Source organism: Polypterus senegalus, chromosome 4 (assembly GCF_016835505.1).
Source record: "Polypterus senegalus isolate Bchr_013 chromosome 4, ASM1683550v1, whole genome shotgun sequence".
In the NCBI taxonomy this organism is placed as follows: Eukaryota; Metazoa; Chordata; class Cladistia; order Polypteriformes; family Polypteridae; genus Polypterus; species Polypterus senegalus.
In genome coordinates, this window is record NC_053157.1 from 115,789,570 (window position 1) to 115,861,658 (window position 72,089).

General features: G+C 37.1%; 1 protein-coding gene across 4 annotated transcripts; it reads left to right on the forward strand.

Moving 5' to 3' along the window:
- Nucleotides 1-14,663: 14,663 nt before the first annotated feature.
- pdgfra (platelet-derived growth factor receptor, alpha polypeptide) lies at nucleotides 14,664-55,666 on the forward strand. Of its 4 annotated transcripts, none has more exons than XM_039751205.1 (29): nucleotides 14,664-14,951; nucleotides 18,415-18,499; nucleotides 20,172-20,450; nucleotides 22,046-22,312; nucleotides 23,434-23,564; nucleotides 24,009-24,174; nucleotides 24,284-24,473; nucleotides 27,857-27,972; nucleotides 29,183-29,479; nucleotides 29,803-30,072; nucleotides 30,169-30,299; nucleotides 32,513-32,681; nucleotides 32,978-33,167; nucleotides 35,972-36,087; nucleotides 36,180-36,306; nucleotides 37,118-37,314; nucleotides 37,807-37,901; nucleotides 38,065-38,197; nucleotides 38,735-38,839; nucleotides 43,155-43,265; nucleotides 43,621-43,774; nucleotides 44,063-44,229; nucleotides 44,552-44,667; nucleotides 47,535-47,657; nucleotides 48,431-48,542; nucleotides 49,729-49,828; nucleotides 49,984-50,089; nucleotides 51,395-51,630; nucleotides 53,553-55,666. In XM_039751205.1, exons 2-29 carry the CDS (start codon nucleotides 18,439-18,441, stop codon nucleotides 53,698-53,700), a joined length of 4,413 nt encoding a protein of 1,470 aa, XP_039607139.1. In that variant the 5' UTR covers nucleotides 14,664-14,951; nucleotides 18,415-18,438; the 3' UTR covers nucleotides 53,701-55,666. The 4 variants fall into 4 exon arrangements, with proteins under 4 accessions (XP_039607139.1, XP_039607140.1, XP_039607143.1 ...); XM_039751206.1 differs by lacking the exon at nucleotides 14,664-14,951 and adding an exon at nucleotides 15,092-15,806; XM_039751209.1 differs by lacking the exon at nucleotides 14,664-14,951 and adding an exon at nucleotides 16,743-17,309.
- The last annotated feature ends 16,423 nt before the right edge of the window (nucleotides 55,667-72,089 follow it).

The following is a 72,089-nucleotide window of genomic DNA, read 5'->3' on the forward strand; positions in this document are numbered from 1 at the left end:
ATTTTATAGTAGCAGGCAGACCTTTCTACAGCTTCAGGGCCTTGTTATCGAAATCCTCAAACTCCCACTGTTATTTTATTAATCCTTGCACTCATAAGCAGGCTGGCATCTTGAGATCTTAATGTGCACTCTGGTTTGTGTGTAATGATAAGTTCAAATAAGTAAGCAGGGCCTTGGCCATTTAAGGCTTTATATGTTAAAAGGAGGATTAGGATTAGGAATACATTTACAGTAGACTTTACCTAAATGCCATACCAAACAAGCTGATGTTTAATATTAATACATACTGAGATTTTGAGAATTATTTTTAACATAGCACATTAGGACACTCTAAATGACATGCCTTGATCAGTAAATAAAATAAAGTAAAGCACAATGAATTTTGATAAAAAATTTTGTTTTCATCTTTTACATTCAGTACTCAATAATCCTAAAATATGCTCTGGCACATTAAACTGAAATAAACAAGTTCTGAAAATGGAGGAATGGCTGTATTTTTAACTTCTCCATATTTTGCATATAGAGAAACTGTTATTGTCATGAGAAAAAAAAATGTCTTTTTAACAGAAAAAAATCTATTTATTACCCTAGAAGATGCTTTAAGAATTTTTGGGAAAATGTGAGTTTTAGATTGTGGGTCAATTATAACTACTTAGCTTTGGCATTTTAAAGTTGAACATTAAAAAAAACAGAAACAACAACAACCAACCCACTACTTAGAGGTTCACAAAATGTTGCATGAGCATTTTGTATTTTGAAAGACAGAGTTTGAGAATATTAAGTTCAATTCAAAGTTCACATTTTTCCTTTTTACTTTCTCGTAAGTAAGGGGAAAGTATTGTAATTGTCCAAAGATTCTATTTCCATCTCAACATTTTAGATATCCCGTAGTCTGAAAATGCCATTTTGGAATTATGTCTGTGTGTGTGTGTGTGTGTGTGTGTGTGTAAACACGATAACCTGAGAACGCTTTCATTTAGGTCAACCAAATTTTGCATCTAAGTATTAGGTACAAAACATAGAAGTTGTACTTTACCTTTTATTCATGCAGCTGCAAAGTCTGATTTATTCAACTTTACTTTTAGAATAATTGTTCAATATATTATTAATTTGATTTGATTGGTTGTTGATGGTTCTTTAATGTACATAATATAAAAATATAATCATTGTCTTATGGTTTACTCCCCAAATATCCATCCACATATCTGAGTATACGAGAAAGTCTAGGAGAGACTCCTGATTTTTAAATGTAAAAATTTCATGTGTAGTTGTCACAATAGTTACAAAGAAACATTGATTTTACTTTGTGCCCTTATTGAATTACAAGGATGTGTGCTTGTGTGTAGGAGGTGCTTCATCTTTTTTGGTTTCTCTATTTTGAGTTTTGAACTTAGCACCATCAGTTTATCAGTCCCCTTACTAGTGCCAAGACCATCCCTGCTGCATGACAGAAGGGGCAGGTTTCCACTCTTTCTCCTCTAATTTTTAATATTTTAACTGAAATATACCACAAGTAAAGCAGTTAATGCACATTTTAAGTAGTTACCCACAGGAGATGATTAAATAATTGACTAATCAAATTTAAGTGTAAATATTTCACGTTAGTTGCATAAAAACATCCATTTTCCAACCCACTGAATCCAAACACAGGGGTCTGCTAAAGCCAATCCCAGGGCTCGAACCAATTCTGGGCAGGGTGCCAGCCCACCGCAGGACACACACAAGCACACACTAGGGCCAATTTAGAATCACCAATCCACCTAACCTGCATGTCTTTGGACTGTGGGAGGAAACCCACGCAGACACGGGGAGAATATGCAAACTCCATGCAGGGAGGACCCGGGAAGCGAACCCGGGACTTCTAACTGCAAGGCAGCAGCACCACTGTGCCACCGCATAAAAACATGGATTTTTAAAATAGATTTGTTTTAAAAGTGACTAAAATGTAGAAAAACCATCTTGGTGGTATTACATCTCGCATAAATTTAGTTAATTCATTCTGTCCTCACACTGTAAGTATGGGAAAAGTCTTGAGGTCATTATAACATTTTTGTCACTACTCTTTAACACAGATGATTAAAAAAATCCTATCCATTTATACTATCAGACTGAAAATTATCATAAAATAATGAATGTATTCCCTGTCAAAAATCTGAAAAATTCTTCTTTCACTGTTTTCTTCAGGTTGTCATCTGTCTTGAATCGATAACCACCCAGATGTTTTTTCAGAGGTCCAAAAAGGTGGAAATCACATGCCACCAAATCTGGTAAATAAGGAGGATGTGGCAATACCTCAAGCTTAATTTTCTCCAAATGATGTTGGTGTTCTTAGCACTGTGTGGGTGGGCATTGTATTGCAGCAAAAGGACTTCTTGAGACAGTAGTCCACACGGCTTGGATCCAATAGCAGGCTTCACATTGGTCTCCAGCAAGTCACAATACCTTGCACTAGTGACTGTAGTACCCCTTCAACAATAACTTGGGTGCACGAGTGGTTGCATGGACAAGACAAAACCATTTATTTTGCTGGAATCCAGGCACTTCCAACCAGGTGGTGCAAGTGCATTGAGAAGGATAGATATTACATTGAGGAATGATATTATCAGTTTTGCTAAGGTTTGCCTCATTTTCTGATAAATTCCCTTTTCTATACTGTATATATAGTCATGGATACACTTCTCTGGATCACCTAATCAGCTCAGACCATGTATGAGATTCCACTTCAGCATGAAAGGGGGCACTGTAACTAACAGTCTTGTATCTTCTCTCTGCAACTCAAAAAGGATGCCTCATGAGGGTAACAGAACCTCGCCCCTTTCAGTGCAGGAGATCTTTCCCCTTTTGGTCTAAACCATACAAAGGCAGTTGTTCCTGGCAGGAGGCATCTTAGTCTTGACTTGAGCCTACTACAAGATGATATTCCACTGACAGATCCTTAGCATGGAAGCATCTGAGACTAATGTTCTTTTGTTTGCTTTCTCCTCTATGCTTGTGCAATCAAATTCCTGTTTATTTTAGGGTACATTTTTAGTTGCTTCATTATTAAACAGTATAGCCAGGTTGGCAACTCAAGTTTTCTTTGGACTTTGTCTGTCACTCATACAACAATACCACCCAGGGTGCAATCCATCTCTTTCCATCTGCAAATGCCATCAAGACCCACTCCTTCCGGGAACCAGTTTTAAAATATCAACTGACACCAGAAGGAGGCAACTCAGCATGACTGAGATGGATGACTCAGAAGCACTCCATTTATTTTTTTGTTTAGCACCCTTGCATGCTGCTTATTTTCCATTTTTTTTCACTCCCTTATGCATTAAACAGAGGCTAGCTGGTTCCCCAATATTTTCTATAGCTTCCCGAGTTCTCTTTTGCTCACTGTCTATATACAGTATGTATACAGTACATTTTAAGAAGACACAACCATTAAGAAGAATCTGGATTAGTTATTGGGACAGCTTAACTATTAGGTGCACAAATGGGCTTGATGGACTGAATGGTCCCCTCTGCTTTGTCAAATATCTTTTATGTTGTTATGTTCTTATGTACAGGGTCATGGAGAACTTGAACTTAGCCCTACTGTAATAGACACGCATGTGTCAACTGTAGAGGGGATTCTAGTCCATGATAGAGCATATATTTACACTTGCGCTGTACAGTCACCAACCAACCTTACAGCATGGACTGTAATGATGCCAGACTTATACAAAGCAAAGAAAAACAACAACATGATAATGCATTACAATTTTATCATTGAGATAAAGGCCAAAATGCAGCAAGAATGAGAACAGAATAATCAATTTTTATTAAAATCAGATAGAAAAATGATCCCACATCCTTGCTAACAGACAAAATAAGATGATTTAAGGAAATGGCCACATAGCAATATCACCACAGTGGAAAAGTGAGTTTTCTTCACCCAGTTAAAATATGGATTTATAGTTTGTGAAGACAGAGGTACAGCCCTCCCAAACAAATAACTCCCCGTGGGTCATCTTCCATTTGTTGAAAGATGTATAAATGCCTAAGTACTCTCGCAATGCTGGACACCCATAGGAATGAAAAACAAATAAAGAGATCTCCTTAATATCTTTTGGGCCTAGAAAACAATAAAATAAAAAAAAAAATCAAATGCAGATATTTTCTTTTTTCCTCCTGTTTCTCAGAATTTTCTATTTAATACTTTCCACCCCATAGTCTCACCAATGTCTCCTTTTGAGTTTCAGCAGAAATCTCAGCAAAGTCACACAATGTGCCTACATTTTCCATGAAGTCACTTAACTTTTTTAATTTTTTTTTTACTTTCAAAGTATTTGCATTATATGCTCAGTAGTAGGTCATATTCATTCTGGAAGAAAAGGCAAACAGTGTGGCATAGTGGTTAAGATTTTAGACTTAGTTTAATACTGAGTTTGTGGATTGAAATCCCACTGCTGACACAACTGCGTGATTTTTAGCAAGTCACTTCATCTGCCTGTACTCCAATTGAAAAAACTGATCAAAATGTTGTAAGACACCTTGGATAAAAGCATCAGTCCAATAAAATATATGAAGTCTTGTAAAAGAATAAAACAAGGCTAAATATATGCCATGCTTTTCAAAACATATTCTTGTGTCTCCTTTATGTCTAAAGCTGTTTCTCCTAAGAATTTCTAGGAAAATCATCTGTGACAAAGTTGATTCTTAAAAAAACATTAATGAGAATCTCTGTGAAGTCTCATGAGCCATCAAACATCAGTCCTTTTATGGGCAGGGTAGGTACAATGTGCAGCCATATTGCTGTGATGTTGTAAAAGGTAAAGCCATTTCTTAATTTTGATTTTCATTACACTTGTCTGTATAATGTACCTGTAAGCACATGGGCTTTTAAAATCAAACAGATTCATCTGGTTGAGTGCATGTGTATGTGTGAGACTCCATACATTAACACGCCCTGGTGCAAGGTTTGTCTCGATGTGCATCAGATTGCTGTGATTCTCTCTGGTGTTTCAGTCTGACAAAATAAAGCAATACTTATTTAAACATTATGTACATTGTGGGCCTTGCAGCCACGTGTTGCCTAAACTGAAGCAACAACATATCCACTTTAGAAGTGTACATCTTTCTCATGAGAAAGAAGCATTTTTTTTGCTGTAATTCTATTATATATGGCATTTTTCTCACAAAAATAATTAGAATTTAAAATGTAACTAGCATTTGCTCCTATGGTTTCACTCTTTTTTCCATTATTTTTCAATGTATTAATAATTGGAAAGCCAAGGCTTTAAAGTTGGGAGGGGTATAATGTATATATCATATTTTCTCAATAATAATCTAGTGTACCATACCTGCTGCTCTTCCATAGCTTTGGCTTTTTATGTTGTTTTCATGATGGCTGCTACATTTGAAAGGTCAGTTATACAGAAAGAGCATGCAAACACCACACAATGCACGAATCTTACACTGAACTGTGGCGATGAATGACAGCAGGCCTGACCACTGTGTGGCCAACTGTTTGCTGGACAGCACCAGGCTTGATTTGTACTGTAGCAGAACACTACACTTTCTTTAAACAGACATCATACCCAAGCCACTTATTGTCTGGAAAGGGTTCTCCACTGTTGGTTTCTTTTCTGTAAAGCAAACAGAAGATACATCTGGCTTCTTTGGGGGCTTTTTCATATTTAGCTAGGGAGAGCAGATCTCCTCAGTTTCAGTGGTGAATGATGATCTAAAGTTGCTATGCAGCCACTTTCTGATTAGGATCAGGTCTTGTGCTCAAAACATTTGTGATACAAGATCTACTTTTTTCTTCAATTTATAGTGACAGCTTTTAACAGAGCATATAGTACAGGACTTTTATAATTCATTGCTGGCTTGCATTGCGTAGTCTTGATTAGGAAAAGCTCACACTGGAACTATGAAGATGCATCATTAAAAAAAAATGGCAGCACTCATTTTCCTACTAAGAATAAAGTGGACAGGCTGACATTCCATTCACAGCTACAGTAGTTCTCGCTTTAAAACCTGGGATAAGTTAAAGCTTTAGTTTACACAAAGTAAAACAAATCAGAATATTCAGTTTAGTGTACAATAAAGTATAAGAAGAGAAATTGATCAACTATTGGTTTATGTTTTTTCTTCTTTAAACAATCTTCTTTCAGATTCATTATCATTAAGAAACTATTTATTACATATTGTCCATACAGTTTTAAATCGGTACTGGCACTGTGCCGTCCTTGTGATTTTATTTAAATCAGTTTTTATCACCTTTCATTATCCATCCAGCCATTATCCAACCTGCTATATCCTAACACAGGGTCATGGGGATCTGCTGGAGCCAATCCCAGCCAACACAGGGCGCAAAGAAGGAAACAAACCCCAGGGAGGGCACCAGCCCACCATAGAACACACACACACACACACACCAAGCACACACTAGGGACAATTTAGAATTGCCAATGCACCTAACCTGCATGTCTTTGAACTGTGGAAGGAAACCGGAGTACCCGGAGGAAACCCACGCAGACACGGGGAGAACATGCAAACTCCACACATGGAGGACCCGGGAAGCAAACCCTCTCCTAACTGCAAGGCAGCAGTGCTACCACTGCACCAGCATGCCACCCACCTTTCATTATGGATATCAAAAAGTTGTTTCCAAATACCATGCTTTCTTCCATATTTAAAACTTGTAGTCGCAAGTGCAACAGCTTGCTCTGAATTGTTTTACATCTTTCTTGATTGCAGCTATATAGCATATAAAAAAAAAACATGGGTAGAAATTATTAAGAAAATTGTTGTTTAATTATTTAATCTATATAAAGCAACATTGGTGATTTCTGAATTTTTAAAAATGCTGTACACCTTGATGATGCCAAATATTTTAGCATCTCTGTGAGTTTTTCACTTATTATGGCACATTTTGTTGCAATAATCATGAACAAAGTGACAGTCATTATAGAAATAATTTAAAAAAATTAATCAAGGATGTTTTGCAGATGAAAAACAAATGTGTACTTTCATAACAATGGAATTATTAAAGCTATTAAAGCACAATGGGAGCTGGGGCCTATCTTGGCAGCTTAAGGGGCACGACAAGGCCAATTTGGACATATGAAAGGACAACCAGACTGTCCAAGGAGATCCACACAGCCATAAGGAGAAATGCCAACCAAACATAGACAGTGACTGGACAAAAGTGTCATACTCTGATTCAATGTGACAGCAATACTATCTACTACACCACTGTGCTGCTATATACTAATAAAGCTTAACTTTAAATACATTTTTGTCCATATCAGGACTTCAGACAAAATAAAGAAAATGATTGTGCTGACTTATGTCTGCAAACAGAGAGAGTTCTTATCATAAGAAGAAAAGAGCCACCTAAAGGGAAAAGTGAGTAGAAGATAAATATTAATTTTCATATCTACCCACCAACCCATCTATGCATCGCTCCACTTTCCACAAAACGCATACTCAAACAAAGAATCTTTGGGTTTTTCATTATATGCAGCATATAATTATATTAATTTCATTAACAAATAACTTTAAATGGTTTCAACATATTAGATAGATAGATAGATAGATAGATAGATAGATAGATAGATAGATAGATAGATTCTGTAAATGAGATTTCCTCTCCTACCCCAAAGTAATGCATGATACGTTTCTAACTCTAAAATGGCCCAGCGTGAGAATTTGCCCAGTGATGAACAGATGGTCAGTCTTAACTGTTTTTCTCCTTGATGCAAAAATGCTAATTTTTGTCATTTTGTGTGCAGGGCTAATTATTGTTAAATAACCCCTCCCTTCACAAAAGAGATCATCTACATAACCTGGGTCATACAATGAACAATTAGCAGGACTAAGAAGACACTAACCATGATAAAGGTAAAGCCTTATTTGATGCCTTCTGATGCCTTATACGGTGAAATTTCTAGAATACATTTTATTAAAAAGAAAGAAAGAAAGAAGGAAAAAGAAAGAAAGAAAAAGAAAGGCTGACTATCAACACAGTAAATATTATGTCATGTCTTCATAAAGGAATCGTTTTAATTATGAGAGCTTTATAAAAAGACTTATTTTAAAAAATTACGTGTGGTCACAGTTCTCAAAAACAAATAAATCACTACATTTGGCTACTGACCCTGTTACTATGCGCATGGATTCTGCATATTACTCCCTGTACCCGCGTGGTATATTTTAACCACTCTTCTCCCGAGTTTAAAATGGCTGCATGCTACGATAATTGCTTACATCTGGGTTCCATTCCACTCCGCCCCTAAACAATAATATTCTTGTGGGTCTTTATCGGACACCCCGGTTTCCTTCCATATCCAACCGTGTTTCAGGAAAAGGTTACATGCATTTCTATAAGATCTAGTAATTATGAATCTTATGTAATTTAACTAAAGGTTGGGATATTAAAAATACCCCTCTAACATCGCCACACAATTCTCACCTCGATATATGTGGTATTGGCTTAACTCATCCCTGATGCGTAGGCACGCATGGCTTTTAGGTGATCTAGTGCGCCCTCTCGAGGAAGTAACGTTCAACATTTATAGATCTATTCTTAGCACGCCATTTACCTAAGAGACAGTTTTCTTTTTTCTTTTTCTCCAGTAAACTCAGATTTAGTTATCATATATTACATCAGACGTAAAGAATTTCACTAAAACTGAACAAGAATATACATTTGATACGTTGGGTCTGCAGTGGAACTTTCCAATTAACACATCTAAGAAGTTGTTTTATTCATGAAGCCTTTGTTTTTTGAGTGGTGTGTAGTCATGGCAGAGGTGACAAGTACCTTCAGAAACGCGCCAGACATTTTATCGGGGTTTCCTTGATTTTTCAAAAGTACTTGAGCCCAGTTAATCCTATCAAGCTACAAATGACTTTTGCTGGAACGATTTGTGAACAAATGTGCCGATTTTAAGCTTCTGATTAATCAATCAATTCTACTTTGCAAAACTAAACGTTAAACATCACAAACATAGAAACATGCATGACATTCATACATAAAGTCAGTGCCAAAGTTTGTGTTAAAAATACATGCATTAATGTAGAATGTATAGGGAATACAATAGTTCAAGTATCATTGGCTTGAAATACATAAATAATATAATCATCATTGTTGTTGTTATTAGACAATCCCGCAGCTGCTACATACACATTACTTTCACTAAGTAATGAAGGTATGCTCTCAGTAATGCCACTAAAATGTTTCAAATGACGATATAGGATGTTTGCTTTGCGATAAGACACTAACCATTTTAGCACCGCTTCTGGACTTCATTTTTGGCATTACGTAAGGTCGAGATCCCATAGCATCTTGCGGATCCGTAAATCGCACTGCTTGCATAAGTCCTGTATTAAGCGTTTCTGTCTACAAGTCGTTCACTTTGAAATCAGATTTCGTTTTTAGTGCTTATTTTCTTGTATCTGTTTTTTTTTTCCCGAAAAATCCGATTCTAAAATGATTTTATGATATGATTGAAAGAGCAAGCCAATCTTATCCAATATATTTTACGTTTGTGAATTCTTAGATTTATAGATTAATTGGACCTTATCGAGTGCCTTTCAGTATTAGAAAGTAATAACTGTCAGATGTACGAATAATAATAATAATAATAATAATAATAATAATAATAATAATAATAATCTTGAAATGGTTGTTATTTTGCTCCCTACGAATTTTAAAATGATTATTGTTTATTTTGTATAACATTTGCGAACACTAAGAAGCGTAATTGATTAAATATTGCGTTAATGTTTGGTTAACTTTGAAAGCTTTGTAGTGTTCTTTATAAATAAATAAAGAAAATGCTCATTTGACAAAGGCCCCTGGTTACACTCCACCCTTATACGGTCATAAAGCACTCTCTTTTCTTCAGAAGAAATTAACAGTACAATGCAATAGAAAGAAAAAAAAAAAAAAACCTCGTTAACAGACTATACAGCCCCCACAGGATGACAAGTAGAGCGGGTTGATTATTCCTTGTAGGACCCCAGCTTCCTTTATTGTTTTGCGCATTGATACGCATTCACGTTGTTAAAATGTAACTTGTATTACAAGACCAGGAAATGGAATGAGCGTTTCAAACTTTAGAATCATTAATCCCATTATCCGGTATATTCGTTTTACAATAAACCCAAATGTATTATCTCAATGCCCCGACTAATAACGGAATTTAACTTTTTTTTATTTTACAGAATTTATAAAATGTACTTTTGCACACTACCTATAACATTCACCTATAGGTTTGCATTTAAAAAAGGCCAACTTTAGACTTCTTACACCATTAAGCAATTATGATTTGATTCGATACTATGAGAGAGTCTGACACCCAAAGGGGGCGGGGGGCGTGTGTGTATGGCGGTGTATCATAGACGGGTACTTACTGGATATCACAACATCAGACATCTCTTCCTAAAGAATTGCTCCTAGAAAGAAAGAAAGAAAGAAAGAAAGAAAGAAAGAAAGAAAGAAAAAGAACTGCAGCTGCTTCTGAAACTTTTCAGTGCTCGGACTAAGAGTGCCGACAGTAGCCCAGTTCAATAGTTTGATTGCAGAGCATTCGTCTACGTGCCCGCGAGCCTGCTGTGAACAGTCACGTGTCAATGCTAATTCTTTCTCATAATATAATTATCAGTTTAATAACCGTTTTACGATGGAGACCCGTACCATGAATTTATGCCGTTTGGAAAGTATGGTATTTGCTTCCTAATATTAACTTTTTAATTACGTTTTTATTATTATTTTGTTTATAATTCTCAAATGAAGGCAATTATAAACTTTTGCCAATTCCAATATTTATTAATTGTACATTACACAATCACAACTTTGTTGAAGAGGTTATATTTAATTTGCCTACAATATGCATAGACTTCGTAAGCGTAAAATTAATAAAACATGCGTATTTGCGTAATTATTTAACTAAAAAGGTATCGAAATTAACTAAATAACTGGGATTTTATTTAGCTTTTTGCACATTTTTTATGCTCTTTCACTCGACTTTTGACTCTCTGACTTACTACATTGTCAAGTTCATATTACCTTGTCTTAGTAATGTACACGATTGTCGGTTATCAAAATCAGCAGATTAAAGAAAGCAATAACAACATGAAAGTCACATTTTTGTTCACCACTCTGAAAGGTCTGTGCAACAAACGCACTTATGTACACTAACGAAGCGGGAGTATCTTTTGGATCCACAAATCCATTTTCGGCATTTGCAGTGTCATGGGCAGCTGGGGCTCATCCGGCCACCTTGGACTCAAGGCAGGGAACATTACTGCATAGAATGCCACTCGTCACACTCACTTATTAGGAGAGAAAATTGAAGTGTTAGGAGAAAATCCACACTGGAAGAACATAAGAAATAGAAAAGAATTGAGCAGTATAATTACGGTGTCATGAGAACTACACAGCAGAACCGTCAACAGTCAACTGGCACAATTTTTGTCATCATTCCTTTTTCTGCAATGACTAACCCATGAACACAGTTGTGGATATCATCATCACTATTAGTTGTAGCAGTGTCCATTCACTTTCTAAGCCTACTCAGTTAACTTCTTCAGAAGTGCACGCAAGGAGAACGTGGACATTTCACAGTCGGTATGGTGTGCGGCAGCACTCACCACTGCCTCATTTTTTTTTACCCATTTTCAGAGTCCGCTTAATTCATTGGATATTCCACCAGCCAGTCCAAGCTGCATGCTGCCAAACGGGGGAAAAAAAACACAGGTTAAATACCAGCCAGGATCAGCTGCTTTCTCAAAATTTACAGAGATACTCATTAAAGTAACCTTCACGTTTTTGTCATGTAAATAAGAAATATGTAGAAAAAAACACAGGCAAAGATGAGAATGGTGTAAACATGACACTGAGACACACTCAAAATAACGAGTCTTTAGTGCCACTATGGTTCTGTGTCGTGTGGCTTCCTCTTAGCTCCATTGCTTGACCAAGCACCATTTAATTCTGGAAAGGGTTCTTTGCATGTGACTTCGGTTCTTTGCGGTTTGAAAAGTTGCCTAATATTTAGGAGATATATATGGGGGCTGCAGTATACTAACAGGTTAAGAAAACCTGGACTTAGCCAGTATTACTGGACGTATGACCGTCTGTCCATGGTTATTTACTTTATGGAGTCTGTTACATCTATAAATGAATAAAGTTTTTTTGTGAAACCTTCATGTGAATTGATCTCAATATAGCATCGCTGTGAAGATTCACCATGGCACTTTTATTATAAAAAAGGCACCTTTATAAAAAATGGCAGGGATTTGAACAACAACAAAGTCTTCTTCTTCTTCTTCCTCCTTACAGTTGAATTTCATTATTTTTCAGACGACAGCAGTCTTAGTTGATATCATTTCTTAACAGTTAACAGGCATACCCAACACATCTTCTTTACAGAGTTCATATCGCATACTCTTAAAAATGAAGGTGCCAAAGTAGTTCTTCAGGGCCCTGCCAATGGGAACACTTTTTGGTTTCCCAAAGAACCATCCACATGAAGGTTTCGGAAAGAACCTTTATTTATTTGGATCTATCAATAAACATGAATAGACAAGAATAGATTTTTGAAATAGCAATTGGTTTATAATTTTAAAGGGCTACGGCTATAATAACGCAGGTTGAATTTCTTGATCCGTTAATATACATAAAATAATTCTGCTTTGCTCACAATAAGAATCTTTTCAAAACGAAGTGAAATGGTTCTTTGTTAAGCAATGTTTCTAGAAGGAATCACACCATCGCAATGAAGTGCTGTTTCTGAGCTATTGTTTTCAGAAGCATGCATTGAAAACCAGAACAGGGTTCAAAACAAGAAAGGTATGATGGCTTATAGCTTCAGTGTTCATATCTTCGGTGTTACAGAAGAAATTGGTAACATGGATTTCTTTCTTTCTTTCTTTCTTTCTTTCTTACACACATATTTAGGCCTACATATTTTGATATAAATGTAACGAAAATTAAAAATAAATGTGAATTTCATTAGTTTTCAATCGTGTGGATTGTATCAATAAATTTAACAAAGTGCTGCCACCCATGCTTATGAAATCTCTCTCTTTTAAATTTATTGTTCATAAAATGTCAGTTTAGAGAAACTTTTGCCAATAGGTAATGGGATACGTCTATGCACATGGCTTAAACGAAACGAAAGAAGAGAAATGGATGCCAGCAACCCCGCATCCTGTTCGCACGCAGAACAAGGGGCTGTTCACATTGCCAATGATTTCCTGCAGGAACATGTGGAAGTAATACTGGTGCTGAACAGTCAGAAAAGCTGGAGATGCATTAATGTGTTTGGAAGGCCGCGAGCTACGGTGTAAGCTGAAGACCCCGTGGGTTCAGCTGGGGGCCTCCGACGAGGGCAAAAGTACTCCAATTCATTTCAGACCTTTGCCATTAACATGAACGGGCTAATTGCTACAACCCCCACCCATCCCTTCTTTATCTTCTATTTTCTTTTAACCCTCGAGTTTGTTTGTCATTAGTGAGAAAAACTGGCAAACGCCACTCAAGAGGTGTAAATAATCCTATGCAGATATAAAATAAACGTACTCCTCAAGTAAACTAGATTTACATACATACAAATTAACTGCTTATTGACATGTTTAGCGAGGTACCTCTAATTGAGATCACGTAGACGACTGGCGAACACAGAAGACGGCACACTTTTTGTGATGTTGGAGCGCCCTCTTCCAGGCAATTGGTGAATTGATGTGCAAAAATGAAGACTACACATCTGCAAAAGGCATTTAATGTTCCCTAGGCGCAGCATGACAGAAGGGACTTCAATTTAAATGAACCACTTAAAAATACAATTGAATGCTTCAGTAAAACTCATAGCTACAATGTAAATATTTCGAAACTAAAGCCAACCACACGAATGCAAAACATCGAAAAGGCGTTCTGACTTTATAACATAATAATACCGTGGCAAAAGCGTACGGAAAAAGCTGCAAAGCAGAACTCTTTAGAATGCAAAGAAATCGAGCGAAAGGCGACGAGCAATTAAAACCTACACGAAGAAATGCATAAATGACACAAGTCATTGACGCTGATGCATGTGAAATGAAATTACAATCGTTTTAAAATCGAACGGTATAACATAACCCAGCAAGTTAGCGCCGTAATTCATGTAAGATAAAACAGAATGAAGTCTGCCTAAAAAGCGGGAGTTAAGACGTGATATTAAATCATTTTTGCAAGCTACAGCATAGCATTACTTCCATTCGCGAAAGTGAAGGTATATTTTCTAAGTTTGCTAAGTTATTAAAGTTAACACAATATTTAAGTAACTGTTCTTTGCCGCTATGCACTTAAATTTTGCTGGCTTTCCTGCTGTGTTCTTAATTAGTTAGAAGTCACTGCAGTTCGAGTTTAAAGTACTATAGAGTAATATATAATTATAATAAACAGAAAGTGCTTCTTCAACCCCCATCTCACACACATACACGCGCACACATACATGCAACGCCTTCCCACACATCATCTTTCACCCCCACCGCTTCCAATTTAACGAAATGACAAAAATGAACCTCCCCTCTTTAAAAAAAGAGGTGTGAGTGACTGTACGTTTAGGGAGAGAACTCCAAACCCCGACTTTTATTTTGAAGAAGGGACGGGGAAAAGGGGGAGGCTTCATTTCCTGGACGCTTATTTACTTTAGAGGAGAGATGATTAGTTTTTTGGAAGGACTGTCTGTAACATTGATTCAATTAGTAGTGCTCTGGAACTTACAGCACAGTTGAGAGCTGCGCCGTGGAACTGGAGAGCTTGCCTGGCACTTTTTATTCCTCGCGGACCCTCGACATTTACGGATTACCACTATGAGAATTTGGGGCTAGAGCACAGAAATACCCAGACGCTCCCTGAAAACATAATATAGCGCATATTTACATTGTTATTGTTTTGCAGTTAATAAGGGAAAACAGGATTTCTAAAGGTATTACATTTTTGCGCATTAGAAAATAAGTTTAATTTGTGCGCCTATTCTATAATTACGGTGTTTAATCAGATCAGTGTTAATTTGTTATTGTACATTTCATTTGGTTTCTTTTGAATTCTAATGTTCTTTAATACTGATTACCAATGTGTATTTGTTAAATTACGAGTTACTTAACTACACAATAACAAATTTAAGCGCTATCAGATCGCGCAGGTTGCCAAATGTATTTCTTAAAAAGTGATTATAGTTTTGGAATGATTTAATTACGCGAAAGTCTTGGATATCCAAAGGCGCTCAGAAGAAATTCTGCATGTTGGATGTATAATTATCTTAAAGTTCCAACTCCGGGGGAGTTTGATGCATCTTTGGAATACGCGTTATCTCTTGGCTTGGATAAAAGTAATTGCCTTCAGGGTCTCCCATTGAGTTGTAAAGGATGCTGTGGATAACGCCGGATGAAGCAACCAACCGCCGGCTATCTGCGCAGTGGGACATGTCACATCTGAAGTTCTGCTTGTTTTCTGTGGAGATGCTTTGCCGTGCGCAGGCTAATTTGAAACATTTGTGCCTGGTTGGAGAGCCGATTGCATTGTAAAAGACCGAAGGAAACATATATTTTGGATTTAAAAATACAGAGACTACATTCTTTTTACCTACTAAAGCATTATTACACTTCTTCATTGGACTTTCCAAGTTTGGGAGACACGCAAATCTGCTTATGCTTCTAAACCCGATTGATTTTTTGCTGTTTTCTAGACTTTGGCTTTTGGTATGCCATCTAGATTTTTTTTTTTTTTTGGTTGCTCAACATTTCGGTGGAAACTGCCTTTTCCACATCAGGATTACATTAAGGTATGTAAATTGTGGGACTAATAAGACAATTTGGTTTCAGACATTGCGCAACGTGCTGGAAGTCACACAGAAGCAAACGGGCGACAGTTTATTGTGACGGACAGATGTCGAGTAGCAGCGAGAAGAAAGGACTCTAGTAAAGAGAAAGATGATGGAGATCATTCTGGGGCAAACGGATACTGCGATACCCACAATAATCGTATGCACTGATGAGATCTTCAAATATGTGCCCATCATAGTCTGAGCACTATTGACTGGGATATCGAGAGATTGTGCCACTTTTCGGCAAATTTTAACAACAGGGATTTGACAAGTTTGTCTCTCAGCACTGGACTGTCAACAAATGGGCGCAGTTGTTTTAATAACGATTTACCCGCGTTTAGGCAAACGCTTTTGTTTTGGAAGCTTTCTTTTTCTTTTTTTTAATATCTTTTCTAATTTGTAGATAGAGAACAGTATAATGGAACACTGGATGTTTAAATTAATACATTTAAAGTCATTTTATTTTTGTGGTAGTCATTTGTCTGTGAAAATAAGAACGCGCAATTCAAACCATGCAAGAAACCTGAAAATAATTTGTATGCACATTTGCATTCTGCCTTAGCAAGTGGAGCATTGAGGGGGATGTATTTGCTTTCATAGGGCCCTAGTTTATTTTGGCATGATGCTTGCTGTCTTTGTATCTTTATTACGTGGGTTACCAGCCCCCCTTCAGGTTTGCGGACAATCCGCTATCTGTTAGTTGCCGTTTGCAGCGCTGTTCAATTTCAGCTTTGTGAAGCGGCTCCGAGCCCCAGTCTCAGTGGCGTCTCAGTCCTGACAAAATCCAGGAGCTGCAAGTCCTGATAGGACCTCGTCCTAAAAGAGCCTTTCATCTCCAAAAGGCATCGTAGATTAGGTTTGCAGGCGCCTCCAGCAGGGGTCCGTGATGCCCTCCTATCTGATGATATAGAATTATATCAACGTTGATAATTGCAATACATTTTATTATCTATAGGAGCATCAGTTGCAAACTTGAAAAAACAATTGTCGGAGCACGAAGTACAGGAGTGACTCAAGTCTGGAAGTTTTAGAAGCGTGCTTTGCGTGTAACCAAAAACATCCATTTTTCAGTCTTTTAAATGCATTATTATAAAAGCATAGGTCGTTCCATGCATCCTTTTTTTCTGTGCTTAGGTGCACTTGGTATGACGGTGTGTCCTTTCCGAATGGTCGTAGTAGATTTTAACAAAATTGAACTAGCAAGAAACGATTTTTAGCGTCTGTTTTTGAAGCGGCTCTCAAATGCCTGCATAACTTTTCCTGGTTTGCACAAATCATTCTCCAAAAGCCGTCTGCCAATTCAGAGTGGGGGTCGGAGGCTTTCCCGGCAGCCCTGGGCGCAGTGCCAGTCCATCGCGGGGCCCACTCGCGCACACACTGTGACACGGGGTTCCAATTTAGATCTGCCTGTCAACCGAGCAACACCTCTTCGTTGGATATGCGAGAACCCACAAGAACACGGTAAACGGCGAGAATGTGCAGATTCCACGCAGAATTGTGGAAGTTCTAGTAAGCGGAAAAAATGGTGGTAGTAATGGGTAGACGTGTACCAGAAAATGGAATTTGGCAAATTTTAAAACTGTACCTTTGCGCCATCTACCGACTTTTCTGAGTTAAACCAAGAGGATCTAAAATATGTTGGCAAATGGGAACGGCGCCCAGAACTGAACTGGTGTCCGCATTGCTTCCCGATGTGGAAGACATTAGCTCGGACTCCCCGCGATCCTGGCTCCGATTAAGCAGGTTTGGATTAGGAGAGTTTAGTGCTTGGGTGGATGGCCTGAAAGCGCATAACAGAGACGGCATAGTTTTTACATGTTCAGGTATATTCAATTTACCTTTATTAAGAGAACTCCCATGTAGCCTATAAGGCGTTAATAGCAAATAACAGTATGAGAAAAGAAATGCAACAATATATTGTTGCAAAATAAACAAAGCATGTTTAAGGAGTAACATTGACCATAATATATGCTGCAAGCTAATAACGATGTTTAACAACTGACAAATTGTAAATTTCATACGGTTTGTGCAGACTGTTATTTTCGAGAATGGCGCACTTTTACATTGCTGTTGTAAATGAGGCGTTTGTATAAAATGTATAGTCGCGATGGTGGTCGAATTCCTTCTTTGTGTTGTCTTCATATTTTCAGTGAAAAATGTTCATTTCCCGCTCATTGTTTTTTCGTCTTTGCATTGCATATGTATTTATGTATAGAATTATCATAGGGTAACCGATGAAGAGTTTGTCAACTTGTGACCAGGAGAATGTTCTGCAGCAGGCATAGATTCCCGTTTTTTTATATATATATATATATATATATATATATATATATATATATATATATATATATATATATATATATATATATAGCCTTTTTCCAATATATTCATCAGAAGTTTGGACTTTAGGTGGTGGTGTGATCACATGTTTTTAACATTTAAATAATAAACAAAATGGTATTGTATATTTCTCTAGTCATCAAGTTAAGACAGTTTTTTTCTGTAATGTCTAAATTTGTATCAATGCAGGCTGTAAAATAAACGTGTTTTTAATTTTCTTTTTCAGATTTGTTAACGTGTCTCCTTAAATATGGGTGTCTTTTTGAAGACATTCCTGAATTTGGGAAGTTTGCTAACCGTTATGTGTGCAGGTAAGCTTTAAGTGCTCTCTCTCTTTCTCTCTCTCACCCTCTCTCTCTCGCTCTTTCTCTCCCCCTCATTCTTACGCTACGGTGATACTGCTGTATTATTCAAAGGGCAGTGGACGCCAGTGAGTCATGTTTATTGGGTAAGGTGTTTATGTGAAAAGAGAGAAAGCGGTGTCAATTAAGTTATATGTGCTGCATACGCCTATCGCGTCAAAACATTAACATTAGTTAATTCTCTACCTTCCATATTAGTGTCACATTGTGTAGTGATCAGATTTTATTATCATCCATAGATTATAAAATCTCGTCTAAATGAAACGCTGATACGGCATTAGTGTTGCCTCTTTAAAGTCTATTTGAGAAACAAAGGAGATCGTGAGGTTTCAACTTTATCTTTCTGCTCTTAGATAAAAAATAGATTACTAATTGGGTAATTTTGTAGTTTAAATACAAACTACACCCAAGGATCTGTTTTTACACTTTCTCAGAAAATGCAGGTGTATTTCATATAGTGCTTTACATACATTCTAAAAAGGGTTTTCTCAAACAAGTATTATAAAAATGTACCAACGGTGAAGGAATTAACAAGGCATTTTTAACTACATATTTCAACAGATATCCGAATAAATACTCATTTTATATGCCTGGTACTTTCAACACTCTCATATACATATATAGCGCCTTTCACGAAAAATGTGCTAGTGAGAGGTATGTTTGTAATGCTCTTGTGAGCTTATAGTGCTGACAGCAGCCATAATGAAATGCAGACGCGTGTACGAAAGAGAGACTGCGCTTCTCCGCGGTTGACTCCTGCCTTGCGCCCGTGGATATCGGGACAGGCTCCGGCAGAAAGCATCTCTAAAATGGGAATGGGGTTAGAAAATTAAAGGGTAGGCATTTGCCCTCTCTCTCTCTCTCTCTCTCTCTCTATATATATATATATATATATATATATATATATATATATATATATATATATATATATATATATATATATATATATATCTCACTATACTATATCTACTATTTCTACAAGTAAATAACAGGACGCATAATAATTTCAATGGTGATTATGGAGTAATTATTATTATTATTATTATTATTAGTAGTAGTAGTAGTAGTAGTAGTAGTGTTAACGGGCGTAGAAATTCGAGAGGATGGGAAAGTAAATCAATTACCCGGAATTTTCATAAAAAAGTTGTAGCAGTAGAAGCAGAAGAAGACGAAAAATAATTAGTTGTAATAACGGTAGTATTGTGTTTGTATTTGTATTGTTATTGATTAGGTCTCAAAAGAATCTGCAAAAGAAGAAAAACACATTTAAATTGTACAAATAAACTACAAAAAAAAAAACACTTTGCAGATTATTTTTTTAATGATATATGGATTGTGCACCGACTAACAAAGCCAGTCCACTTAATAGCCGACCTCAACAGGCTTGTGTCTTACTTTGGCTTTAATCCTGTATTAGAGTAAGGTTTGGCTTGTTTTGCGATGTTCACTATTGTAGGCACGACAAGTCAAAAACTGATGTTCAAAAACCTGTTTTTATGTACCTAGGTATGAATGAGTGTGTGTATTATGTAAGTATTTATTTTTTCGTGTATTTGTTTGATTCATTGATTTGCTCATAGATGGACTTTCTGGATTCTCATTATCTTTCTTTTTTCGGTAGATCCGCAGTCTATTCCCGCCATATTTCCCAACAAAGACGAGATGATTTTAAAGCCCTCTTCCTCTCTAAGTCTATCCTGCTCGGGGGAGGCTAACGTGAAGTGGGATATGCCAAATTACAGAAATGATATGAAGATCGTGGAAGAAACGAAAGGTCTTAAGCACTTCGCCACTCTTCTTCTGTCTAACGTGTCTGCATCAGATACCGGCTTCTATACTTGTATGTACGCGGATGAAAACTCGAAGACCGACGTCACTTCAGTTTACGTCTTCGTCGCAGGTATGTGACTGAAGTTCAACATTTCTCTAACTTTGTTTATTTGTTTGTTTACCCAATGCCTCTCATATCAGGGATACTAAAAGCCCGTTGTATAACATTCTAGTCAAAATGAGGTGGTTCTGGAAAAGTTTACATTTCTGAGACAGTGAAAACTATGCCAAAATTCCGTCCTTATTCTAGATCCATCCATCCATTACCCAACCCGCTATATCCTAACTACAGGATCACGGTGGTCTGCTGGAGCCAATCCCAGCCAACACAGGGCGCAAGGCAGGAAACAAACCACGGGCAGGCCGCCAGCCCACTGCAACCTTATTTTACATTTCTTTGGAATGTGTAATATATATCGACGCATATTGTGATCTGCAGTTTAAAATATATCGTCAGTTGCAGGTGATGCTTGAGCCACATCACTTCGGCTAGCAGGTCTAATTAGATTTTGCCCCTTCGTATGCGAGTGTTTTAATGGGCTGTGCAAAGGTACTCCTTTCTGGACCTGCAATATACGAAGTAAATTTCTTAAACCTGCATAATCCGATTTAGACCCGCGATGGCAATAAATTGTTATCTGCAGTAGAATTATCTGACTGCTGCAGTTGTTTGAATACTCTGCACTGGCCCACTTTATTTCACGTTTCAACGTGCTATTGCATGACTAATTTATATATATATATAATAGATAGTTTTAAACAGTGAGTGAGTTTGGGGATTGAATGAGCAGTTTTGGGACAGACACTGATACTTCATACACTTGGTCACTGTCACATAAGTCTATTAAATAATACTGTAAATCACATTTTACCTCTTTTTATTTTTTAATTATTTTTATTGATTTTGTAGATTACATCACACACAATAAATTTTGAATAATTCAGATATACATATTATTTAAATATTCCTCTCTTAAATAATAGATATTTCATTCATAGTGATATTTTATTCTATTCTGCCGTGCTTTATAAAGTGATTGCATGATAATGGGTATATTTCCAATTAGCAAGCTATACCTTTTATCTATGCCATCCCCCCACCCCATTCCAACCCTTTGAAACAAGGGATGTTTCTTTGAAATTCTATTATATTGTATTCAGGCACGTTCTATAGTGCCTTGTATTGCTCTTTCTTTCCCCTAGAAGGCACTATAAAAAGTATCAGGATCATGTGAGAAGGATAGTGGCTCAGTTCTGTACTTTGATGACTCACAATTTCAGGGACATGAGTTCCATTCCTGAGATAGTCACTTTCTGTGTAGACATTCTGCCTGTGTTTTTGTCGGTTATTTTCAATGCCTCTGATTTCCTACACGTACAAAACACATGTGTGTCCAAGGATTGTGAAGTGTAAACTGGCTTAGTGAGTGTAGGTTTGTATGGCAATGTGCTCAACTCTGGGTTGGTGGCCCATCCAGGGTTGGTTAGGGCTTTGCACACAATGTTTCCAGGATAGAATTTCACCTATTATGGCGAAAGTGGGCTCAGAAAATGAATGGTTGATTGACACTCTTGTGCATTTTTTCCCTCTCCTTTCCTTATTATTGTTTGGGATATGTTACTAAGCACAACACTTAAAATCTCATTTGAAATATTTTACTACAGATCCAGAAGTTCCTTTTATTGTGGCTGAACACCCCTTTGATTTACACATTCTTCCCTCTCCGGATAAAATGGAGATTCCTTGTCGAGTTACTGACCCTCATACCAAAGTTACTCTTACCAATGTGGATTCAGGCAAGGAAATACTAAGCCAGTATGACAATAAACGAGGCTTCATCGGAGCTTTCACGGCTGGAACCTATGTCTGCAAAGCCACTGTTAACGGAGTCAGTGTTCAAAGTGAAGAATATATTGTTCATGGAGGCATAGGTATGTACAATGAAGTTAGTCTTTATTTTGTGATCATTAACAGTAAATTAATCATTTGAATTATTTTTAAATATTAATGTCAATTTTTAGTTTGTTGTGGTGTACAATTTATACTTGAGCTAGGAAATTAAGAAGATATTTCATATTTTGCATTTGTTTGTCCCGTATATACAATGACTATCAAATATCTATTAAATGAAGGGAAAGTGATTTTTTTTTAGCCAAGTGTAGTTGAGGAATCTATTTAATGCTCAATGAAAACTTAATAATTAAGTAAAAATATTAGTTGGTGTTGCTAAATTGGCCCTAGTGTGCGTGTGTGTTTGCCTTGTGGTGGCCAAGTGTTTCCTGCCTTGTACCCGACAATTCCAAAGATAGGTGGCAGCTGCCTACAATCCTGTCCTGGATAAGTGGGTAAGAAAATGAATGAATGGGTGGATGGATGAATGTTCTTGCTGGGTCCTTGACAATTTACGTGTTTTTTGAATTTAAATTATCAGTATAGCAATTTAAATCAGCCATTAAAAAGCGAGCTTAACAATTTAAAATACTATTTGACTAATAATAAGTGTCATGGTGGTGTAGTTTAGCACTGCTGCCCTAATGAATCCCTTCTCTAGGGTCCTAGTTGTATAACCAATCTTTGTGGAGTATCAGACTAGTTCTGCTTTTCAGTTAAGTCGTCACTCTGAATTTTCCCTCTTAAGCGAGTTTGGGTGCATGGGCCATGTAATGGCAGCTTCTGTGACACTGCATTAAGAGGGTTTGATGCTGGATGCCTTTTTGATGTTTTAGTGAATTGTATCAGTGGAGGACTAGTAAGCAAAACTGGTGCTTCATAGTAGTCCCAGATTCTTTCTCAGGATAAATGCATTTCCATGACTTTGTTGGTGTTTCTCCACACAATCCAGAAAAGCTAAGTCTGATTGTCATTTTGGGGTTACGTAATTGTGTGCAAGTATGCATGTGTGAGAATCAGTCCATATAAGGAAGACTGAAGATTGCTTCCGGCATCCCTGTAACGCTCATCCAGATTAAGCAAAAAAGAAATTGCATGGATGGATGCATGGATGATGTTAGCACTCTGCAAAATCTATTCACCCATATACTTTTCCCTTCAGACTCATTTGACTTTCAAGTTGAGCTAGATATGATGAAAACAGTGGTGAAGGAGGGCGAAGCCATCACTTTGACCTGTGTCGTGTCTGGCACTGAAATTTGTGAGCAACACTGGGAGTATCCAGCAAAACAGGTAAGGCCTAAGAGAAAAGCAGCTAACGATTTTAATGCACACCATAACCTAACTCTTGTTGACTAGCAGCTTGTCAAGGGCATCTTCTTGCTTTGAGCTCAGTGTTGTCAGGATAGCTTCTGGCACTCTGTGACTTTACATTTGACTTATTGACTCTATGGATGTTATGTTATGTTATGTTAAGTTATCATATGCTAATTCAGGTTATCCTCAATCTTTTCACAATTATCCGGCAAAGAGAAATGATTCAGTTACATTGCTCAACTCTTTTATATTCGCAAGCCTTCCAATAATCCAGGTGTTACCAATGTTTGCATATATGAAAACTCCAGTAACAGTACAAAAAATTCCACTTAAAGTCTTGGCGGCCTTGTCTGACATTCTCATTCTTGCAAACCAGATTATATTAATCACACTTCATTCTTCTTCTTTTTTTTTCTACAGGATGGAAGAGCACAGTTGAATGTCAAGGATGACCAAAAGGTTGAGGTTATTTACACCCTTAACATTCCTCATGCGTCAGTGAAGGACAGTGGCCTTTATGAGTGCTTGGTGACGCAAGTCACAAATAGCAAGACAAAAGTAAGAAAAACGAACATTACAGTGTATGGTGAGTCATCTAGCAGCCTTACGCCCAAACAACAAAGCTGTCTCCTGTTGTGACTGCTCAACTTGTGCTCATGTGGTTGTTTTTCTATTGTTGCTATTACTTTTTACAGAGAAAGGGTTTGTCAATTTAAGCCCCATGTTTGACCCGGTAGAATTTGCAGAATTACATGAGATTAAGGAGCTCATAGTAAACATTGAGGCTTATCCTGATCCTGTAGTGACCTGGCAGAAAAATGGCAATGCTGTCACCGAGGGTAATTATGCTGTGACAAGCACCACTGTCCACACTGAAGGAATAAGGTAAGCAAGGACTAAATTATTAAAAATATCAACAACATGTCCAGTAGGCATTTTTCTAAAAATGTGTTATATGGTACCTTTTTTTTGCTAAGTAAAACAGAATAAGGTGCCTCACTTTTTTGCAGTTGACTGTGAAAATAATAAAAATTAATAGAAATTAATCATTTTATTCCCCATGATAAGCAGTGAATCTCTCTACTACAACACTCCTCTTTTGTTGGCTTCAGCATGGGTCACTCTAGTGTAATGCTAATACAGACAAATCCTTTTCTAGGACAGTGTTCAGTACATAAAATTCAGAGATTATGTGGGCCTCTGCTTCAAAATGAAGTCTGCAGCTGGCATGAACAGTTCTAAACTTCAAAATAGGACTAGGATGTTGCTTCAGTAGAATAGGAATGCATAAAGATTGCTACCATTATCTGATTATTTTGGATTATTTTTTTTAATTTCCTAGGGACACTCTCTTTTTTAATTACCTGTAGATAAACCATATTTAAAGGACATGGTAAAAATATGTTTGTGTGGAGATTTGGTGCCTTATCAATCAATTGAACTGCAGTTGAAATCCATCCACCTCTGTATCCAGCCACCCATTCTCCAACCATCTGTTCCTTTATTATCTAACTTAGTTACAAGAGTGCGTTTACAAGCACTATAACATCTCGGTTTTTCACAGAAACCCATTTTCTAAAATACTATGAAAAGCTTTAACCTGGTTGACAGATATAGATTTCTCAGTTAGTAACCCAGTTATTTGGCCATATAAACCCTAACCGAGTTACACTTAAGGATTTTGTAGCCTGCGCATGTCTGTTATATTCTGTTCATATGCTTAGCTCCACACTCAGCTTTAGGAGCCACAGATGGAAGCATCCACAAAATACATTTCCTGAGACAAATGATTGGGCAATCACATTATTCCTTCACTTTGAAATAATCTGTCTCAGTATTTCAAAATTGCTAAACGTATGTTGATCAGTTGAGTGTACAGTGTTAAGCTGAGCAGTACAATCTTGAGAGCTGTAGGGTAACACATTAAAGTAACGTGCATTATGCAGCCTGATTACTTTTTAAAGTAATAAGTAATCAATCTTTAATACTTATTTTATTGAAGTAAATATACCTGCATTATTATCGTCCCAGCTGAACGGGATGTAAGGCAAGAAGCTCACGTACCGGTGTGCCTCTCCTTTACAGGGCTCACTCGCACAGCCAAGCAGAAGAGTGTGCTGTGTGAATCCGGTAACCGAAAACCTATTAATAAAGTGTCAATTTAGTTTTTGTTCAGCTATTTGCTATTCATATGCTGAAACAGTGTGATCGAGTGACGAATTAGCTGGTGTTCATAGCGTGAATCATCTGTGGCTCTGGTCAAGGATCAGGGGATAATGTTATTTACTTTAGAGCACAAACATCATCATCTGCCAAAGTGAATCTGAAAAACAAGCATGAAACCTGTGGTAATTTTCTTGTGTTTTATAATATTTTTTATAAAATATAAGAAAATGTTCATACGCTTCATGCTTATATTCAGATTCACAGTAGGCAGTGATAACATTTCATTCTTTTTTGGGCAATTTAATAATTTTGGAGCATCCTGTCAAAGGTGAACTCCTTAATCATGTCACTCCCCTTATCCTGGTTATGTATGTGCATGTAAAATCATTCACTAATTTAGGGGGCTAAAGTCTGTTTCTGCACCATCAGGAGCAATGAAGGATCCAATTTTAAGGCTCACGTACAAACACACAAACATACACACTCATGCAGGGCAAATTTTGTGTTGCCATTTGTTCTAATAGACACATGTTTGGGATCTGGGAGGAGAAGCAAAGAATGTGACCGGCTGTGGACTTCAAACTGAGGACACTGAATCCATTAGGCCGAAGTACTAACCACAGTCCCAACATTTTGCCTATAGTCAGTGGCAGACCTAACTTTTTGGGGACCTGAAGGTTTAACTGTTATGAGGGGCCCTTTGCAACCAGCAGTGAGGTCTGGGTTACTATTGTTGTCTTCTTCAACAGGGTTGTTCCACAACAGGACATCTTACATTTTTAGAATTTTACATTTACATCACAGATTTTTGATTAAAATTGCTGTTCTGTTTCATGCCAAAGTCACTTGTATTAATAAAATGTCCTATGTCTTATAATTTTTGAATTATAGGGGGATGAATGTTAGGGAAATGTTATATACATGCTTAATGCATCATAGAATGATGAAATAAAACATAGAAAAGACCACAGTCAATATGATCTTTTATTTTAGACATCTCTAAGAACACATACTACATGAAGCACATTTTACAAAAACAAAAATATTTTAATGTTTTTTCACTTACAGCTAGCCTACATGAGACTTAATAGACTTTTTATTTTATTTATGATTTTGTATTGAATTTTATGCTATTATATTAATGTTATTATTTTTTAAACACCCCTCATACGGTAGACACCCATAATTGTGGACTGAAGTCACTTCTAGGGACTCTCTGGAATTAGGGGTCCTGAAGCTTAATCTTCATTAATTTCATAATAGATCCACCACTGCCTATTGTGACAACTAAACAATAATCTAATATTTTTTTAACAGTTTCTAATAAGACACATTTGGTTTAAAATAGCACCCGTAGTATTTTTCATTAGTAGGTAAGCGGGCATGCAATTTTAGGAGAAATTTTAGGCCCTTGATGTGTGGCCTGGACATGTTTGAGAGAGCGTCTCCTGCTTCAGCCAGGCATCCAGAGATGGCTACTGTGTGTACCTTATAATGCCAGGAAAGGCTTCAAGCCTTGCAATCCATTTTGTGTATCACACAGATTGAGAAAATAGGTTAGTGATTTTTCAGGTAACATGCAGGTTCAGAAAATGAGTTAATGATTTTTCAAGTTGTATGGAAACAGTAATCAGAGAAGTAGTAAATTACAAAGTGTTACAAACATCGTAGGACTGAGAATGGTTCTTAATTGCAAAGCTGGCAATATTAGTCATTGACCTTGGCATTTTCGAATGGATTGATTGGGGAAACTAAAACATGATCTGCATAAAGAAAAGTTAGTAGAAGTTACCCTTGCTTTGAAAAATAAACATTTACAAACACAACACATCAGCTAGTGAGCCTTTATCAGTGGAGTTTTCTTTCTGTTTTTGGATGTACTGTAACTGTTACCTGCTTTGTATTTTTATAGCTCTTCTCCACGTTGTGATCTTACTCACAGGTCTAATGTAATATAACATACCATAACATACTCAACCCTGTTTAATATGATCCATGGTTCCAGGGAGCCAGAGCCTATTCCTGCAGCATTATGTGCAAGGCAGGAGCCAACCCCAGCCCATCACCAGTAGTATAAACATGTATTTTGCTTTTTCTTGCAGGTACAGAAATATATTGAGATTGATCCGAATAAAAGAAGATGACAGTGGGAACTACACAATCATGGTCAAAAATGAAGACATGGAAGCCAATCTGAGTGTCTCTTTATTAGTAAAAAGTAAGAATGTGTGTTGATTTAAAAGACAACTATTGCTGTTGTATGGTTCATCACTTGTTTTGTGTGATAACCATAAGCTAATGAGGTTTGCCTAAATAATTCAAATAGCATTTTTTCCCCCTAGCTGTTTGTTATAAAGTAGCCTCCAGTCATGACATTCTTTATGATTAAATTTCAGATGGAGAGCAGTTTGTTATGCTTTAGGCAGACTATTTTATTTCTTGTGTTTTGAAAGTTGACCAGTTGGAGATAACATTTCACCAGATGGTGATTTATAAATTAAATGTAAGTAGGAAAGGCAATCAGATCAGGCTCTGGTCCCAGTTTCCTTCCAGCCATAAATAAATAATAGTACCATCTAACGTTCATCGCCTCATGCCCCTCCTTGTTCCCCATTGTTGGCCTTCATGCAAATACTACAGTCTGTTTTCTTGCCCTATACTAGTATGACATAGTGCAGCATACTGAAGATTTTTAAGTCTCCATTAGATGATAGCATTCATTTTTCGAAAGATACATTAATAGTTTGACTTCTCCTGGAAGCCTGGCAGCCTTGCTTATATGAAAGTGTCTTAGAAATACTTTACATTTATGTTGTTGTGATATTTATTTTAGAGGCAGATGACCTTGTGCTTCTACCCAGGCAGTGATCCTTACCCAGGCCATATTGTGTTTTAGGTTTCTCAAGTGATAGCATGCATATATGCTACTGAAACAAAAGTACATGTAATGTAAAAGTTTATATATGAATTGGCTTGGAGCTGCAAAGGTTTCAAGATTGCCTCACAGCTCCTGAGCTCCTGAGCTCTGTGTTTAACTTTGGGTCTGGTCATTGCCTGGGTGAAGTTTGAACATTTTCCCCATGTCCTTGTGGGCTTTCAACCTTTACTGTGGTTTCATCTACTATTCTAAAGATTTGCACGTTATTTCTTAAATTGGTGTGTAACTGCACCCTGTAATAGGCCAGATTACATCCCATTTAACACCAAGTCAATGCAGCAATGGAGAGTGAAATTTCATTATAAAGAATAATGGATATTTTATCATTGGTTACTATTTAAGGTAAGGCCATTAGTCCACATTCTATAATTCTGACATCGAGTCCTTACTACCATTAATTTTATGTACTTCTATATTCCATAAATGCCTTCCCAATGTGTTTTGCAGCAAATTTATATCAGACAAATGTATTTTTATTGTGTCCTGTTAGGTTCACAGTCACCAGTTCTTCTGCAAGCACCCCCGATGATTTATCCTCCGGGAGAAGAACTTGTGATCCCACTTCACTCTTCATTCAAACTGACCTGCTCTGGTGAGAGTGAAGTGGAGTGGGATGCAGAAGACAAAGACAACTTCACTCTGAAAGAAGAGCAGGATAACAGTGGACTTTTTGTGATCTCCCTTGCGGTGCAAAATGCTTCTGCCTCCCATACAGGATATTATACCTGTCTATATCCATCAATGAATGGCTCTGGATATGAAAGTATCATCTACATCTACGTTCCAGGTTTGTTAAACTAGATGGCAGCCATGCGTTAAGTGAGCTGCAAGCTTTGAACATCTGAATTAGTTTAAGAAGGGGTGAACAGATTTAATTACTCTTCCATTTTTCAGAATTCTGAAAGCAAGATTTCACAGCAAAGTTTTTGCTTCATACCAAATGACAACAATGTTCCCTCATTCAATGTGATTTTTCTAGTGTAGTGTTTTCAGAATGAAACTACAATAAAACAGGCTTTATGGCTTTTCTCCAACTACTTTACACCTGTTCCACATGGGAATCCACATTAAAAATTCAAATATATGACTTTTTCCTTTTTCCATCTACAGATCCCAATGTCACTTTTCTACCACATGTATCTCCATTCAGTCAGCATGTTCTTGGAGCTTATGAAGATACTGAAATCCCCTGCCGTGTGTCAGATCCAGAGGTCCATGTCGCTCTCATCAATGCATACACGAATATGGAAGTAGTAGACAGTCTATATGATAGCAAAAGAGGCTTTATCGGTGTCTTCCCAGAGGGAACATATTTCTGTGAAGCAACTGTTGATGGTGTACAACATCAAAGTGTCGAGTATATTGTACATGGATGGAGAGGTGTGTTGAAACACTAATATAACAATTACATATCGATAAAGGAAACATTTTTAAACAATTTGACATGTAATCAAATTCTCAAATTTAATTTCCCAGAAACCTCTGAGCTGAAAGTTGATTTACAAGTAGATAACACTGTAGTGATGGAAGGGGAACCTATCACAATAACCTGTGTGGCCAGAGGGAGTGAAATGCTTGAGGATTTCTGGAAATATCCTGGAAAACAGGTAAGAAATATTAATTTGGCAGTAGATCACATTTGAGCAGAATGATTAATTTTTTATGAATATATGAATCTTTGTAAACAAGAGGGGATCATTAGACTTGTATTGCTTATTATTAAGTCATCCCACTGCATCACTCAGTCATTTCTCTAAAAGTGGACAAGATAACCCCTTCAGTAGGGTGATGGCACACTTGGTTTCAGATTCTCATGTGCTCTTCTGTGTAGAGAAGTGTTTAAATTTTGGAAACTTTAAACATTTTCAATTGTTGTAATATATCTTTCAAATTCACAGAGTTTGCTTTTCATGGGATTCAGTAGCAGGGTATCAGAATGTGTATCTAGTTTAGAATGTTTTATGATTTCCACTACACCATTTTGTTTTTTCTATGGGTGCCACCATTTTGAGTTGTGGTTGTTAAGTCAATCCTCCAGAAAATCAAGCCACATAAATAGAATCAATGGAAGGTCAGTGTCCAAGATTGTGGATTGTCTCCAAAAGAACTGACATTTCATTTTTCTCTGTTTTGATTAGTGCTTCCCTGATCTCTATGATTTAGTTTACATATTGGGTTTTGCTATTTATATATTAACAATTTTCCATCTTCAACCCTGCCCATTTTTTAACAACAGATTTATCTTCTGATATACTACCAGTTCTTCCTAGTGTCTATTATCTCTTCCATCTGTCAGCAAAACAACTTACTTTTCAATACTTTACTATACTTAGAAAATGTATCTGAGAGATTTGTTGGATTCTTTCTATGTCTCATTGAAGACTACAACATTTTCATTTGGGGCTCCATCAAATCTGTGCTCATGTCATATCACATCTAGATCTGTTTCTTTTTGTCTAAGGATACATTTATGTTCTCTTTTCTGGGTCACTTTAGGATTATAGTAAGCAAGTGCAGAGTGTAATGTGAAATTCTTTTTATGTATATTCTAAAAGTTTATGATGCCTAATCATTGGTCCTTTACTAACAGATGTTACATTATATGAACTGGACTGCAAACCAGAAATGTGTATTGTTAAACAAAACCATAGATATAAATAAACCATTTATTTCTAGGGTTTGATGTAGATTTGGGTGTTTTACCACCCTACCAGTAATAACTTTTGTACAGAATGTTGCTGAGAGATACTGCCATTCAGTTAGAGACAGTAAATGATTTGGTGACTTTAATTTGTACTCTACACGTCATGCTATCTAACCTAACATCTTGAATGTTTTCTTAATGGCTTCTGTCCACAGACTGATGTAGAGAGTGACGAGTCCTCTATGACTCCTAGGTGTTGCTCATAAGAACTTTTATAGTAACATACAATAGCCACCCTAGTAAACAGAGCCTGGCTCGGATCACTGTCGACAGTTTACACATTATGGAGTGAATATATTAATACTGTAAACTTCCAGTACCCATAATAATACCTACCTGTGTCTACTGTATTTTAAAGCCCTAATGAATAGCTAAATTATCATAAACCCCAAAAAATATTAATCTTCCATCTGTGGTGTTAAGATATACTGTATGTAGTGTAATATATGATTCAAGATAAAGTGAAGATGAAAGAAACAAATCCATGAAACAGCCTTAGAAGACTGTTATCTAGCCAGTGTCATATGACACATTTGGTCAAAAACCAACTGCAAGGACAGTGATGACAGGTGGAAAAGATACCAGGCAAGGAATGCTGGTTATACCATAAAAGGAGTCCAGCCCTATTTCTATGGGTGTCACACTGTAAGGTTAAAACCAGTAAGGTTATGACTTCTTATCCAGACTTTGATTGTGAGCAATATTACTTTAATAAAACTATTCAGTTTTTTTTTAGCCCACAATGAATCAAATTTATCTTCAGTTTTAAGACGAAAATAATAAAAGAAACTTTGAAAAGAGAGAAGACCATTTAACACTATAAAACAGTTAAATGTTTAAGCTGAATATTCATTTATTGGTGCGCATTTTACTGCTATTTTCCCATTCTTCATTGGAAGCATAATATACACAGATGGATTGAAATATTTTGCATACAGACTTTGTTTTGATGTTCAGAATTATTAGAAAAAAGTATTACTTTCAGTTTAAAGATCTCAGTTTCACACATCACATGCCTTGCTGTATTCACTGCACCCTGTCAATGACAGGGACAGTTTTAATAAAATGCTTGAAGGCCCAGAGTTTATTGAAACCTTTTTGCTGCTTTTTCTGCAGGCGAATCGAGGTAGAAAGACGGTGAAAGAGAACAAGAAGGATGTTGAAATCTCATATACTCTGACAATCCCTCAGGCATCTGTAAAAGACAGTGGCCTTTATGAATGCTCTATAACACAAGTGATGAATGAGTTAACACAGACAAGGAATGTGTCCATTACAGTTTATGGTAAGTCCATTTCTATACAATACACTTGCAAAAGTGATATAAAACAATAGCTTGTAAACATTAACTTTAATAACAATGTACTTAATGTCATCTTTGGAGCTGCATCATAAAAAGAGAACACATGAATCACTAAGATAGGTAAATTAACTTCAAATATTAATATCTGCATTCAGTCGGTTTTGATAGTAATTAAGTTATCATTTTCACAGCATACAGCATTTAAAACAAACTTTCAGCTCATAAAATTTCTAAATATTACCTCTATAATTGAATGTGTCACTCTGTTTTTGTTTAAGATAAAGGATTTTCCAGGTTGGAATCCACATTTGACCAGCAGGAATTTGCAGATCTGCATGAAGTAAAAGAATTTAAAGTGCTCATCGAAGCTTACCCATTCCCAGCAGTCACATGGCTAAAGGACAGCATGGTGCTCAGTGATGAGAACACTGAAATCACCAGCACCCTGATTAAGCTTAATGAGACACGGTAAGAGAAATTATATTATTGGCCAAAAAAAAAAAAAAAAGATTTATTTGCAATTTCATGACAATGTCCAGCGCACAATCAGTAAGTGCATATGTGTCCTGTTTAAACCAAGTTGGGGATACTTGCTTAATTCTACTTATAAGCAGATTTTTTTTCCCTACAAGTTTAGTAATCAGCAGACCTGTTTTTGACGGTCAGTACTAACTAAGCACTTCTAGAGGTAACAGCTTGATTCACCTCACTGCTTATCCTCACCATGAGAATTCCTCATTTCACTTTAACATTTGTTTAAATGATGGGAGGAGAGACATTAATAATAGAAAATAAAGGGCTAGTAGCATTTATTCATCAGTACATACATTATGAAATTATCTTAATATGGAATTTGTTAAACTAGATAAAAATCAGTAGACTGTGACTAGGTGGGAAGTTAAGGAATATTCCGTCATATTATTTTATATGTTACTTACCCCAAGTTGTTTTTAGTGATGGCTGGGAACATTTTTTATTGCCATGTTTTCATGCAGAATGCAGATAACAAAGTTCCTGATATAATGCAAAAGAATAACCGCCCATTCATTTAATATGTAATCCACAGTGCAAAATTATTAACAGTAAGTTATTAACAATAAGTAGGTTATTGTTTCACAAAAAGAAATTTATTCCCACCAAATAATGTTGATAATATTTTTAATATTGATTAGTTCAGGAATTTGACAACACATTTACAAACATCAAAGTGAGTATGTGCAAATTTAAATAAAAAATTGCAAATAATAAATTCTCCAAGCTAAAGGCCCAATTAGGCAATGTCTATGTGACTCAAAACTTGAACCAGAATCTCAGGAATGAAATGTGGTGTCCAGACAGTAGAAAGGTATTCATTTGGTAAAGAATATTGAGCAATCTGGCTGACGTGTTTTGGGATGCTTCTGATGTAATTGGAGTCTATGATGACCAGTGCTGGAGAACAGTAAACAATATAAAACAGTCCAATAAAAAAACTCATATTACTTGTGTTGCATACTCCATATGTCAAGTTGCCCAGTCATATGCTCACAGTGTCCCAAACACCTGTAATTTTACTTGAATAAAAAGGCAGATAGAACTTTATTTGTTACCATGAAAAATGTGGCTTTTCACTGAAGCTCTTTAAATTCATAAATATACAGTTATATATACATCCATTTTCAGGCATAACCCAGCCCAAAATGCAGTATAGGACCATTGTAATGTGCACACACAGTTAACAGACATTGATTAACCTTGTGTTGTGTTGCTGGGCTATGGGTGGAAATCCTTATAAATTTGAGAAAACAGAAGGCAGACAGAGGGCAAGCCAACTCAGAGTCCAAATCAGGGCCAAAGGTCTGTGAAGCAGCAACTGCATCAACTTTGTCAGTTATGTTCTCTTGTATAAAAAAACAGAATTGGAAGTGACCATTAAAGCTGTTTAATTTCTTTACAGCTATCCTTTTATTGAACTTATTTATTGAAATTTCAACTAATCTATTGTCAGCAGAACTTACTCCTAATAGATGGAGAATTGCAAATAATAACTAAAATCTATATTGCTCAAAAAAATTAAAGGAACACTTTTTAATCAGAGTATAGCATCAAGTCGATGAAACTTATGGGATATTAATCTGGTCAGTTAAGTAGCAGAGGGGGTTGTTAATCAGTTTCAGCTTCTGTGGTGTTAATGAAATTAACAACAGATGCACTAGAGGGGCAACAATGAGATGACCCCCAAAACAGGAATGGTTGAACAGGTGGAGGCCACTGACATTTTTCCCTCCTCATCTTTTCTGACTGTTCTTTCACTAATTTTGCATTTGGCTACGGCCAGTGTCACTACTGGTAGCATGTACCATTTGGTAGTGGGTCAGTGATGGTCTGAGGAGGCATATCCATGGAGGGATGCACAGACCTCTACAGGCAAGACAATGGCATCTTGACTGCCATTAGGTATTGGAATGAAATCCTTGGACCCATTGTCAGACCCTATGCTGGTGCAGTTGGTCCTGGGTTCCTCCTGGTGCACAACAATGCCCGATCTCATGTGGTGAGAGTATGCGGGCAGTTTCATGGAGGATGAAGGAATTGATACCATTGACTGGTCCCCACACTCGCCTGACCTAATTCCAATAGAGCACCTCTGGGACATTATGTTTTGGTCCATCCGATGCCTCCAGGTTGCACCTCAGACTGTCCAGGAGCTTAGTGATGCCCTGCTCCAGATCTGGGAGGCGATACCATACAAGCATGTGGGGGCCATACAATCTACTGAGTACAATTTTGAGTTGCTGCAATGAAATTTCGGCAAAATGTGCTAGCTTGCCGCATCATTTTTTCACTTTGATTTTCAGAGTGTCTTTGAATTCAGCCCTCTGTAGGTTGATAATTTTCATTTCCAGTAAATGATGTGGCATTCTTTCATTCCTAACCCATTACCCAGTCCATATCAGTATAGATATCCAGCATCATTTTTTGTTTTCATTAAGTTCTGATGTGTTTTTAAAGTGTTCCTTTAATTTTTTTAAGCAGTTTATTTATTATAGGTTTATATTATCATTATTTTCACATATTTCAAGTGATTAGTAGCGTATTTCTGCATTGAAAGAGTGTTGTGTAGTTGTCGCTAGTAATGGAAACATGTTTTGCACAATTGTTACTAGTGGAAAATAAATCAAATAAAGTATTCTGATTATATTTTTTGGGACATCCAGCTGGATGAAATGAAACTACTAACTTGTGCACAACAAAGAGAGACACGTGACTCACAGTCTAATTTTATTCTGCAGGTATCAGAGTTCCTTACTGCTGATTCGTGCAAAAGAAGAGGACAGTGGAAACTATACCATCCAAGTCAAGAGTGGAAATGAAAGCTCTAGCTACACCTTTTCTTTACAAGTGAAAGGTATATTGTAGTTTGATTCACAGCCACACTGATTATACTTTTGATTATTTGCAAGTGATTTCACCATTTTCTATTTCTTACTTTTTTTACAGTACCAGCTGTAATAGTAGAGTTAATGGATTTGCATCATGGATCTGCAAGTGGCCAGTCGGTGGTATGCATTGCTGGTGGGCTACCAACCCCTGATGTAGAATGGTTCATCTGCAAGAATATTAAACAGTAAGGACTTTTAAGATTTATATATAGTGTTTTAAAGTTATTTTTTAAGCATTTCTAAATTTTGAATAAGTTGGATGATTCTGAGTCCAGGTGATCGTAAAAACATGGTGGAAATTGTGACTTTTTCTCTGTGTTTATTACTTGTTGTTCATGTACGAAGATCTCCAGTTAACATGAATTCACTGAGCTCAATTTGCTTATTTAGTTAGACAGCAGTTACCTCATATAGTTATTTTATATACATTTGTAAACCATCAAACAGTAAGGAGTTGTGTTGTAAGACAACCATATTAACATGATACCATTCTTAAGTGTAGAATTTCTCATGAATAGATTAAAATGCTTTGAATGTAATAAACAAACAGTAAGCAGAATATAAATAATTTTCTTTAGATGCTTTGTTCATCTTGAATAATGCAGTCATCCCAAAATTAGTGAAGGAGTATTATGACATGTTTATTCAGATAGCCTGCTCTGTTCTTGTACTCAGTCATTTGTCTTTAAGTTTTCCTCCTCCCTACAGAATACCTAAGCACTTTTTAATTTTCGTGTTATAACTCCTCATTATGGAGGAATCTATCCAGTTATCCATAGACATAATTGATTTCCCATTTAGTAATTCATCATATTAATTTTATCAGAACTAACATTGTGCTTGATCCATAATGTATGTGGCTTATGCAGCCATCACTTTTTTATTATCAAATGATTGCTACTTGCTTTAATGTTGTGTTGACAGATCTCACTTTTCCTTAACTTTACCTAATTGAAATGTTGTGATCTAATAAATTCACTGTTTGCTCCCGTGCAGCTGTGCCAATGACACTTCACAATGGATGGTGCTGCCAGCAAATTCAACGGATGTCTCCACTGAGACACATCTTACTGATGAGAGCAAAGTAGAAAGCCAAGTGACCTTTGCAAAGCTTGAGCATACTTTGGCTGTGAAGTGTTCAGCAAAGAATGAACTGGCTGCCGTTGCCCGGGAAGTAAAGTTGGTATCGCCTAGTAAGTGTGCCTGAATTATTTCTAGGATATTTTGTGTGATTGAATTTCTAAATCTGTTAATGTAAGAAAGTTCTTGCTACCTGTATATTCTAAATCCATGATGCAGCACATCTTATACTGTGTGTTATCTTTGGCTAAAATGATTTGCCTACAACTGAGGTAAAGTATTGTTTCTAAAATAAATATTAGACACAAGAATGTGTTATTTAAATGACAATGTTCTTTAAAAGAATGAAGAAGGAGAAATATTAATTGTCAAACAGTGATCCACATTGTGTCACAACTTTGAGTTCCTAAACCAATCAAAGTTTAAACAAAAGAGACAGCTTAGAGTAGTTGGAGCAACAAATAAGAATTGCTTGGGTTCAGTTGTTGAGAAATACTGCAAAACACAGCCAGCACCTAATGGCAAAAGACTTCATTGACATTCACTCTTCCACAGCAACGTTTTCGGTATTCGGATTCATTTGATTTTTTTGTCGTTCCTCACAGGTTTACGCTCTGAGTTAACTGTGGCAGCAGCGGTGCTAGTATTATTGGTCATAGTCATTATCTCTCTTATTGTGTTGGTCATCATCTGGAAACAGGTAGGCTCTTTTATTATTAAGGACCATTAAAATGTATTTATTGAAAATACCTTTCAAATGTATATTTCTAAAGAAAACAAGACTTTTTTTTAAACTCTCAGTTGTTCATTTTCTTAAAACGGTTTTCTTTTTAGCCCTTTAACCCATTTTTTCGCAATTACAGAAGCCTAGATATGAAATCAGATGGCGGGTGATTGAATCTATCAGTCCTGATGGACATGAGTACATCTACGTGGATCCTATGCAGCTCCCTTATGATTCGAGATGGGAATTTCCCCGAGATGGACTTGTGCTAGGTAAACTGAGCACTTTTTAGAAAAGCTGCATTAAACGTCCTCACTTGTGAGCCATTACCGATTATATTCTGTGTTAGACATAAGAGATAAAAACAACACAAATGCTTAAAATGGTCCCCATATGTTGCTGTTATACCAGTATGGCTGGAAACAAACATGTGGATGAGCTGTCTATGTGACCTTTCACCTATGAATGGGTGTTAAAGACATTAGCAGAAACTGTTAAAACTCCAGCAGAGCCCCACCACCAACTTACATCATAAAACGCTTGTGATCAAAAGGACTAGTGCATGCAGTCTTTTAATTGAAATCATAGCTGTCCTGAAAACCAGTTTGTTTCTGTTTTCCAACACTTATTGATTTTGTCCCTAAATGTCTAACTTCATCCACTGTCTCCATCCAGTGTTGTTTTTTTTATTATACAGAGACCCATCTGGCTTTACTTTTGTCATTTCCGTTTACTTGGTGAGCTTATCTCCACTCGTCGCAAAATATGGGATTTATCTGATTTCCATTTGTTTTTTGTTTGTTTCACAGGAAGAGTTCTAGGCTCTGGGGCCTTTGGCAAAGTAGTTGAAGGAACAGCTTATGGACTCAGTCGCTCTCAGCCTGTAATGAAAGTAGCAGTGAAAATGTTAAAACGTAAGTCCTCAGTCTTACTTACTGTGTTTAAAAATTAATAGTAAGAAATTTCATGTTTATTTATCTATGGCATGCTTCTATTCAATAATGATCATTTTTATAACGTATTCCTCATTCCCAAGTAGTTTTTTGCTTTTGATACTGTATGCTCTGGATATTTATATCTTGTTACTTTTGTGTGTTTAATCCGAGTGACGTTTTTGTGCAAGTGAAAAAAATATTTATAGGCACACCAATCAAAGAGAAGTCCTGGTTTCAAATAAAGTTATTTTATTTGTAACAACACCTCAACAGGCTTCTTTTATTTGGCAAAAACAATACAATAAAATCCAATGACATTCCTTCCTTCCTTACTTCCTTTCTCGCTTCCCTTTTCTCTCCTTCCACTTCTTCCCAGCAAGCCCTGTTCACCTCCTCCCAACTCCTTCTACCAGGATAAGGAAGGCTGGCTCCTTTTATGATGTACTTCCAGTGCCATAGCATTGTACCCTAAAAGCAAAGACAGAGCAGCCATAAAGTAAGGAAGACCTTCCCCTGCTGCACCCCTGTCAGCCCCCAGAACACACAACAGTGCTGTCCTCTTAGACAACATGAACCTCTGCAGGAGCCCAATCTGGGGCAAGCCAGCAGAGCACTGCAACCTAGTCTACTGGGGGACTCCTTGCCCCTAAGAAACATTGTCTCTCATTGTCCTTTCACACACCAGAGGCATGTAGCAGAACTCATCCAGGCTGCGACACCCGTCCATCTTGTTGCTCCCTCCTGCATAATGTCCTTCTGGCCAGGCAAGATCTGACCTTCCATCCCAGCAGGTGGATCAGTCCACCCATCTGTATTATTATATACTATGTCAGGGGAGAGCCACAGTGGCTGCAGGTTTTCATTCTAACCATTTTCTTAATTAATTACTAGTAATTATTGGCTACTAATTAACTTCATTTAATTTATTTCATATATAAGACTCAGACACTTTAAATCAGAGCAGAGCAATGTTGGTCCTGGAGGGCCTCAGTGGCTCCAGGATTTTGTTTCAAACCAATTGCTTCATGAGAAATCATTCATTGCTGATGAAGCACTTATTGCTTAAGGGACATTTTTCTGCTTCATTTTAGTTGTCTCGCTTGTTAAGATTTTGAACTCTTAATTGCTTATTTTAGTGTTAAAAATCTTTGTTCATTGTTGTTACTACTCCTTATTAGTATTACAATGCAAATAAAGGGACCAGCAATTCTACATCTAGCTTGTCTCCATTTCCACCTGTGTATATTCATCATTCACTTTTTTGGTTTGATTAAGTACTTGGAAGGAAACTGAAGAGAAAGTGAAGAACAGAAAAGTACTCATCCATTTTAGGCTTCAAATCACTTGCATGATACATGTATCATTAGAAAGGAAAAAAATATAATTTAAGAAAGATCTGACATGGTAAAACATTAACAAGACAGAAAATTAAATGAGATCTGTTATTGGTGAGGATTAGCTTCTAATTAAGCAACTGGGTTGGAGCAAAAACCTGCAGACACTGCAGCTCCCAAGGGGTTGGAGTTGGCCATCCATGCTATATATATATATATATATATATATATATATATATATATATATATATATATATATATATATATATATATATATATATATATATATATATATATATATATAGTATATTATATATGTATATATATGTATTCCAAACTTCACATACTGCATAGTAAGTTACACAGATGTCTTCAAAAAATGCAGTTTGATGTATTTGTAATAAATAATGTGCACAACTTCATCTAAAATAAATAAAATTTCAGACATTTTTTGCAGTTCTTAATACTTTATATACAGTATTAGCTTCCAGTTAGTTTAAGGGAAAAACTAACATAAAATAATGTGGAAGAATAGGACAGAACACATTAAACACAATGAACTGCCAGAGTCATTGTGGACCAAGAGTATAATTTATCATGCATTGCAAAATAACATTATCTTTTATTTACCTACCCAAGGTATTATTTAATACCTTCAGTTATGATCTCATCTGATGGCTTTCTGCACTCAAGTGATTATTTGTTCAGTTTTGCATTATGAGGTTTGCCTTCTGTAAAATGATTGTGCACATCTATAAAATGCCTCCATTATTATATGCTTACTTTGTGCAACCTTTTAAAAACATAAGTTAAGATTTTTGTGAATTGTCCACAAAAAATAATGATTGTCTATTGCTTATAATACTGCGTCTCCCTGATGCCATGGTACACAGTGCCAATGTCGTTTTTGTCAACTTCACACTTTACATTTCCTCTGCAATCCACTGACTGACACTGACGTTTCTGTTCAGCATGAAGCTATTTTCTTAAGTGTGGATACCCTGTACAAAAAGGCAAATCAAGCATGTTACACTATCACCATTCTTGCTTTAGAAGGAATAGGGTCAAAAAGAATGTTAAGCAAGGAATTGATAAAACAAATGAGGTAAACATGCTTTACAATCAATTCTAAGTTAAGCAAGGCAAAAATTCTATTAACCTGAAGTGTGCTGGAATATCTGTTTGTGGTAAACACACAGACAAAGAGACTTTAATAAGAACAATGGAGAGCATTATAATGAATTGATCAAAAATGAGTTTTTTAAATTATAAAAATTGGTCTTAAATTAGAGATTTAAATAATAACATTTTATATGCTTTTTGATTTTTTTATGGTCATTCACAATCAGTTGATAGCAACGGTACGTACTGTAGTTTTGAGTATTTTATTAAACTTTTAAAAATGCTTGTATACCTTCTGCATCAATATTAATTGTAACAATCAGATAGTTACATATATTTTTAGAGTCAATTGGTCAAAGGTTAAGATTCTCCTTTGGAATTAAATTTATCTAGGCAAGTGAATGAAAAAAAAAACATTAATACGCATCTTAAATCTCATGGGTGCAGTTTTGGCACAGGCTGAATCTCCTGAAATCTTCTGGCAGGGACTTACATACATCTGGAGAAAACAGCACAATGGATCCAATTAAGACTTTTAAAGTGCACTGATATAAAAGAGAGAATAATGAAATCAATAAGGAGAATATTTGTTGAAATAAGCAATTAAAAAGCAAAGACAGAGATTACACTAAATCCATATGTAAAAGAAGATAGATTCAGCTGCTTAAAATAGAGCAAATCAGAGTAATGCATAATACTAAAAATCTTGTTCACAGTACCAGTAGACTTCAGAGCAAAATGTTTGCATTAGGATGACACTATGATAAATAAAGCATACATTGAGCTTACATAGTCGCTGTTAAACAAGGTTGCACCTTATATTTCTTTTTTTTAAAGAAACACAACTACAAAACACAGACCCAATCAAATGGAAATAACATAGCAAGCAGAATAGTATACTCTGAAAATCATCACTCAACCCCACCCAATGAAGACTGGAGACTACATGATTAGAGTGCACAGGTTAAAATACCTTTTATTAGATTAGATTAGATAAACTTTATTAATCTACTTGGGAAATTCAGTATTAGGGTTAAAGTTAGGTTAAGTATATAGAATACCATAATAAATAAGATGATAAGGTTAAGCGCAGGCCCGCTATGCTTACTGCAGAATTATATTAATGAATTCTAAAAAAAGTTCTGGACTATTCTACATAAAGAGACTTTGGCATTTTCCAATTTCAGATAATATAGAACACTGCTTACCTACTGAGTTTTAAAATGTGTTTCTTCCATTTGAGCGCTGTATTCAGTCTTTGGACCATCATACAGAATCAGTAAAGAATAATACAAATTGTTGATCTCTCATTGCCAGCAACACATAGCATATTGTCACTTCTAGTTTATCTTAGTCTGATTTGGGGCATATCTGAGACTGACAAGCATGTCATTCATGTATGGTTTTTGCCTTTCATTCAGTGCTGCTAGGATGGGCTTGAACTCCCTGCTGTCCTACTTTGGAATATGTGGTTGTGAAAAATGATTAAATTAATGATTGTGTACATAGAATAATATAGCTTATGGAAAATGTTTTAAAACAGTAGAGCATATATGCCTCCAATGATCAAACTAAATGTCTACAACAATGTAAAAATGACTGTTATTTTATCTAGAATATGAACTATGAAGTGTGGGGAGTTTACTACCTTTTAGTACCTGAAAATATGTTAACATTAAACATTTTCAAATGAATGTGGAAAAAAATTGGGTCAACGTCCCTTTTTTCAGATATCCCACACATTTTTCTACTTCATTTATTTTATCCTTTGCCGGTAATATCACTTGAGGAGAGCTGTGTTCTGCAGTTTAATGAAAACAATCTGATTCTGATTTCAGCTACAGCAAGGTCCAGTGAGAAGCAGGCTCTCATGTCTGAGTTAAAAATAATGACTCATCTGGGTCCCCACCTTAATATTGTCAACTTGTTGGGGGCATGCACAAAGTCAGGTAGGTTTTAGTCACAGAAAAAGGTGACATTTGAATTGGGATATAGTTGTAAACACTTTGAGTATTTAATTTAGCTAAACAAGTCCCTATGATTGCAGACTGTATTCGTAGTTGACAGTTGTCAACTTTATTTTAGTATAATAATTTCAAGTTTATGAATACTCTGAAATTTAGGTTTTTGTAAGTTTTTCAAGTTTATGAATACTCTGAAATTTAGATTTTTGTAAGTTTTATTTTAATAGAATTTGAAGAATGATTTTATTTGTAATTTAAAAAGATCTTTAGATATGTCACAGTTTCTGTTACTTTAATAATCATATCAATTCTTTGTTCTTTCTTAACTTCCATGCTACAGGTCCTATTTACATTATTACGGAATATTGTTTTTATGGCGATCTTGTTAACTACCTGCATAAAAACAGAGAGGCTTTTTTGAATCGACATCCTGAGAAGGTAAAAAAGGACCTTGACATATTTGGCATCAACCCAGCTGATGAAAGTACTAGAAGGTAAGAAATCAACAGCAGAAGTCAGATTGCATTGTGGTAGTTTAATCTGTACAGATTCTTTAAAAAAGAAATGTGCAACAAGTGCAGATTGGCATCATAGTGTAATAAGCCAACACTGGGTGAATCTTGAACTTTTTAGTGCCATAGGCACCCACTTTTGTAGCTTTTCCCAGTCATATACAGTATTTTTCACTGAGAAAAGCATTTCAGTTTGTAGCAATTCTGAAAAGAAGTCAAGCAAATCTACAACATTACCTACACAGATCATTATTTGTTTCTGTTTTGCAGTTATGTGATTTTATCATTTGAAAACAAAGGTGATTATATGGACATGAAGCAGGCAGACGCTACCCAGTATGTACCAATGCTGGAAATGAAGGAGAGTTCAAAATATTCTGACATCCAAAGGTCCAATTATGACCACCCACCTTCCCATAAGCATAAGTCTCTAACTGGTAAGCTTGCATTTGGTTGTTGACTAAATCATATACTAGGCTGACCATAAATAAGTCCTGTTCAGAGTTCTGGGCATAGAACAGTCAGTATTTTCTTTAACCATCAAGAGTACACGTTGTCTAGCAAGCAGCTGCAAAAGGATACTTAAATGTTAGCTAAACAACTTTTTCTAACATAATTACACACTAGATGATTGCAGCACACAGCATAATAAGCAATATTTAACAGAAACATAAAATCAGATCATCTTTCTATTTATAAACTTTCCTCTGAAAAGTGGTTGCACTGCCTAAATATATATTATTTTTCTCAATTATACAGAAACTGAAGTAAATAATTTGCTATCTGATGATAACAGTGAAGGCCTCACTTTAATGGACCTGTTGAGCTTTACTTACCAAGTAGCTCGTGGCATGGATTTCCTGGCTTCAAAAAATGTAAGTAGTGCTTCCTACTGACGCAAGTAGAAGTTTTTCATAAATGTCAATCGGCTGCTAAAAAAGACATGTATGTAAGATTCAGTTCTCAAATCTAATATACACAATTGTGGGATACTTAACATTTGCATCTTTTAATAACCAAACATTTTGCCCTTGAGGTAATATTTGCCTTCTTTGTTTTATGAAATGGACCATTCTGTAGTATTTTTAAACACTCTAAAATGCTTTACACAACAACACTTTGTTATGAACACTACTCAGTTGTATGCAATAATGCTGGAAAATTCAGAGTTGTTCCTTCACATCTGTAGTGCCGTGAATGCCAATATAATATGTAAACACAAACAAGGCTGAAGGCTTCGGGCACCGAAAGTTGATTCCTATATAATGTGAAATTTGCAACAAAAAAAAAGAAAAAAAGAAAAACTTTTGCAAAGGAAGGACATTTTTACAGATGGACAGTCTCCAACTAGACTGGGGAAAGATGGCACTGCTGGCAGTTTTGAGGTTGATAAGGCGGAAAGGGGATAATTGGGGGAACTGGGGGAATTCATGTATCTGAAAACTGCAAGTGACGGTCGTCTGCCCACGATCCTCCAGATCAGGAGAGGAGAGGTGTTAGGAGGCAGCGCCAACCCCAGAAATAGACAAATACGGTAGTTGTCTCTCAAGAATGTGTATATGACAATGGTTAGCCAGGTTAGCCAGTTGTCCCTAAATCCTCTTCCTCCACTCTTCATGGCCCTGGAAATCCTTTCAACTGAGACTCATTCTTTTCATATCATTGTATACCACCACTAACCATATCTTTTTTTGGCCTATTTCTCAGACGCATCCCCTTAGCCTCAATCTTGGTTCACCTCTTCATCCACTCATCATCTGCCTTTCACTCTCCATACTTACACCACCTTAGTATGTTTGTCCTCGACACCACAGCAAGTCTTTCTTTTAAGTTGACATTTGACGTCCCATCTTTTCTGTTTTCTGTTCCTTTTAGCTTTGCCTCTTGTTCCACCCAAATTGGCCACATCTGACCACTTCATACAGTTTTCATAAACTTTTTGCTTAGTGACAAAAAGGCTTCTTTAGAAGTCAGAATGAGAGACAGCTTCACTGCTGTCAATGCAAGTTTCTCAGCACTTACCCAAGTAGAAGAACTTTCATACTTTCTCAAAAATCTGCTCCATGGCCAATATCTAAATTTTCACTTACTACAAAAGTATTCGGCAAGTAAAGGTTACACTTGCCTCCTTCACACCACTACATCTTTAATGTATCCCACCTACTGGATATATATCTGTGAAATACCTATTTGGGATTAATTTTCATCCATTTTGTCTATACTCCTGAACTTTCAGTATCGAGATCAGGATCACAGGAAGCTGGAGTGTATGTTAGCATCATCAAGCATAATGAAACAACCACCTCAGGATGTGGTCAATGCATTTAATAGTGTTCATACTTTTGTATGGTTAACTATACTTCAAATAATTTAAACCCCTGCCATCCCCTAAAGTAGTGCACAAATCTATATTTCACTGACTTACCAATTTGGCAGAATGCCCTCTTGAGCTAATGAATGTCTTGCTGTTGAACAAGATTAAATTGGTTGGCTATAAAGAGGTCCTGATGACACTCAACTGGAAAAAATTGGGTTGACAAAGTATGGATAGATTTAAAGAGATCATCTAGTACTCACTTTTACAATAGGTATGTGGAGAAGATGAAAAAAGTTAGATGTTTGAAGTGCATGTAGAATATATATATATATATATATATATATATATATCACTAAAATTCCCCACTGTTTAAGTTCATCATAATGTACCATCTGCAGTCTATGCAATTCCAAACCTCCATCCATCCATTATACAACCTGCTGAATCCGAAAACAGGGTCACGGGGAGTTCTGCTGGAACCAATCCAGGACAGGGCGCCAACCCACCACAGAATTCCAAACCTGTACCTGTTTATACAATCAACGTTTGTAATAATTTTGGAAAATGTACAGCTTTTACTGCATTCACATGAAATTGGGGAAATCAAATATATTATTTGGCAAGGTGGAGTTTATGGGAAATATGGCAGCCAGTGGAAAATTTCATACTAAGAGTCTTCCAAGTGTGTTTACCAGTGGAAAAATTGAGGGATATTGTGTTACTCAGTGGCATCATGTTGACCTTGTATCCTCCATATCCTTCTCACCACATGAACACAGCGCCATAATTGTACCTTAGGTTATTACAGAACTCTTCTTTTCGAGTCAGATGACCTTGCATTAGTAAATATTTAACAGCAATTTTGTTTATTGTAATTATACTCTAGATAATAATATAACTCAGATGCAATTCTTAAGTCAGTAACTCTGTCATAAAATCTTTGGGAGGAATACCTAAGTAAAAACGTATATAATTAATATATTAAACTTACCATAAATTGTAGCTTGTGTTATTTGAAAATATGACATGACAAGCTAGCACCACATATATGTAATAAATCTTAGTTTATGGTCTGATCTGAATAAAGAAAATTTTGGCTGAACACAGCCATACTGATAAAATTATATAGTTGCATAAACTGGTGCTAAATTTAGTCCATGTTAGTTCATCATCCAAGTGTTTTTGCTCTGTGCTGTTCGAATGAAACATTCTTCTCAGCAGTGGTTTGAAGTATTAACTGCTAGGCAGAAAACTAAAGAGAATTGATGTCTTGAGTGAAAAGTTGAAAATTCTTTGAGAAATAGGTGTGAAACAGTAAATGTGTAAACATAAAAGCAAGTACAGATGTGGTGATCAAAATCATACAAATGCTTCCATTTTTTCTTTTAACAATACCAAACCTTGAACTTTCCAATCATTTTTCAGTGTGTCCACCGTGACCTGGCAGCAAGAAATGTCCTTCTCTCTCAAGGAAAAATTGTGAAAATCTGTGATTTTGGGCTTGCCAGGGACATCATGCATGATAACAACTATGTCTCCAAAGGAAGTGTAAGTATAGTAAGAAAAATTGTACCGGCTAAGTACATGATTTCTTTAGAACAACCTAATAGATATCAATAAAGTATAACATTGATGTAATGTTTTGGTTATTCTTTTTGAACACTCAAATCTTGTAATGTTTAATTAATGTAGAATTTGACAGCTCTGCAATAAACTGGCTTTCCAGCCATTGCAATGCTGCTGGGTTAAACTCCACATCACCTTGGGTCTGTAGTGGGAAATGGGCTGCAAAAATGTGAGCATAGCAAGAAAAATTGTTGAGATTAACAATTTAAGATAAAAAATGACATTTTCAAACATAACTATCTTATTAAATTTTCAGCTTGGACATTATGTGATACTACGTAATTACTTTAGACACAATATGTAGGTATCCACCTCCTGCTGTACAGCAATGATTCATGGAGGGACAGAGCTTGTCCACAATTCATACTGACTACCACTTTAAATATTTTGATTACTTTGTGATCTTCATTTTGGCAGACTGTGGGACTAATTGAAATAAATGCATTTTCTATTAGCAATAATTTAAAATCATAACATCCTTTATTTGGTAGTCTTATTCTGATTGTTTTAATGAAAGTGAGCACACATATTACATTGTATCCTGCTGGGTCTTAATATGGTCCCTGGAAAACCAAATTCAAGGTTTTTGAACACATGCTGATTGTGCTAATTACTGTTGTTTATGCCAACTAACTGCTTATTCAACTGAGATGTTGCTTCCGAAACTAATTACAGATATATTGATTCTATTGCAGACCTTCCTTCCAGTAAAATGGATGGCCCCGGAAAGCATTTTTGACAATCTCTATACAACCCTGAGTGATGTCTGGTCTTATGGCATCTTATTATGGGAAATTTTTTCCTTGGGTATGTTCTGTTTTGTCTTTGATTGCCTACTTTCCTTTTTAGTTGCAATTAGTCTTTACATCACTTGTTTAAACATATACAAATTAGGCTAAAACTTACTTCTTTTTCACATTTTTGTCGGTCAACATGATTATATTTATGATTTGTATAAAGGTAACCACTGATAGAATTTAACAGTCTTATTACATTCAACCTTAGCATCACAGTAGTTAGGGCTTCACAGCTTGAAGGATCATGGTCAGGACCAACTCTAGTTAATGTCTGGCTGGAGTTTGGACCTTCTTTAGACATTTCAACGTCCTCCTCCATACCAAAGAGGAGCATGCCAGGTTAATTGTTGACTCAAAATTGGCCAAAAATACGTGAGCAAGAACATGCCCCATTTCAGTCCCATTTAGGTGTGATGCCTGCATTTTATCTGCTGTTGCCAAGCTTTACTGCATTTTCTTGTAAGTTTTACATAGAAAAGGGGGTGAGGAAAATTGATAGATGGATGAGTTCATCCTCCCTAAAGATATCTTGTCTGAGGGAAAAAGACATCAGATGTAAAAGTGAAAAAAACTCTCTTGGCCATAATATCACCCATGGGCAAATTGAACATGTGGTGTCAACTAAGGGAACACACACATCTAAAAATGAAACATGGGGTGCCAACTGGGTATCCCAGTTTAATATCTGTGGCAGCAGGTTAAAATAAACAGGTGCAGGATGGTGCAAACAAGAACAAAAAGAACAATAAGCAGACTGTAGAGCCTCAGAAACATGGTAAGATGGCTGTTTCCCAAATGTGACACCAAATTTCCAGAGCATCTCGATCTTATAGTCCATGGACCATAAAGGAGCAGAGTCAGTGACCCTCACTAGGTGTCTTCTCAGAAATATGGGTGAAAAAAGAGATCATATCAGGAACAGTGCCCCCTCGTGTGCCAGAGTGGTTGTGCTTGCCTCTAATGTGCCTGGAAGTTGACCTTCTGATGCACATGCATGACACATGATATTGGAAAAATGCAGAAGTCATTTCTTGAAAGAATTTATTCATATCAAAATCATTGTTTTTATTCATAGACTGTATTAAGTTTTTAAAGTCCAAGACAGCATTAACATTTTAAATGAGTTAACACTATTTTGAATTGTTAGGTGATAATTAATCTGCAGAAGCAGTATTAACTACATCTCTTCCTAACAGGAGGGACTCCTTATCCTGGCATGGTGGTGGACTCCAGTTTCTACAATAAAATTAAAAGTGGCTACAGGATGACAAAACCAGAACATGCAACTACTGACATGTAAGCTTTGTCTTTTCACAGTGTAGTATATCGGTCTGGGTGGAAGGAATGCATGGCATTAGACTTTATATATGCAACTTATAGAACTTATGTGTAAACCTAATATTGCAAAATCAGTTTTCCAAGAGTAATAATACTTCATTTTATTCTCTTAGCTATGAGGTGATGATGAAATGCTGGAACAGTGAACCTGAAAAAAGACCATCATTCAAATGTTTAAGAGATACTTTGGAGTCATTGTTGCCAGATGAGTACAGAAAGGTCAGTTTTTGTACTTTTTTCTGCATTGTATAATAAATACTAGCACAAAATGTTTATAAAAGAAATGCAATATTATATATATCATTCAGTTACATTCTGTTGGACATATTCAGAATTACCTTTTGTGATATCCCATCAATTGGAATGTATTTTATAATCCATGTAGTAATAAAATTCATCACATTTTTTATTTCAGCAGTTGGGGTATCACAAACATTAGCACTGCTATTAAGAATCCTACACCTAAAGTCTTATAAGTGATGCAACAAACAAAGTGACACTGTAACCTAATAAAGGAAAATTCTACGATATAAAGAAAAATTATAGAGAGAGTACTAATCTTATTCAAAGTACATTAAACATTCAAGTAATCTGCTATCATTAACAAAGCAAAATGAAAGCAGGAAAAAGCTATAAATTCTATTAACAGCTGTAAAAAGAGCATATCAGCCACCCAAGACCCAAATTTGAGACCCCTATGCTCATACTATCATCTACTGTATGTGTAACAGTCAATATGCTTCAACTGGTTTAATACTTCCTCCATCAGTCTTTTTTCATTTCCAATCATTCTTTCTGCTTAAAATTTCCTTTATTAGGTTATAATGTCAATTGTATGCACCATCTGTTGGAACACAAAATGCAATGCATTTTATTAATTCATGCGACAAACGTCTTGGAATGCACAAGTCAAGAATGACACCCTTCAGTGAGCTTGTCGTATGTTACATCACAGGCATTTTAGACTGCTGTGACACCGTGTTGAATTCATTTTAGTTAGCTAATGCTTCTGCATTTAGATTTAAGCACTAATTATATTATATTATATTATATTATATTATATTATATTATATTATATTATATTATATTATATTATATTATATTATATTATATTATATTGTCACATTTGAACCTCAGGCAAAGTCCACCTCTTGTTCAAGGCACATTGAGAGGCAGCAGAGGAAACTTGTAGTTTTTAATACATCTCTTGCAAAGCAAGGTTATACAACTACATATTTTTTAAGGAAACTTCTATGATATACTAGAAATGCTATTTCAAAATTAAAAAAAAAAGATAATTTATTAAAACAATCAGACATCTGCATACCTATGTGCTCCAATATGCTTTTTAACTAAGTAAAAGATTAAGCCTTTTTGTATTGGACTCTCTCTTATCTTACACAAGAATGCTTTTCATAACTGCAATTCTAGATTTAAAAAATTTGTTATTGCAACTACATTTTAGACTTAAATAAAAAAAAAAATATGTAAAGAATTTGAATACTTTTGTTTTTTATTTTGCAGAGCTATGAAAAAATAAACCACGACTTTCTTAAAAGTGACCACCCAGCAGTGACTCGGACACAGAGTCATTCTGACGATGCTTACATTGGCGTTACTTACAAAAATGAAAACAAACTGAAAGACCGAGAGAGTGGCTTTGATGAGCAAAGACTGAGCTCTGACAGTGGTTACATCATTCCTCTGCCAGATTTGGACCCTCTCTCGGACGATGAGTACGGCAAGCGCAATCGACACAGGTGTGTTATCATGTTATGTCTTTCTGCTTGAATGAATATGTTTTTTGAAGAAGTATCGTGAAAAAGAAGAGGCTAGCCAGTTTAAACCCTTTCAAGTAATTTGTCCAAATTAAATGAAAATCATACCTTGATAAGAAATCCCTTGTATATTCTGATGTGAGGGAAAATAACAAAAGAGTAGTTGGAACAAAACTGTGCTCATTTGGTTTTATCAAGGATAGGGTGACAGCTGTTCTAGGGCTCTGTACTGGTCCATGGTGGTGACCTACATCCACCATCATTCTCGATGTACAACACTGTTCTCACCTATGGTCGTGGGCTGTGGGTAATGACGTAAATTTTAAGATTTTGAATACAAGTGGCAGAATGCAGTTTCTTTGCAATGTCCTGGGCTGAAACTCCATGGTAGGGTGAGAAGATCAGCGATTTGAAAGAGCCTCAGAGTAGAGTTGCCGCTCCTCCGAATTGAGAGTAGCAAGTTGAGGGGGATTTGACATATTGTTAGGATGCCCCCCAGACATCTCCTCCTAGAGCTGCTCCAGACACGTACTGCTGCGGCAGATCCAGGACACGTTGTAGAGATTATATCTGTTGGAGTGGCTTAGGAATGCTGGGTAATTCTGTAGGAACAGTTAGAATCTGTAAGTGGGGATAAGGAAGTCTGGGTTGACCTGCTTGGCCTCCTGACATTGTGACCGTCACCAGCAAAAGTGGCTTTAAGAAAATAAGGTAAAATGTTGAATACTGTCACTTCACGTCCAGTTCTGATTTGGAGCCTCGTCACTGCTTATGTAAAGTTTGCACGTTCTCCTCACATCTGAGTGAGTTTTCACCAGGCACTCTAATTTCCAATCATACCCCAAATGCAAAGTTTAATTAGGACTTAATCAAGGATTTTTAGGGAGTTAAGTCTGGGGGGCTTTCAATAAACAGGGCCTGTTGAAGCCTATTGAGGCATTCCATGTGTGATTTTGGGTTATACAGAAATAAATTGTTGTTGTTTAAATTGTCAGATTAAAATGAACCCTGTGGGTATGTGTGTGAGTTTGCCCTGCTACAGCCACATTAAGAGGTGGTATCTAAGTATACTGCTGGGATACAGTTTAACTCTCTATAACCATGTAATGTAAAACAACATCAGATATTTTAAAAGATGAGTGGATAGCTGATGTGCTTTATGCTTTATTGTTGTGAGTGTTGTTTAAGTCTTCAGATATAATAATTACCAAGACTAGTATGATATGGCTAAGATATACTAAGAATCAAATCAGCAGGTTATGTTAGCAAGATTTTCATTTCTTCCTCTAAGCAGTCAAATCCGTTTTAATGCAGAGTGGTAGAAAAGTGAATCACGGATGAATTGGCACCCACCATGTTGAATGTGCTGCTGCCGAGCTAATAACAGAAGTGAAAAGTGAATGCAAATGAAGAAATGTAATATTTCAGACTAGCCTGAAAAAAAATGTCCTTCTACTTGATCCACTTATTGTGTCATGGCAGTTCATTTTGAGTTACAACTGTTTTCTGTACCTCTAGCACAGAAATTACTCTTACTGTTTTTCAAATTAAAGTCATCAGCAGCTTGGAGTAGTAGCTTCATTTTCCAGACACTGAACGTCACCACCCAGTTTTTGCGCTAATTGAAGGATGCACCCATCACGTTTCATTTGCTTTTCCAGCATGTTTAACAGAGCTGTTGTAGTGATGTACTTTCACAAACTACAAATTAATTTTGCCAGTTCCTGTTTTGTGCAGTAGTCAGAACTGGCAGCTTCCAACTACACTTGGCTGGTAAACAACTGAAAGCAGCTGTGATCTGTAAGGACTGAAAAGAAAACTGGCATCTCTCCTTCTCAAAGTCATCTAAGATAAAATGTTTCCTCTCCATGATTATTTATATGTCATATTTTTTGTATTTGTAGCTCCCAGACCTCTGAGGAAAGCGCAATCGAGACAGGATCCAGCAGCTCCACCTTCATTAAACGGGAGGATGAAACGATTGAGGACATTGACATGATGGATGATATAGGGATAGATTCATCAGACTTGGCGGAGGACAGTTTCTTGTAATCGCTAAGCGACATAAGCTATATTCAGAAGGGAAGTTCCTTTATCCAGTCCAGAAGACTTGCTTTTTAAATAAGAACCAACCACTCTGCTGCATTGTGGGCCTCCCTGCCTCATATTCACCACTGTATTTTCTGTTTGAAAGCTGGAGCCAAAGAACAATCGAGAAAAGAAAAACTCTTTGAAAAGTTTGTTTGCATTTTACGGGCATTTATGAAGCAGAAACATCAGGAACCTTTAGGACTTATGTCACTGTAATTGTGAAGAAGTTAATAGCTTACATGTGACTTGTCCTAGCAAATCAGGACACGGCATCTGCATTTTGTCTACACAAATGAAAAACCACTAAGGGCATCTAAAGAAGAAACAGAAATGACTGCTGCAGTAATGATAGCCCTGTTCATTCATTCCAGGCAGATATGGTTTGCTCGCAAATCAATGCGTGTGGGGTGTCCTCCCTGTTCTTCATTCGCTCTCCATGGAAATCCCTTTTTAACAAAGCACAAAGCAATGTATGCGTGTTGTGTAAAAAAGAAACAGAGAATTTTGAAAATGTATTTTTTTATTTGCTGATACATGCAGTTATGCAATTTTATGACTCTTTTGAGTTAGGCGGTCTTAGGTAGGTGCAAATAAACACAGCCAGATTTGGCATTACTGGTAACTGTTAAGATGATATCAAAGCCCGCTGTTTAACAGGCTTCAGTTTTTATACATCATAAATGATAATGCAACATGTTCAGCCAACAGTGTTGGGCCATTAGTGTCTGTGTCTTTTTGGTTTTAAGCAAAAATATGTGTCAAAATCAGCTTAGCCCATATTCGATTAGTTTTTTGGGAAATTAAAATTTAGAATTTGTAAGTGCAAAATGCTTAGTGGCATATTGGAGATTGTATTGCCTCACAACTCTTGGATGCCATGTTTGAGAAGATACTGGGCAGCTTTTAGCACAGACTTTCTGTATTATTTTTATAATTTGGTCCCATGATGCTAGGTTGATGGGCATAGTAGTCTTTGTGAATTAGCATGTGCCTGATCCTGCCTTATCATCCCCATGGGATCAATAGATGCACCTCACATATGCAGTGGCCATGCCATATTTTTGTTTTCTTTTTGGTTGAATCCAATTCAGCATAATAAATTACTTCTGTTTAGTTCATTTATGATAATTGCATTACACAATCTTAGCTTTAAGAAAAAAAGGCTTGTACCAAAAGTCACAGCCCTGCTTTAATCGGATTCAGCACAGTGAATCTGAAACCTAATCCTTTATAAATGGTAACAACCAGTGTTAAGAAGACTTCTACACAGCTTGCTTGTTGTAGCATTGTCTAGTTTAATATCAGTTTTACTTAGAAACTGTGGTGTAATTTAAGAATTACAAAAAAAAAAAAAACTGTTGTAGCTAAAATTTATATATTTTGATTTTACCATCTCTAACTTTTCAACAGAGATTACTGACATCCACAAGACCTCTACAGCATGTTTTAATCTTCCTAATATCGCCTAAGAATATTAAAATTGTTCTTATAAATGTAAGATGTGTAATAAGCCTGTACAGATATTTCTTTTACCTAATGAAAAACATTAGATGAATATATCATGATGTTATACATCAATATGTATATATATGTATTTCTTATATAGTCTTTACTATTCTGCCAAAACATTTATGACGAGCTGTATCACTGCCTTTGTTTATATGTGTTTTACTGTGATGTACTCCACAGAGACATTAAACTTTTGCACTTTGTTTTCCCAGTCCCCTTCCCTAGAATTTTTAACAAACAGTAAAACCCCACTTTTCCAACTTGCCAGTGTTGTGAAAAATTGGAAAAATGCAGTCAACTATCTAAATGGTACCAAGATTTGTAACTCTGCAGTTTACCGATTTTGTGTTTGTTTGTTTCTAAATATACTTTATGTAAATTCAGATGTTCTATATTTCAATAAATGACATAAAATATGTTGGTGTTTTTTTTTTTTTTAATTCAAATGAATATATCTTCTTTAGAAGAGGATGCTAGCATCAAACATGCATTTAAACAATTACGCCTGAGTAAAAGGTTGGGAGCAGGAATTGATACAGCGCACCAATCAGTGTAAAAGGCAAGGCTCAAAAAGTAGAATAAGTCATTAACAAATTTGAAATCTATGTAACGAACCAAGTTTATCAGGTTAATTAGTGATTCGGAGGTTCTCCAATATGGCCAAGTATGGTATCACGCATGAGCATCTATGGATCACCCTCCAGGCTCCTCTGAACTACCATCCCAGGTCGAGAGAGGGCACTCATGCTAACCTTCTCCCATTTACTTTCAGGACCAAGAAGATGCCCATTGAGGGCAATTGACGCCGGCGCTTCCAGCTTCCCACCTATTAAGCGCACAACTACTGGAAGGAGGCAGTCAGTAGTGAACAGACTGCACTGTAGAATGGATCTCCCTATCACTTGAAGAGAGAGCCAAGCAAAATGACACGTTTATTGGATAACTAAAAAGATTACAATATGCAAGCTTTCGAGGCAACTCAGGCCCCTTCTTCAGGCAAGATGTATGAAGAAGGGGCCTGAGTTGCCTTGAAAGCTTGCATATTGTAATCTTTTTAGTTAGCCAATAAAGGTGTCATTTTGCTTGGCTCTTCTCTATATTCATAATGGCTAACACGGTACAACACCCTAGTACTACTCGAAGAGAGAGAAATTAATCTCATTAATTTAGCTAGATGGCTGAACTTCTTTTAGCTTTTCTTCTTTTTTTGTTATTGGCCCTTTTCCATTATATTTTGCGGAATAAATTAAATGGGGACGACCTGGTTGGCGCCCCAGCTTTTATTTGTGGGAAGCTGCATTATCTTATTTGACCACAATGGATTTGTTTGTTAACTTGCAGCGGATTAGACTGGTGGGCACCCTTCACGTTGGTTAGAGCAGTGGTCCCCAACCTTTTCGACACCAAAGACTGCTTTTATAGAAGCACATTTTTCCAGATACCGGTGTTTGGGTGGGCAGATTTGGGGTGGGTTCGTAGGGCAGTTTTATATACAATATACATTACATTTCTATTATTATTAAGTTATAATATCATAATAGAGAAATTATACAACTTACCATAATGCAAAATCAGTGGGATCCCTGAGCTTGTTTTCCTGCAACCAGACAATCCCATCTGGGGACAATGGAAGACAGTGACACGCGAAGTATGTTCTACTCCGCAATCTTGTTTTGGTTGCTGTCACTGCAGAGAACGCTGCCTCACAAAGATAGGATGTTGGAAATGGAAGCAGACTTTTCAGTGCTTTTGTGGCAACCTCCGGATATTCTGCCTTGACTTTAATCCAAAACGTATCCTAAAAGGTCGTGGTTGCGCTATAAGTCCCTGTCTTACACCCCAAAAAAACAGCTTTATTCAGCTTGAAACAGGAACAGCATGGTTATTTATTGTAGTATGATCTGCCACTCTCCTATGAACAGACACAGCAATCAGACAAGGTTGTGACCAGGTTAGTGGCCAAGTAATCCTGCTATGGATAAACAGTTCCACAGATGTGGTGACTGCACATCGGCACGCTCTTCGGCGTGTTGTACTTTTGACGGAGGTCCCAGGAGAGTTTAGAAGCCTCACATTTTCTTGAATGAGTGCCGCATTAATAGGAATGTTTCTTGAAAGAGCATCACTGAACCACATAAAAACTACTTTTTCGTCGTCTTCAAATGCATCAGTTCGCATACTTTTGCAACCTGAGATTTTTCTTCTTTTTTTGCTCGGTCTTTCAAGAAAGTTGACAGTGTCGATGACGAAATTCCAAATTCACTGGCAACATCTTTTTTCTTTTTGCCGCAGTCGAGAGCTTCAAAAACTTTTAGTTTTTTTTTTTTTAATATGAACTGTTATCGTTGTTTCGTTTCTGCCGTTTTTATAGGAGGGTGACAATGAGTTAAATTCCAATGGATGTTTTTCAAATGTTGACGAGCAATAAGCAAAAGGTATCACTGAAAACCACAGAAAACAAAAACAGCAAAATAAACAGTACGAGGAAAGTTTGAAGAAAGAATTTTTTTACAGTGTTTCTGTTTGGGGATCGTTGTGCACAAATGATCTGCAACCACAGAACTAACTGCTCTGTGGATGATTCATTCAGGCCTTTCAAGGTCACTTTGTTGTAATGAAAGTATCTGCTGAATGTACTTCGTAGTAACAAGATTTCTATAGACTTGTGTCATATGTGGAAACTGTCGGGACCAGAAAAATACTTCGTCCATCCATCCATCCATTATCCAACCCGCTATATCCTAACTACAGGGTCACAGGGGTCGCAATGAAAATTTCATTGTAAAGATATTCATTGTAACGGAATTTTACCTGTAGTATGTGCTCGTATCTCTCCTCAGCTCGGTCTCTCTTCTTTCTCTGTGCCGCTGCAAAGCCCCGCCCACCTAGCATTCTGAAAAGTGTCCTCAGTGAAAGGGGCAGCCATTTTGCTGTAGACCTTCACTGAGTGGGTCTCCGTTGCCGGCAGTTCTCTCGCGGCCTGGCTGTCAGACGGCCACGGCCTGCTAGTGGAACGCGGACCTAGGGTTGGGGATCCCTGGGTTAGAGCATTAAATCAACTCTGGTCTCCTGTTGTCAGGAAAGAGATGAAGAACAAAAGTTGGGTAGGTGGATGAAAAAATGGATGGATAAGTAGATAAATGAGTTAATTCTGTTATTCACTGCTATTTTATCCTTTGTTTGATATAATCTGACTTTTAACCTACTAATACTCTGGCATTTAAGAAAGAATATAAATACAGTGGAACCTCGGTTTACGAGTAACTTGGTTTACGAGTGTTTTGCAAGACGAGCAAAAATTTTTAATAAATTTTGACTTGATAAACGAGCGATGTCTTGCAATACGAGCAGTATGGATACACTTTGTCTGCTGAGCGTCATGTGATCACAGCTGAGCTGATGGTTCTTCTCTCTCTCTCCTTATCTCGCTCGCTTGCCCAGCACCTCTCTCTCTCCTTATCTTGCTTCCTTGCTCGCCCAGTGCGTCTCTCTCTCTCTCTCCTTATCTCACTTGCTCGCCCAGTGCGTCTCTCTGTTTACTACAGCATTGTGACTGTGTGTGTGTGCGCTGTGAAGTGCGAGTCCCCATCTTGCTCCCCAAAACACGAAGCTGAGTCTCAGTACTTTAACACTAGTTTTATTCAGCTTGAAACAGCAACAGCGCTGTTATTTATTGCAGTGGGATCTTTATAATGTTCCTTGTATGACCCATTGATGACAGGCGCTTATAGCATGTCTGCGATCTTTTTGGATGCACTTATACGGCGAACTGCTACAGCGCTGGGAGACTGCGATTGCTTTGGGACACTCTTCCGCGTGTCTTCCTGTTGGGTGGAATCCCACATGAGTTTAGAAACTCACACCAGCCATGATTCTTTTTAAAGGTAAAGTGCAGGTTAATTTGTATTATGTATTTTACTTTATATTTTGTCTTAATCATTTTTATATGAATAGTTTTGGGTTGTGGAATAAATCATCTGAGTTTTCATTATTTCTTATGGGGAAATTTGCTTTGATATACGAGTGTTTTGGATTGCGAGCATGTTTCCGGAACGAATTATGCTCGCAAACCGAGGTTCCACTGTATTTGTGTACATATCTGTTGTGACAGATAGGGGGCGCTGTCATCCCCTTGAACCCTCAGATCAGATGTCAGACACCAGATAAAAGTCCAATAATAATATTTATTTGAACTATAATGTGTATAAAGCACCCTCCACTCCACAATATTCATACAATACTCCAATAATCACTACAATAAACAATCCTCCACTCTTCCAGACGAGTTGCCACCCTTCCTCCAGAGTCAGCTCTCCGTCTGGGATCTCTCACAGTCTTTTATAGTCCATGACCCGGAAGTGCTTCTGAACCCTCAGTCCATGTGACATCTCAGCACTTCCGGGTCAGATCAAAACTCCTCTTCCTCATCCCGGAAGTACATCATTTCCTTTGTCGCTGTGACTAAGACGTACTTCCTGGTTATAAGGTAAATAACAGCCTTGGTGGCCCAGACGTTATCCAGCAGGGCTGTACAGGAAAACTCCATAGTCCATGATGCCCTGCTGGAATTTGGGGCATGGGATGAATGGCCGGCCATAGTCCACACTGTATATTTCCAAGTCAATGTTGTTTGCCTTTTTGTACTGTTTTGTTTCTGTTATTTTAACTATGCTACAGTGCTTTCATATTGTTACAGTCACTAAACATGGAGTTAGAGAGTAGCAAAGTGTGATTGGCATATGCAAGTAACAGTTTCACTGTGCTCTGGTTATGTGATTGTAATAACTCTGCAAAGTGATAAATGTGCAGGGAGATCTGGGCTTATAGATGGAAATGCTCTAACTAGTGTAAATTTAATTGATTGCATGTGTTGAACCTATAATATTAGCTGCTGATCATTTATTGTTCTTTGTTGTAAAAGAGTTATAAAAAAGCAAATTTGTTTGTGAAGATTCATGAGGAAAAATTATCTTTGAAGAAGGCATTTCACAGTGGTGCAGAGTTCATCACTGCTGCCTCACAACCCCAGAGTCCTGACTGACTGTTTATGTTGATTGTGGGCATTCTTGCCATGTTCACATGAATTTTGTATTAATTTCTCCTGTTCCATTTGAAAACATGTGCATGTTAGCCTGTCAACCCTAATAGAAATGAATGTGCATTTCTATGATAAAAATATCCAGCAATGAACTAGCAACCCAACCCAAGCTGTATCCTGCCTTTAGCAAAGTGTTGTTAATGTTTTGCCTTCCACTTCTAATGGAAAAAGCAAGTTCTGTAATGGGGTATTGAATTAGGCATTAATGAAAACAAAACAAAAAAAAAAACTGGCTGAGAAAGCTTTAAAATTACAGAGATAAAGAACCTGTTAACGTATTTGTAAGGTTCATTAGGTATATATAGAGCACAATATGCCATTATTATAACCTGATCCCAGTAATGACCCTATAAAGCTAAATTAAATATGAAGTAAATATGGTAATCCTTTGTCAATGGGTTAGACACGGATGGAAGGGTTTGGGGTCCAGCCGAGCAATCCCGTTTTAATTGAAACAATGAAAAGTAAATGCAATTAGCAATGATAACAGCATTTCATTCTTTGCATTTCACAACCTTTGCCTTGTAGAGCTTTGTCTCTTTTGGAGCTGAGCTGCTAAATAAATGCTGGTCGTTGGAAATGCAGGAAATGTCCAGGAAGGGATGGGACTTAGATCAAAAGCCAGGGTTTGTTCAGATGTCATCCAGAGCTTTCCCTTTGGAACTGGAGATAAAAATGAAGAGGTTGATAGCGACAGATTCCTCTCTCAGCAGGGCCCTAAAGGTACCTGTTAAGGGCATGTATATGAATGGCTCATCTCACAGTGATTTACCAGTTGGATAGCTGGACCTAGCTGAGAGCTCATGAGCACGGGAGATTGTGCTGGCATTGATGTGATGGGAGCTTCTTCAGTGATGGACATGAACCTATAGAGCTTCAAGCTGATGAACCAGAGGGTCATGTGGGGATTGTTTCCCTTATGAGTTGTGAGCCAATGTAAGGGTGCATGGTCTGTGACCAAGTAGTACTTGGTGGTTCATGATTAGGTACTATGAGCTGGTCAGTGGCCGACAGGTAGCGTGTTACTCTAGTAGCAAATCTGAAAGCCACTTTATATGCGATTAGCTTATTGTAACTCAAACTGGCTTAATCCGATTCAGGGTGACAGTACACTGGAAGCCTATACAGGAAGCATGAAGTTCAAGGTAAAAACCAACCCTGCACAGAAAAAATGCCCACTATTGGGTCCACCCATGCATATGCCCTCAATTAGATCATTTAAAATCACCATTAACCCTCAATGTAAATATATGGGGATGTGGTAGCAAAGTCAAGGTACCTGGAAAAAAGTCCTTGCAGACACATGAAGAACATGATTACTCTGCACAGAAGCAGCTAGGTAAAGAAGCAATAAACTGCCTTCAGTGCTAACTGCTGGCCCACCACACCATCCACAGGTAACAGCGCTTTACGCAATTGCTGCAAACTGGTCATTTTTCAATATAAAGGCAGGAATGTTTAAATACCCTTGTTCATCTACCTTTATGCCCAGTTTTCTTTTCCAGTGTTGAATATACAGTATATAAAAAAAGCAAAGTAAATATTCTATTGCACAACTGATTATGATGAAAGAGGCACAGTGACAGTGCTCGTTGGCTTCATGGTCCCCAGTTGCTTTTGGAGCCTTTCCACTCAGCACCACTGATTGTTATAACCAGGCAAATGAAGACACACACATGCAGCAAAAAGTAGGCAGACAATATTTCAAGTGCTTTTATTAAAAATGCAATCAAAAACAAAGTGTTCAAAAAATGCAGTGCATAGTCTTCTTAAATAGATAAATAATTCATAAAACTGCACCAAATCCAAGGAGGTTAAAATATCCACAATTAATATGTTCATTTAAAATGAAGTTAAAATCTGTCAGGTAAAAACTCTTTAAAAATGTGTAAGCCCTGGTTCCTCTTTCTTAAAACAGACATCTCCCCGGCTTTCTTTCTGCCGATCTATCAGCCTGAGGAGACGTCCCACTGATGGGCATGGCCATCCCTCTAAATACAGGCTTGGGTCCCTGTTGGTTACATGCACACAGCAGAGCTCTCGCTCCTCACCTCACTCCATTCATCTTTTGCTGCCTCTCCCTGGATTTATGCAGGAGCCCGCTATGAGGATCAGGTCACTTCAGCAACTGAAAATGCTCAGCTGAGTAGACCCTCTTCAGCCACTCATAGTGCCCATTTTACGCTCTCCTTGGGGCTCCTCTTCCAGTTGCTTGCCTCTTTCCTGTTGCATGCTGCTCCTTCTCCTGCCACCTTTGCACATGTATGAAGCACAATTGGCCAAGCACTCCAGTCAGCCAATAAGGTGAAGCATGCTTTCACACATCTATATCTTATTGATGCCCCTCACAAGATTACTGCTCTACACCACTGACCATTTATCACAGGCATGTTAATAGATAATCCCACTGCAACAACAACAAAAGTATTTGCAATTGAATGTAATTGGCCTGGTAATCATTGTAATGCACTCTTTATGAGCTGAAAGCTGGCTCAGTAATTTAAGGAGGACTGCTCTTTGATCAATTTTATAATTCAACAAGCAAATAAGAATTTCACTGAACTCTACACATGTGATCTTTAAATCCTCCCTTTTGATTAACTTAAGTTGTATTGATCAATTGTCACCTGTGAGAGACGGCCGGCAGTACATCCTGGCCAACACATCCAGGCCACTAGATGGAGACTTCCCTGCAGCTTAGAGCTGCCCCGGATTCCCGCAGGGTACCATGGAAGATGGAGTTTGGCTTCACAGCCCTGCTGGATGCAGCGGGTGCTGCTGTGTAATACTGCAGGGAGACAGGGGGATTTTTATTTTCCCTATAGCCCAGAAGTACTCCCAAGTCATGGGGATGGAAGAACAGAAGTACTACCGGGCTGAAGAAAAAATATGTCTTCATCTGACCCTGAAGGGCTATTGAATCATGTGGACTGAAGGACAGGAGCACTTCCGGGTCACGGACTATTTAAAGGATTATGGGAAACCCAGCAAAGTGAGCTGGAGTTGGGTGGTAGAGTGACGGAGCTGCTGAGAGGAGGATCATTATTGTTATTATTATTATTGATTTATTGTTTATGGTGGTGATTATGGTCTCTACTGTGCCACAATATCAGAAAGAAGAAATTAAAAATATTTCTGATACTTTTACCTGGTGTCTGGATGTTTGTCTGCGGGGTTTCATGGGGCAACAGTGACCCCTAGTGTCACACAACATAATTCTCACCAAGAAAACCAAATAAGAAAATGAGTTGAAGTCTTTTTCAAGGTATCTCAGAAACAATGGAGGCAGAACATGAACTGAACTGGATTTCTGAAAGGTGAAAGTAATCACTGGGAAGAGAAGCTTAAGGCTGAGACAACCATGGTTGGACAAGAAAAACCAGTCACACCACCAGCCAAAATGCCTGCTGGCTTAACAAAATTCTCTGTCAAGCACAGTTGTAGAACTTGGTGCTATTTAATCCCAATTTAATACCACAAGACAGTAGTTAGGTTCATCCACATTATAACCTGCTTATGAAATTCTGGATCCCAGAGAGTCGAGGCATGTCCCAGAAGCTGGTCCATCATATTTGCTTACAGCGGGTGGGAACTGCAGGGTCACTCAAAAGCTATTCTTTAACACAATGATTCAGGAAGTCATAACAAAAAGGATTTTATTATAAAAGGGATGGAATAACTACAATCAGGGTGGAACCCATACGAATAAAAAGGAGAAAAATAATAAAGACTAATAAAGGTCTATGCCCTCTCGGCATATCTATATACGTTACGACCACATATTACCTATAGGAGTGGCTGATCCTCTTACCCACATCATGTCCTTGCCCTCCCTGTTCACCTTCAAATAAAATCACCCTCTTTCTCCACAGTTTGGCCTTCATTCCAAGACACCTCTTAATTTATGTGCCTTTTAATTGGAGATGCTTCTTTAACTATGCCCTGCATATTACTTCTGTGCTCCCAGATCTGCCTGAGATTTGCCTAAAGTTATCACAGGTAGTCCTGAACTTTCAGTTTTAGAACTATCATAGATAAACCATTATGAGTTCCAGACAGGTGGTCCTAGAGGAGCCCCACCATACTGAGGTCAGTCTCTACACTGACAGCAAGCAACTTAGGGCACTCCTAACATTTTAATAAAAGTCTCCCACTGTCCCAATTATATAGCTCAAGGATTTATAAAGCCTCTTGCACTTCTGGCAGTACCCCGTTGGGTATGAACAGGGTTGCTACCTGCTGTAAATTCAAACAAGCTAATTCAATGTTGCCATGTAACTTTAAATTCGCAGTTTTGAGAAAATGAAAGGAAACCCAAGAAATGGAGACACCGTGAGAACATCCAAAATCCACAAAGACTGTGCCCAGCTGGGATTCAAATCCAGAAGTAGTAAACACTGTCCCACCATGCCAGCCCACAAATAGAGTCTCCAGATGAAATCCACACAGAAGACTCTGAGCCAGGAATATGATTACGGTGCAATCATTTTGAGGCAGCAACACTACCCACTATGCCTCTGTGCCATTCCACAGCTAATTCAAAACTGTAATTACAGAGGGCCATAATCCTGACAAACTCCATGCATTGAGAGACGCAGTGTGTATTTGTTCATGCAGAAGTAGGTACGTAAACACCAACTGGAAGGAACCCTGGTTAGTAGGAGCTAAACAATCTGCAAATCCAATGAGATTATGTTTATTTTAGAAATATAAGATAGAAAATATAATGTGCACAACTATTATTAAGATAATGATTGAGTGTGATTCTCTTCTTAAGGTTAGTTTCTGCAAATCTTTCTGTTATGTCCAGTAGTTTAATACTATGAGAGAGTGGTACTTACTACACAGTGTGCCTTGAATTAGGAGGAAAGTTCACAGCCATGTTTAATGAAGTATTTCAATATCTAACTTACAAAATCTATGACAGATTAATTCCATTAGATAGATAGATAGATAGATAGATAGATAGATAGATAGATAGATAGATAGATAGATAGATAGATAGATAGATAGATAGATACTTTATTAATCCCAAGGGGAAATTCACAAGCGCAGAATGATCACAGAATTTCTGAATGTGACATGACCTGATGTTATAGTTGTAGCCCAAAGTGTACGGGGTGAACAGAGAAAGGAGACAGGACTGTTCTTTGTAGTGCTTCAGTGTTACCCACATCCATATCAGAGATGTAGTCACTGAGTGTCACAAACTGCGGTCTGACCAACAGATAGTCCATTATCCAGTATAACATACTCTTATCTGCCTTCATCTGCCTAGCGGCTTTAAACAGGGCCCCTAAACTGTGGAATGGTCTGCCTGCTACTATTATTGATGCCCCTTTGGTCTCAGCTTTCAAATCCCAGCTGAAGACTCACTATTTCAGTGTATCATATCCTGACTAGAGCTGCTGATTAACTGTACTGATTGCATCTCTGTTGTTGGTCATTAGCACTAAAACATAAGTAATAATATAATAATAATTTGTTACTAACACTCACCTATTCTGTTTCTCTTCTCGGTACTCAAATGTGGCACTTGGTGCCAATGCCCACCTGCCAATTTGTTCTGCCTACCTAAGGTAAAGTCATCTCTGATGGAGGATCACAGGAATCATCTGGTAGATGGGTCCTTTCATCGGATTGGCTGGCCCAGCGCTGTCTCGGCTGTGGAATGGCCAATTGGGGGAGACAGCTTAATGGCTGAGGACTCCAGGACTCTAAAGAAATCCAAATCATATCATGTGATATCATCTACTGTTAAATTCTGCCATGTACTTGTAATATTTTTATTTTACTGTTATACTGTATTGAGGATTACTTGTGTTCTGTTCTGTGCATTGTATTGTATTGTATTTACCCCCTTCTCTTTGACACCCACTGCACACCCAACCTACCTGGAAAGGGTTCTCTATTTGAACTACCTTTCCCAATGTTTCTTCCATTTGTTTCCCTACTAAGGTTTGTTTTTAAAGGGAAGTTTTTCCTTACCTTCTTAGAGAGTCAAGGGTCGGGGGCTTTCAAGAGGCAGGACTTGTTAAAGCCCTTTGCGGCACTTCTTGTGTAATTTTGGGCTGTACAAAAATAAATTGTATTGTATTGTATTGTATATTCCCAAGCTTAACCCTTAACATGGATGGTACTGAAGGCAGTGAAGAAACCCATTGTCCCATTGCTGACAGCTTTGACCAGATGGAAATTAACTGTACAAAGCAAGTGAAACCAGCCAAAATTCTCTAAAGCTGAGCTTCTGCATAGTTGACAGCACAGTGGTGCAGCAGTTAGCACTGCTCTATTACAATTTTTAAAGACTTAATTGCATTTCCAGACTTGGTCATGGTCCATGAATAAGTCTGCATGTTCTCCTCATATTTGCAGAGATTTTTAATTTTTTTTACTACTGTTCATCCTGCACGTACTGTATAAGATCTGCATGTTAAATTGAACACAAACTTAATTGTGTAGGAGTATGCCTGGTAGTGGGCTGGTTTTTACCCCATGTTTCTAGTACTCTGTAATGGTAAAAAAACACAGGCTCATAAAATGAATAGCTGAAAGGAAAACCAGGACTGCAATCTCATGAATCCTGAATTAGACATTTTACAAGGGCTGCCCAGAAACGTTTGCTGTACAATTCTATTTTTTGCTAATGTTTTCAGCATCTACAGTCATTTGTCAGTAGGGATGAATCTCATTCTTGTACCGGTCTGAATCCCACAAACACAGCAACTTCATTAATTCCTTCAATGACCTCATCAGCTTTACTATATCTGTTTCTGAACATTAAATCATTCAGAGCTCCAAAAAGGAGGAGATCCAAAAGAGCAAGATAAGGGCTATATGACAGATAAGGAAAGATAGTCCACCCATGTTTTGTGATTTCTTCTTGTGCTTTCAAGCTTGCCTGTGGTCGTGCATTGCCGTGCTGAAGAATGTCAGCAACATTTTTGTGAGACTGTATTCTCCTTAAATGCTTTAGCAATTTTAAGGAGTCTCAATGCACAGTATGTACTGAAGTTATAAAGATGGCTGCAAATGTTATCTAGGTGACTAATACGATGTTAGGCTACAGTGTGATACATGGAGTACCAGCTGAAGGGGTTACGTTTAAATTTATAACACCTTAATGGTGTGTACAGATTCAGTCTTCATATTACAAAAGACATAGCAGCATTAGATAAAGTCCAGAGAAAAACAATTAGAACTGAGAAGTATGAGCTACGAGGAAAGATTGAAGGAGGTGAACTTTTTCGATTTAAATGAAGCGAGATCAAGAGATGACATAATTAAAGTGTTTAAAATTATTAAAGGAATTAGTAGAGTGGATTCATACTGTTACTTTAAAAGGAGTTCAACATGGGAACAAAGCTGATAATTTGTTATGGGTAGATTTCTCACAAGTTTTAGAATGTTTTTCTTCACATGGAGACACATGAAATACATTACTTCAGTACTTTGAGGACCTTCAAACTTAACTCAGTGTTGCAGTGCATTTTGGAGAAATTAGGTGAATAACATTGACAAGTCATACTGACCATGGGGTATAATATCTACCAAAATCACTTCCTCTAAATACCAAAAGACAGAGGCAATGACTTTCAATGATGAAAGGGCAACTTCATCGCCTGTTGTTTGGTCTCTGCTTTTTATTAGACCCGTGTTCATTTCCTATTGATAATCTGTGAAAAGAAACACTCATCTTGTGCCTCATAAATGGAAAGCAAATCTAAACATACTGCTTTCTGTACATTTTCATGAGTAATGACTACGTTTCAAAGAAACAAAACTTCATACCATTTTGAAAACCATGAGGTAAGTGGATTTGATGAGTTGCCTATACATTGAGGCTCAACCTAACACAACACAAAAGAAGCAGACATAAGTTCAAAGAACTCAGTAGTTTCTACAAAAGAATGATTGAACATCTACACCCTTTCAAACAAATCATATATGGTTCTCCTTCACTACCTCTATTCCTTCTCTGACAATAATTATGTAATACTGAATGAAGGTGAATTTGTTCTTTTAATCTGAATAACTCCTCACCTTGTCAGTCCTATCCTTATAAATTGTATCAAGCGAATGATTTCTTCCTCCCTCCAATTTATAATTGTTATGTTTGCCAACGGAAATTGCAAACACTTAGAATAATGGAAGTGAAGGAAATGAGAGGTCAAAAAATTCAAACCAAAAAGTTGTATGGTTGTGGATGAGAAGCTGTCCTATCTTAAATCGATCCTAAATGTTTTATCACAAATCAAAGTTGAAGTCAGAAAATGTCACTAACAATGGCAAAACTAATGACAATCACCTAACAAAGTCTTTAGGTTTATCCGGATGGCTGTGAACTATAGTTTTATTCCATTGTGGCAATATGTCAGCACAGCAAATCTCAGAGGGTTGTTGCACATCAGTGCCATAGGAACCTATGCTCAATAGCCTGAGAGAACAAAGATGTCTTCAGAAAAGGATGTAAATATAATGAACTCCAAGAAAATGATTGTCAATCAGAAAACTGATGCTAAAAGTGCATTCTATGACCCCAAAAACTATATTCTGATATTAAATGTAATAGAGTTTGAGAAAATGAGAAAATAATTTAAAATGAGCCTAAATCTAAACAAGAAGAATCATCAAGTACTTCCCTTTTTGGGCAAAATAGTCAATTGAAATTGTGGACACAGAATGATTAGAAATTAATACAAAATTTGTCAAGTTGTTTTGTTCAAAGTGGACCCAATCAAATATATAAAACAAGACAAACACTTCTTTTGCCTTAAAACTTCTACAGGTCAATTACAATCCCATCTGATGAAAGCAGTGAAATTAATGAGTTTTAAATGGGCGGAGGTAAGTCATTAGGGAGATGGAATTGTATGCTGGACTCAGCACTGTAAGGAATTGTGTGTTTGGTAGGGAAGAGGGTAAAAAGGCATATCTGAAGCTCTCTGCTTAGTGTAGTCAGTAATAGTTTGTTATAATATCATTGGCCATCAGATGAAGCAATACCACACAAACACCTATGCACATGCACACACATGCACACATATACACATACACCCTCAAATAAACACCTCAAATCAAAGATATTGCATTCTTGCATTGTCCATTCTCATCACTATTAAAGGGTTGGACAGATTTCTATTGTCCTTACCAAAATGCAAATGACAGCCTCCTTTATTGAACTAATCAAGGTCCTCTAAAAGATTATTTTCAGAGTGCATTTAAATTCAACAAGGACTGATGTAGAATGTTGTAACTTAAGTTTGCCACATCTCAACTGAAAACCAGAGCACATTTGTTAATGTTGTGGCTCCTTCATCCATTCATATAAATCAGTATTTCAATTATTTGACTTTAGCCATTTCCAGTCAGGCAGACTTTGCCCCAGCTCACCTCTTCACTGAAGCTTCTCTAGTTTTTTAGTTTGTGATAATCTTTTATACACCGTACACACCCCAGCCCCACTGTATCATGGCCATCAATATTTACTTAGGAAATTAACATCTGCAGAAGCTTCCCTGTCTCAACACTTGAGCAGCTGCTTAACATACTTCATGTTGGAAGGTCCCTAAACCCAATTCTGAGCATAACTGCTACATAATCTTCTACAATTCAATTGCCCTTGAGGTATCTGCATTAAGGATCAGCAGGGCATATCAATTCAAAGCCAGACTGCTTCAGATCAGTTTTTTTAGATCCTAGTTATCTGTTTGGCTCCATAATGCAGCTTTCTTCTTTCTTTGTTTTATTATTGACCATTAATTCCTTCTCTACATTTTTGGGGGAACCTGACTTTCCTGTAATCCCTCCTACTTGGCTTAAGTTAGAACAGGGTGGAGTGGTTAGTTTGGGGATGCTGTGATGGTTATGTTGTTACTATTAATCACATTTACAAGATCAGCATACAGCAAATTGTTTACTCCCGTTTTTTCACAGTTGGACGTTAGGATGGTTAATGGATGTGCTTAGGATCGCAGAGTAAGTGACAAGCAGAAACTGAGCTTGCAGCATTCTGGTATGATGTCTAAGGCCTTACACATTATACCACAATGCCTGCCAGTATGAAGAATGTCTGCTAATCTTTATGATAGCATTTGTTTTTATGTATTTGATTCATTCTCTCTATTATAAAAAAAAGGTCTTGGGAAATCTTGGGAAGGAGACGAGACGTGATTTGATGTCCCGCGAGAGACACTTTAACGTCATACGAGGCAAGGCAGTGAGACAAAAGGACAGCTGCTGTACAGGCTTTTAAATGATCGACGCACAGCACAACAAGCAAACATGCACCTCAGCAGCAGCATCTCCTTAGTGAGCGTTCAGTTCCCCCACTTCACAACGCGAGCAGGAGAGACGTGAAGTGGCAGGAATGTAGCGCGCCTCCAGGAGGGATGAGTAAAGTGATTGTGAAGTGATCATCTTGGAGAGACACTTTGACGACACGCGAGACTAGACATTACAACCTTAGGAAGCAAAACTCATAAGATGGTGACTTTTGCACATCACGCTCTACTTACAAACAATTTAAAAGAAGTTCATGGAAATCCAACCTAGCAGTTGTTGTTATGCTTTTGGCAGATACACTTCGTGTGCTCACAGCTGTTAAAACAATGACAAGTGACAAGCAGAACACGCAGCTCGCCAGCAGCAGCAGCAAGCCAGTAGATGATCCGACTGCATCTCCTTAGCGTATGTTCAGCCTCCCCTTTCACAACACGAGTGGCAGAGACATGAAGTGGCAAAAGGACAGCTGCTGTACAGGCTTTTAAATGATCGATGCGCAGTGTGACAAGCAAAGCACGCAGCTCACCAGCAGCAGCAGCAGCAAGACAGCAGCTGTTCCCAGCACATCTCCTTAGCGTGCGTTCAGCCCCCTTCACAAAGTTAGCAGCATAATAATTCCCGCAAGAAAGAGATTTAACCACACCCCGGGCCGGAAATAAAGAACAAATATTGTTTTTACAAAAGTTTTAAAGTAAAGTGAAAATAATGCATATGTAACAATTTCCATGAAAATAATCTCTTTAAAATGTATATCTGGTAAACCAAACTTGGGGGTGGGTGAGCAAAGCGAGCAGGTGCCAGAGCCCCCTAGTTGATCATTAATTAAATGTAGTTAATGAATTAGGACAAATAAAAACAATGAAAATCACCATAGTAGTGGGATTTGTACATTACTCAATCAGAACACCCTGATATCATAAACCGAATGACTGTAACAGGGCAGCCATTCATCAAAGGTAGTTAACTGATCTCAGTGTCTGCTGGTTGTTTTGACCTCTCATAAAGATTAAGATATGGTGTGCTGTAAATCTTTAATAATAATAAAAAAAATAATACATTTTATTCATATAGTTTCTTTCCCATGCTCAAAGCACTTTACAGAAATTCGAAAAGGACAAAGAGACATATACAACATTGGATATGAATAATTTCTGCATAAAATACAAAATAAAGATAAATCCAGGATATACAAAGTATTGAAATAGAATAAGCAACAATAAACCAGAATAGAATACAAAAGTATGAATACTTCAAGAAAACCCTGAACAAGTAACATAATTTGTGGTACAAACAAAAAATCTTCCTGGGCATCTGGACAGAAAGGTTAAACTAAAAGAAAGGTTAGAATGTTGGGGTAGGTTAAATGTCTTATCTCATTAATTCAGGGAGGTTGTTTCAAAATCTGGACGCAATGGGCTCCATCACCCATAGAATGAGGATAGTTTGGGACACAACAACA

What these genes read in the sequence shown, in the direction of transcription:
- pdgfra (XM_039751205.1), top strand. Translation starts at nt 18,439, where the DNA reads ATGGGTGTCTTTTTGAAGACATTCCTGAATTTGGGAAGTTTGCTAACC. An exon ending in CTTTTCTTTACAAGTGAAAG is followed by an intron (nt 36,088 to 36,179) that starts GTATATTGTAGT and finishes CTTTTTTTACAG; the next exon opens with TACCAGCTGTAATAGTAGAG. An exon ending in TAAGCATAAGTCTCTAACTG is followed by an intron (nt 44,230 to 44,551) that starts GTAAGCTTGCAT and finishes TCAATTATACAG; the next exon opens with AAACTGAAGTAAATAATTTG.